This window comes from Bubalus kerabau, chromosome X (assembly GCF_029407905.1).
Source record: "Bubalus kerabau isolate K-KA32 ecotype Philippines breed swamp buffalo chromosome X, PCC_UOA_SB_1v2, whole genome shotgun sequence".
Classification (NCBI taxonomy): domain Eukaryota; kingdom Metazoa; phylum Chordata; class Mammalia; order Artiodactyla; family Bovidae; genus Bubalus; species Bubalus kerabau.
Genome location: NC_073647.1, coordinates 67,336,299 through 67,408,387, shown reverse-complemented (window position 1 = coordinate 67,408,387; position 72,089 = coordinate 67,336,299). Strand labels below are relative to the sequence as shown.

At 41.9% G+C, this 72,089-nt stretch overlaps 2 protein-coding genes and 2 pseudogenes across 2 annotated transcripts; 3 read left to right on the top strand and 1 right to left on the bottom strand.

Moving 5' to 3' along the window:
* Positions 1-3,376: 3,376 nt before the first annotated feature.
* On the top strand, positions 3,377-4,028 carry LOC129639481 (late histone H2B.L4-like; annotated as a pseudogene).
* A 21,179-nt stretch (positions 4,029-25,207) lies between these two features.
* Positions 25,208-25,654, bottom strand: LOC129640053 (uncharacterized). The gene has a single exon (XM_055565309.1). It carries the CDS (start codon positions 25,652-25,654, stop codon positions 25,208-25,210), a length of 447 nt encoding a protein of 148 aa, XP_055421284.1.
* A 17,429-nt stretch (positions 25,655-43,083) lies between these two features.
* LOC129638743 (thymosin beta-15A-like) lies at positions 43,084-45,141 on the top strand (annotated as a pseudogene).
* A 17,836-nt stretch (positions 45,142-62,977) lies between these two features.
* On the top strand, positions 62,978-63,722 carry LOC129638989 (late histone H2B.L4-like). Its single transcript, XM_055563775.1, has one exon. The coding sequence runs from the start codon at positions 63,066-63,068 to the stop codon at positions 63,528-63,530; it is 465 nt and encodes a 154-aa protein (XP_055419750.1). The 5' UTR covers positions 62,978-63,065; the 3' UTR covers positions 63,531-63,722.
* Positions 63,723-72,089: the final 8,367 nt, after the last annotated feature.

The following is a 72,089-nucleotide window of genomic DNA, read 5'->3' as shown; positions in this document are numbered from 1 at the left end:
ATTACTTTGCTAACAAACGTCCGTCTAGTCAAGGCTATGGTTTTTCCAGTAGTCATGTATGGATGTGAGAGATGGACTATAAAGAAAGCTGAGCGCTGAAGAATTGATGATTTTGAACTGTGGTGTTGGAGAAGACTCTTGAGAGTCCCTTGGACTGCAAGGAGATCCAACCAGTCCATCCTAAAGGAGATCAGTCCTGGGTGTTCATTGGAGGGATTGATGTTGAAGCTGAAAGTCCAATACTTGGGCCACCTGATGCGGAGAGCTGACTCACTGGAAAAGACCCTGATGCTGGGAAAGATTGAGGGCAGGAGGAGAAGGGGATGACAGAGGATGAGATGGTTGGATGGCATCACCGACACAATGGATATGGGTTTGGGTGGACTCCGGGAGTTGGTGACGGACAGGGAGGCCTGGCATGCTGTGGTTCATGGGGTCGCAAAGAGTCGGACATGACTGAGCAACTGAAATGAACTGAACTGAACTAAACAAGGGAAAATCAGACATAGATACATACATATAGGGAAGAAAATGTGGGGAGGTATAGGGAGATTTCAGCTATTTACAAGCCAAGGAAAATGGCCAGGAATGGAGGCCCCTTATGCATTCACACCTTGCATAAGATCCAACTCAGATGAAACCTTGATTTGGACTTAGAGCCTCCACAAGTATGAGACAATAAATGAATGTGTTTAATTGACCCAATCACTAGCATTTTGTACAGGAGATCTAGAATACTTGAAAGTGTTCAAAGTATTAGTCGTTCAGTCATGTCTGACTCTTTGTGACTCCATGGACTGTAACCTGCCTCGCTCTTCTGTCCATGGAATTTTCCAGGCAAGAACACTGGAGTGGGATTCCATTTCCTCCTCCAGGGGATCTTCCGGACCCAGGGATTGGACCTGAGTCTCCTGCATTGCAAGTGGATTCTTTACTATTTGGCCATTTTCTAATACTTATATAATATTTAAATGATCTTAATTAGTTTTATAAAATGAACAATAGGTAAATAATCATACTTCTTACACTACTGTCACCAGACCCGAACACCTCAGGAAGACCATTATTGGTTTAGTTAGGATAACCTCGCTGTAGGGTGGCTCGGTGACTGTGGCTACCAGTTTGAGTCCCTCCTTGGCTGACATGGAGTCAACATGAACTTTTTAGCTTCTCTGATGAATGCCCTCACCATCCCTAGGATGTTAAGCTGAAAACCATGAAGGTTTTCCACTTCAAAAACAAGAGAATAAGGGCTGGAAAAAAATGACATTAGATCATCTGAATGAGTTAGGGTAGAAACTTCTGATTCTAGGGAGTGTGAAGTGGGTTTTTTTTCCCTGAATTTTTGTTGCACTTAACTTCTATGCTGTGTTGGGGTCCTCTTTATAAGTGAATCCAGAAACAATGGTAATGTTGAAAAGGTTTCTGAATGGGGTATGCCTATCCTATCAACACCATCATCCGTGAGTTGAGACTTGCAAATTGTTAACTCAGCCGTGAAGCCATTTCCCTTATTTTGCCTTTACAGTGAACCACAACATTGCAAGGTGACAGCCCACTAGGCTCTTTTATTTCCTCAATCATCAACTGAAGTGAATAATTACTAGTGTTACTCCCCCTTCCAGTCTTCAACATCAAACTGCTTTTCCCTTCTCTGTCCTACATTTCTTGTGTATCAGAGACCTTTGAGGTCCCAGTTATCTCTTTAAAACCCAATTGTTTTGTATTTTTAATGTTTTTTTTTAATGACTGATATGTTCATTTAATTTCTGAATTTACAAATATGAAAGCAACACAGCTCATTAAAATATCTAATGGATTGTTTCTTAAAATTACTTCCTACATAATATATGTATTTTATTTAGGTCTTTAGTTCATTTTGAGTTTATTTTTGTATATGCTGTTAGAGAATGTTCTAATTTTACTTTATTGCATGTAGCTATCCAGTTATGCCAGCACCACTTAGGGAAGAGATTGTCTTCTCTCCACTGTATATTCTTGTCTTTTTTATTATAGATTAATTGACCATAAGCACATAGGTTTATTTCTGGGCTCTCTCTTCGGTTCCACATATCTGTTTTTGTGCCAATACTATACTGATTGGATTAATGTAGTTTTCTGATATAGTTCAAAGTCAGGGAACCTGATTCCTCCAGTTCTGATCTTCTTCCTTAAGATGGTTTTGGCGATTCAGGATCTTTCATTTTCTATACAAAATGTAAAATTGTCTGTTCTAGTTTTGTGGGAAATGCCCTGGTATGTTCATAGCAATTGCATTGAGTATGTGGATTGCCTTGGATAGCATGTTTATTTTAACAATATCAATTTTTCCAATCCATAAACAAGGTAAACCTTTCCCTCTGTTTGTATTATCTTCACTTTCTTTGATCAGGGTCTTATTTTTTCTAAGTACAGGTCTTTCACTACCTTAGGTACGTTTATTTCTAGGTGTTTTATTTCTCTCTTTTTTAATTTGTTTTCTCTCACCCTAGTGGCTTTTCAGCAAAAAGAGTGATCATTTTTTGAGAAATAACCACTATAAATAATTAATCAATTCTAGTATGTGTGGTATTTGGGGGACCTAAATAATATTTAAGAAAAGAATTTATAATTTGCAAAATGTTAAATATTTTTAGTGTGTATGTATAAGTATTCCTATTTCTGTTTGTGTTCTGTATTTGGAGAATGGGATTTTGTCATTCTCTTCATACTGATCATTGGTTTTGATAAATTTTGGAGATAATAGCTGTACATTTAATTCCTATGATTTTCAGGAGCACTCTGCTGAGGAAACCAGGACCTTTTGCTCATGCCACTGTAGATCAGTCTGGAGAAGAGTCGGTGTTAGAGTAAAATGTACATCAAGTGACATGAGTCACTCTGATGCCTGAAAGAGCTTGAGTTATGGAGGTATGTCATACTCTCTCATGAAGCTCTAACTGATTATTTCATTTTTCAACTTAGGTGAATTTCACTGGGTTTGGCTGAAAGTGAAAGTGAAGTCGCTCAGTTGTGTCCACCTCTTTGTGACCACATGGACACCAAGCTCCTCCATCCATGGAATTTTCTAGGCAAGAGTACTGGAGTGGGTTGTCATTTCCTTCGCCATGGAATCTTCCCTACCCAGGGATCAAACCCAGGTCTCCCGCATTGTAGACAGACATTTTACCGTCAGAGCCACCAGGGAAGTTTCGCTGACTAGGGGTTAAACGTGGGCGAGGGGCGCATCAGGAGTTGGGAAGTGGGACGTCCAGTGTCACGTGACATGGGCTGCCATAGTAACACGCCTCCCTGCATTGCATCCAATCAGATAAGGACAGTGTCTGTGACGTCAGGGAAAGCAGGGCCTATAAATTCGGCCAATGCCCTTCAACCCCCTCACTGTTCTTCTGGGCTGAGCTATGGGGAATGGTGGCTCTGTCGTGTCCCAACCATCCTCTGACAGCTATGAGGAAGACGTGATAACCAAAGAAACTGGCACCTCCGTAACTGAGCCCTCTGAAACGGAGAAGGCGAAAGCGGAGACCTCCAAACCAGAGCCGTATGATGCGGAACCAAAACAGGCAAAGCAGAAGACAGCTAATGGCCGCCGTCGCTGTCGCCGGCACTGCCGTAAGGACAATTTCTCAAGTTTTGCTACCTATTTCCCCGGGGTGCTGAGGCAAATGCATAAAGGCCTGAGTCTTTCCCACGACTCCGTGAACATCCTGGATTCGTTCGTGAAAGATATGTTTGAGCGGATTGCCGAGGAGGCCGGGCGCCTGGCCCGCTACAACAAGCGCCACACCATCACGCACTAAGACATCGAGACAGCTGTGCGTCTTCTGTTGCCTGGGGAGCTCCGCAAGCATGCCATAACCGAGGCCACCAAGTCGCTCATCAGATACCACACCTGCAGATGAACTGCCTCAGGACTGTCTGACCATCGCAAACCAGACTTAAGGGTTCTCCCCTTAGGCCCTACATTCAATCTTTAAAACATTTCTACCTCAATGAAAACATTAAAAACCTCCTGAACTTTGCTTCAATATGTGTCGGTTGTGTCATATGTTCGATGGAAAACCCTGTACTTTTCGCAACTCGTCACTTTCCTAAATGGTTATTTCTATTCGTGGTTTCTCCGTAAGTTTAGGGATCTTTATGGTCAAAATTCTCTCCCTACAAGTTTCATTGGCCTTTTCCATTTTCATTCTCCCATCTATATTTAGGTATCATCCAGAGATTTTTATATGGGGTATGCTATGCTATGCTATGCTAAGTCACTTCAGGCGTGTCCGACTCTGTGCGACCCCCATAGACGGCAGCCCACCAGGCTCCCCCGTCCCTGGGATTCTCCAGGCAAGAACGCTGGAGTGGGTTGCCATTTTCTTCTCCACTACATGAAAGTGAAAAGGGAAAGTGAAGTCGCTCAGTCGTGTCTGACTCTAAGCGATAGGAGATATAGCATCCGAGAAAAAAACAGTGTGGTCTTCCCGGGTGGCTCAGCAGTAAAGAATCCGCCTGCAATGCAAGAGTCGCAGGAGAGGCAGGTTCCATCCCTGGGTCATAAAGATCCCCGAGAGGAGGGCATGGCAACCCTCTCCAGCATTTTCCTAGCGAATCCCCATGGAGAGAGGAGCCTGGTGGGCTACAGTCCATAGCGTCTGCAAAGAGTCGAGCCCCACTGAAGCAAGGTAGCACGCAGGCACACAAAGAGCAGTGTGTGTGTGTGTATGTGTGCTCAGTCACTCAGTCATGTTCGACTCTTTCTGACCCCATGGACAGGAGCCCACCAGGCTCCTATCTCCTTGAAAATTTCCAAGCAAGAATACTGAACTGGGTTGTCATTTCCTACTCCAGGGGATCTTTCTGACCGAGGGATAGAAGCTGTGTCTCTTTTGTCTCCTGCATTGGCAGTCAGATTCTTTACCACTGCACCAGCAGTAGCAGATATAAAAATCACATTTACCCATTCTTCCTTCAATCCCAATTCACTTCCATGTGTAAAATAGGACTCAAACACAGTGTTAAATAAGAAAATTCTAAATTTCTGGAATCAAGCACCATATCTTCTGAAATTACCTTATCCAGATTTCTCTGACCCTATTTTTTGTTTGCAACCTAGAACATTTTGCTTAAAAAAAAAAAAAATCCTGACTGAATTGCAAACCTGCAGGGATGATGGGATAGTCCAGTGACAGTGAACGTAGCCACAGTCTCCACAGTAGCAGCCAATGAGGGACTGGTAGCCCATGAGATAAAGCAATTGGCCAAACGTATGGTAGAGTGAGGAGGGCTGAACAAATAACAACCTTCCTCTGACACTCAGCCTAGAAGATGGAGCAGGAACGTGGGGTGATAGTTTCCCTGATGTTTTTACATTCAAGCACCTGCTTTTAACCAGGGCGATTTAAGTACAGGCATCCATTTCTTGGGGCTTCCCAGGTGGTGCTAGTGGTAAAGAACCTGCCTTCTTATGTGGGAGACGTAAGAGCCATGGATTCAACCCCTGGATTGGGAAGATGCCCTGGAGAAAGGCATGGCAACCCACTCCAGTATTCTTACTGGAAAGTTCCATGGACAGAGGAGCCTAGCGGGTTACAATCCATAGGGTCTCAAAGAGTCAGACACGACTGAAGTGGCTTAGCATGTGCACATCCATTTCTTGGGTCTTCCCAGGTGGTGCCGGTAGTAAAGAACCTGCCTGCAATGCAGGCGACACAGGAGACCCAGGTTCTGTCCCTAGATGGAGAAGGTTCCCTGGAGGAGGGCATGAAAACCCACTCCAGTATTCTTTCCTGGGTAATTCCAAGGGACAGAGTAGCCTGGTAGGCCAGAGTTCATAGGGTCACAAAGAGTGGGACACAACTGAAGAGACTTAGTGCACATGCATGCATCCATTTCTTGTTGTGGGACATGTCTCTAGCTCCTTGCATCAAAATAAGGAGGAGGAGGATGTTCAGCAATTAAGAGAAATAAGATGACTCCTCCTACCTCACATATTTGACTGCTATTGCTTATGATAGTATTTACTGAATTTAATGTCCATTATGTTTTCTTCTTGGTGCATTGCCATTTTTATTTCTATAAGTATATTGCTGAATTTCAAAGTAGTTGGTGATTTTCCTATTCCTTTTATTTTTGTTTATTTTGAGATACTTTTTATTTTTTAATTAATTAATTTTTATTGAAGGATTATTGCTTTACAGAATTTTGCTGTTTCTGTCAAACCTCAACATGAAACAGCCTAGGGTATACATATATCCCCTCCCTTTTGGAACTCCCTGCCATCTCCCTCCACATCCAACCGCTCTAGTTTGATACAGAGCCCCTATTTGAGTTTCCTGAGCCATACAGCCAATTCCCGTTGGCTATCTATTTTACATATGGTAATGTAAATTTCCATGTTACTCTTTCCATGCATCTCACCCTCTCCTCCCCTTCTCACTATCCATAATTCTATTCTCCTATTTCTTTTTTAAAAGATTGATTTCAAGCTTACTACATCCTTGGAGAGAGAGAAAGCACTCTGTGATTTTGGTCCTTTTTAATTTACAATGGTTTTCATTAGAACTTAATATTTCATTATATTTTAAGTTATTCATTTTGAACTTTAAGCAACAAGGATATGCTGTACAGCACAGAGTAATATACCAATTACCTATTAATAAATGTAAACGCAGTATAATATATAAAACAACTGAAGCACTATGTTGTAAACCTGAACAAATATAATATTGCAACTCATGAATATATCCATAAAAAAATTTAAAGTTAAAAAGAATTTATCAGTACCACTGTTATTGGATGTAGAAATCTGTGAAGGATGTGACTCTCAGCAAAACAATGAGAGAAAAGGTAAGAGGATCTACAAAATTCCAACCTCTTGACCCCAGCTGTAGTGTTTTCTCTAGGTCAGTCATCACAGAGTTTGGCAAGCTCTGAATGATTTTCCTAGCAATTTCATTTCCCAGTTTATTCTCATTCTTCCAAAGTGTACTATGGAGTTCTTCAGAAGCAGTTTATGTGTGATATGCAATAGATAAAGTGAAGAAACTGATATACCCATCCACTACCTCTATTATACTTTCCCCACATATCCCAGTTTATTCACATATGTTCCACATATCCTAGTTAATCAAACGTTTAAATATATAAATGGGGACTGATATATAGTACAGAACTGGCAAAACAAAAATTTCACACACATTTCAATTTTCTTATTTCCTGGTTTTTGAAATTGTTTTAAAGATTCATACAGGAGAATAAGATGGCAGAGGAATAGGTGGACGTGGAGTACATCTCTCTCCATGGATACATCAGGAATACACCTTCAGACACAGAAGTGCATGCAGAACACCAGCTGAGAATGGACAGGAGTTATTGACCAGCGGAAAATAATATATAGCCCCACCCAAACCTTGGTAGGATGAAGGAACCAGGGGGAAAAACAGGAGTGTTAGTAGGACTGGACCTGCCCTCGGCAGGTGGGGAAACTGAAGCAAGGGTCAGATCCCCACATCAGGGCAATTGTCTGAGTCAGAGGAGAAACATTTAAGGCTGAGAGTGAAACAGCTGATCTGTGGCAGCCTAAATGGAATGAGAATCAGACAGTCCTTGCAACCATACATACCCAAGACAGGGATGCAGATCCCCTGGAAGGTGCAGCGGCTGGTAGCTGGAGTTTAGGGATTGTGGAGCAATCCCAAAGTGAGGGCTGCTGTTGACTGTGGAGAGACTTATCAAGGGGATGTGAGGGAGGAGGCTGTGGTGGGAAATGCCTGTGGAGGAAAGCCAGGCAGCCATGGAAGCTAGGCGATTCTGCTGAGTCACGTTTGGGGGTGGAGCCATCACCATAGCCTCTCTCTCCCCACAGTGCCAGCATTGGCAGCTGAACAATAATAGAGAGGCTGGCCCAGCAAGCACCTGACGCACTGAACTACAGAGTAGGACCCCACCCAGGGTGCCCCTTTAAGTGCCTGATGTGCCAATCTACAGAGTAGAACCCCAGCCAGGGGGGCCCCTATATGTGCCTGATGTGCCAAACAACAGAGAAGGTCCCCAGGCAAGGAAGCCCTCTAAGTGCCTGAACGGGTGGAGCTATGGACAAAGACTGGCCAAAGAGGCCTTCTGATCGCCAGCTACAAGAGGCTCGAAAAAAGACTCTGATAGGGCCATAACTCCTGTGCAGGAGTTATGTGCACCAGTCCGTGTCCCTGCACACCTGGTGCTGCCAGGGTCCCCGCAAGACAAGCAGCTGTGCCACCTTCACCCTCAACTCTCACTGGGGCAGAGCTGCCACAGGCAAAAAAAGTCTTGCGCCTCTGCATGTGGGGTCGCTTCGGTAGTGTCCTACTCTTTGTGACCCTGGAGACTGGCCTGCCAGGCTTCTCTGTCAGGGAGCAGGGTTCTCCAGCAAGAATACGGAAGTGTGTTGGGCAATACTGGTTTCCATGGCTGTGTGACCCTGGAGCAGCCCTGAGGAGATACCCCACGTCCAAGGTCAGAGAAGCCCCAGCAAGATGGTAGGAGGGGCGAATTCACCTTTAGAATCACACCCCATCTCTGCCAGAGACACTCAGAGGGCTCGAACAAACCTTGTGTGCACCAGGACCCAGAGACCCCACGTAGACTGAGAAAGAACTGGGTTCGAGTGTCTTCTGTGTAGGTATGAGTCAGCAATGGACTGCCACAGGGGCAGGGGCCCTGGGTGCAGCAGACTTGGGTATGGCATAAGCACTCTTGGAGGAGGCCGCCATTAACCCCACCATAAAGCGGCCAGAACTTACACAGGACTGGGAAATAGACTCTTGAAGCGCACAAACAGAACCTTGTGTGCACCAGGACCCAGGAGAAAGGAGCAGTGACCCCACAAGAGACTGACCCAGACTTGCCTGGGAGTGTCCAGGAGTCTCCAGTGGAGATGTAGGTTGGTGGTGGCCTGCTGCAGGGTTGGGGGCACTGAGTGTAGCAGTGCATGCATGGGGCCTTTTGAAGGAGGTCGCCACTATCTTCATTACGTCCACCATAGTTTGGCCCCAGGTAAATAAGAGGGAGGGAACACAGCTCCACTCATCAACAGAAAATTGGATTAAAGATTTATTGAGCATGGTCCCACCCATCAGAACAAGACCCAGTTTCCCCCTCAGTCAGTCTCTCCCATCAGGAAGCTTTCATAAGCCTCTTATCCTTCTGCATCAGAGGGCAGACAGACTGAAACCACAATCACAGAAAACTAACCGACCTGATCCCATGGACCACAGCCTTGTCCAACTCAGTAAAACTATGAGCCATGCCGTGTAGGGCCACCCAAGACGGACAGGTCACGATGGAGCGTTCAGACAAAATGTGGTCCACTGGAGAAGGGAATGGCAAACCACTTCAGTATTCTTGCCTTGAGGACCCCATGAACAGTATGAAAAGGCAAAAACATAGGACACTGAAAGATGAACTCCCCAGGTGGGTAGGCGCCCAATATGCTACTGGAGATCAGGGGAGAAATAACTCCAGAAAGAATGAAGAGATGGAGCCAAAGCAGAAACAACACCCAGTTGTGGATGTGACTGGTGATGGAAGGAAAGTCCGATGCTGTAAAGAGCAATATTGCATAGGAACCTGGAATGTTAGGTCCATGAATCAAGGCAAATTGGAAGTGGTCAAACAGGAGATGGCAAATGTGAACGTCAACATTTTAGGAATCAGCGAGCTAAAGTGGACTGGAATGGTTGAATTTAACTAGGATGATCATTATATCTACTACTGTGGGCAAGAATCCCTTAGAAGAAATGGAGTAGCCATCACAGCCAACAAAAGAGTCTGAAATGCAGTACTTGGATGCTGAATGATCTGTTTGTTTCCAAGGCAATAATTCAATATCAGAGTAATCCAAGTCTATGCCCTGACCAGTAATGCTGAAGAAGCTGAAGTTGAACGGTTCTATGAAGACCTACAAGACCTTCTAGAACTAACACCCCAAAAAGATGTCCTTTTCATTATAGTGGACTGAAATGCAATAGTAGGAAGTCAAGAGATACCTGGAGTAACAGGCAAATTTGGCCTTGAAGTGCAGCATGAAGCAGGGCAAAGGCTAACAGAGTTTTGCACAGAGACTGAACTGGTCATAGCAAACACCCTCTTCCAACAACACAAGAAAATACTCTACACATGGACATCACCAGATGGTCAACACCAAAATCAGACTGATTGTATTCTTTGCAGCCAAAGATGGAGAAGCTCTATACAGTTTGCAAAAACAAGACCAGGAGCTGATTGTGGTTCAGATCATGAACTTTTTATTGCCAAATTCATGCTTACATGGAAGAGAGAAGGGAAAACCACTAGAGCATTCAGGTATGACCTAAATCAAATCCCTTACAATTATACGGTGGAAGTGACAAATAGATTCAAGGGATTCGATCTGCTAGACAAAGTGCCTGAAGAACTATAGACGGGGGTTCGTGACATTATACGGGAGACAGGGATCTAGACCACCTCCAAGAAAAGGAAATGCAAAAAAGCAAAATGGCTTTTGAGGAGGTTGAGGCTGTTTGAGGAGGCCTTACAAATAGCTGTGTAAAGAAGAGAAGTGAAAAGCAAACAAGACAAGGAAAGATATACCCCTTCAAATGCAGAGTTCCAAGGAATAGAAAGAGAGTTAAGAAAGTCTTCTTTTGTGATCAGTGCAAATAAACAGAGGAAAACAATAGAATGGGAAAGACTAGAGATCTCTTCAAGAAAATTAGAGATACCAGGGGAACATTTCATGCAAAGATGGGCACAATAAAGGACAAAAATGGTATAGACCTAACAGAAGCAGAAGATATTAAGAAGAGGTGGCAAGAATACACAGAAGACCTATACAAAAAGGATCTTCATGACCTAGGTAATTATGATGGCATGATCACTCACCTAGAGCCAGACAACCTGGAATGTGAAGTCAAGTGGGCCTTGGGAAGCATCACTATGAACAAAGCTAGTGGAGGTGATGGAATTCCAATTATGCTATTTCAAATCCTTAAAGATGATGCTGTGAAAGTGCTGCACTCAATATGCCAGCAAATTTGGAAAACTCAGCAGTGGCCACAGGACTGGAAAAGGTCAATTTTCATTCTAATCCCAAAGAAAGGCAATATCAAAGAGTGCTCAAACTAGCGCACAATTGCACTCATCTCACATGCTAGCAAAGTAATGCTCAAAATTCTCCAATCCAGGCTTCAACAGTACATGGACCTTGAACTTCCAGATGTTCAAGTTGGATTTAGAAAAGGCAGAGGAACCAGAGATCAAATTGCCAACATCTATTGGATCATCGAAAAAGCAAGACAGTTCCAGAAAAACATCTATTTCTGCTTTATCAACTATGCCAAAGCCTTTGACTGTGTGGATCACAAGAAACTGTGGAAAATTCTGAAAGAGATGGGAATACCAGACCACCTGATCTGCCTCTTGAGAAATCTGTATGCAGGTCAGGAAGCAACAGTTAGAACTGAACATGGAACAACAGACTGTTTAGAAATTGGGAAAGGAGTACATCAAGGCTGTATATTGTCACCCTGCTTATTTAACTTATATGCAGAGTACATCATGAGAAACGCTGGTGTGGATGAAGCACAAGCTGGAAACAAGATTGCTAGGAGAAATATCAATAACCTCAGATACGCAGATGATAACACCCTCATGGCAGAAAGCAAAGAGGAACTAAAGAGCCTCTAGATGAAAGTGACAGAGAAGAGTGAAAAAGTTGGTTTAAAACTCAAAATTCAGAAAAAGAGGATCATGGCCTCTATCCCATCATTTCACAGCAAGTAGATGGGGAAACAGTGGGGACAGTGAGGGAGTTTTCTTGGTGGTGGTGGGGGGGGGGGCTCCAAAATCACTGCAAATGGTGACTACAACCATAAAATCAAAGACAATTGTTCCTTGGAAGAAAAGCTATGACCAAGCTGGACAGCATATTAAAAAGCAGAGACATTACTTTGCCAACAAAGGTCTGTCTAGTCAAAGCTATGGTCTTTCCAGTAGTCATGTATGGATGTGAGAATTGGACTATCAAGAAGGCTGAGCAACCCCAGTGACTGCAGCACTCCAGCCCCTCCTGTCCATCACCTACTCCAGGAGCTTACTCAAACTCATGGCCATTGAGTCAGTGAAGCCATCCAACCATCTCATCCTCTGTTGTTCCCTTCGCTTCCCACCTTCAATCTTCCCCAGCATCAGGGTCTGATTTCCATTAGGATGGACTGGTTGGATCTCCTCGCTGTAGAAGGGACTCTCAAGAGTCTTCTCTAACACCACAGTTCAAAAGCATCAGTTTTTTCGGCGCTCAGCTTTCTTTTAAAGTGTGACTCTCACATCCATACGTGACTACTGGAAGAACCATAGCCTTGACTAGACGGATGTTTGTTGGCAAAGTAATGTCTCTGCTTTATAATATGCTGTCTAGATTGGTCATAACTTTCCTTCCAAGGAGTAAGCATCTTTTAAATTCATGGCTGCAGTCACCATCTGCAGTGATTTTGGAGCCCCCCAAAATAAAGTCTGCCACTGTTTCCACTTTTTCTCCATCTATTTGCCATGAAGTGATGGGACCGGATGCCATGATCTTCATTTTCTGAATGTTGAGTTTCAAGCCAACCTTTCCCTCTCCTCTTTCACTTTCATCAAGAGGTTCTTTAGTTTCTCTTCCTTTTCTGCCATAAGGGTGGTGTCATCTACATATCTGAGGTTATTGGTATTTATCCCAGCAGTCTTGATTCCAGCCTGTGCTTCTTCCAGTGCAGCATTTCTCATGATGTACTCTGCATATACGTTAAATAAACAGGGTGACAATACACAGCCTTGAGGTACTCCTTTCCTTATTTGGAACCAGTCTGTTGTTCATGTCCATTTCTATCTGTTGCTTCTTGACCTGCATACAGGTTTCTCAGGAGGCGGGCAAGGGGTTCTGGTATTTCCATCTCTTGAAGAATTCTCCACAGTCTGCTGTGATCCACATAGTCAAAGACTTTGGCATAGTCAATAAAGCAGAAGTAGATTTTTTTCTGGACCTCTCTTACTTTTTTGATGATCCGACAGATGTTGGCAATATGATCTGTTGTTCCTCTGCCTTTTCTAAATCTACCTTGGTAATGCATTCCTGACTCATAGGAAGAAAAACTGATGTTTTGAAGCAGCAACTATTAGCAACATAGACATTAAGGTGTTTTCTGAAGTCACTCTTTTCAAATGGTTCACATTTGTTTCTCAGAGAAGGCACCTGGATCTGCACAGAGTTTCCACTTCTGAATTTTTTTCCCAGTGGATATTCAATTTCTAATTGCTGCAACAGTAAGGTATGCACTGGATTTCATGGTTGATTTTAATGTAGCTTGCATAATAAGCTCCTTTTCCTCTTCAAAATCCTTAATTTTCAACATTACAGAATAATAATAAGAAATGAACTTCTTGAGGGGGCTTATTGCCTAAATTCTTTTTCTATTGATCTCAAAGAGAGGTCTGGAGGTGATATTGGCCCCATTCATATTTGCAATAGTCCATTAACTCTCTCTGGAATCAAATCTTGCCCCCATTTTACTCTTCAGGAGGTGGTGCTCTGTCTGAGGTATAATAATGTGTTTTTGATCTCTGTGAAGATCAAAAACTCTGCTGCTGCTGCTAAGTCGCTTCAGTCGTGTCCAACTCTGTGTGACCCCATACACGGCAGCCCACCAGGCTCCCGTGTCCCTGGAGTTCTCCAGGCAAGAACACTGGCTACGAAGAATGAGCACTTAAATTTTTGAATTTTGTAGTTTATATCACTTTTATCTCATTGTTTGCATAACAGAGATATCCTCCACACGTGTCACCATCCTAGTCAAAAGGGTTACTTACAGCTTATTTTAAATATTCAAATGAAATATTTCACAATAGGATGTAATAAGCTTCAAAGAAAATCATAATAAATTGTAAAGGACTGAAATTCCACAGATTGTTCTCTCTCAACAGATGTCATAAGCTAGAAACTTGTTTATCAAGGAAACTAATAGAAAATTAGCAACACCATTAAAATTCATCACTCCATATATAGGAAATTTACACAAATGAAATTAAAAGAAAAATCCTCCTGGACCACAAAGAAAAGGGAATGGACAAGAAAAGCCGTGAACTTCAACATGAAGCTGGCCATTCAAACATTTTGAGGTAAAAGGAGATACTGTAGGTTTTATTGCTGATCATTCTCTTCTACATTGCTGTAAGGGCCTGAAGACATGACCCGCTCTGGATTCATGTCCTTAAGTCTCCATAGCTAAATATAAATAAAGAACCAAAAAGAACTGGCCAAGTACCACGTTCCTTCCCCCTTAATCTCCAGCCTGATTTTCATAGAAAGGCTATTATCCCTTGAGCTCTGGTCACTCAACCACACTTTGAGTCAACAGCTGTGACTCACAGGCTGCCAGTCTCCGACTGGCTGTACCAGTGGAGATAGATGTTTGAAATGCCTTCCCTGGACACTCCCTAATGGACACAAAATTGCAGGTCATGAAAGTTATTGTTTTAAAGATCAAAAGATTCTCTGTTAGAAGATAACTAATTAGATACATCTGTATGAATTTTTTTCTTTTTAATTTATTATTTTATTGAAGGATAATTGCTTTCCAGAATTTTGTTGCTTTCTGTCAAACCCCAACATGAATCAGCCATAGGTATACACATATCCTCTCCATTTTGAACCCCGGTCCCACCTCCTTCCCCATCCCACCCCTCTAGGTTGATTGTTTGAGTTTCCTGAGCCATACAGTAAATTCCCATTGCCTATGATAGTGGAAACAGTGGCTGACTTTATTTTTCTGCACTCCAAAATCACTGCAGATGGTGACTGCAGCCATGAAATTAAAAGACACTTGCTCCTTGGGAGGAAATTTATGACCAACCTAGAGAAGCATATTAAAAAGCAGAGACATTAGTTTGCCAACAAACGTCCGTCTAGTCAAGGCTATGGTTTTTCTAGTGGTCATGAATGAATGTGAGAGTTGGACTATGAAGAAAGCTGAGTGCCGAAGAACTGATGCTTTTGAACTGCACTGTTGGAGAAGACTCTTGAGACTCCCTTGGACTGCAAGGAGATCCAACCAGTCCATTCTAAAGGACATCAGTCCTGGGTGTTCTTTGGAAGGAATGATGCTAAAGCTGAAACTCCAGTACTTTGGCCACCACATGCAAAGAGTTGACTCGTTGGAAAAGACTCTGATGCAGGGAGGGATTGGGGGCAGGAGGAGAAGGGGATGACAGAGGATGAGATGGCTGGATGGCATCACCGACTCGATGGACGTGAGTTTGAGTGAACTTCGGGAGTTGGTGACGGACAGGGAGGCCTGGCGTGCTGTGACTTATGGGGTTGCAAAGAGTCAGACACGACTGAGCGACTGAACTGAGCTGATTCTGACCGGTATGAGGTGATATCTCACTTTGGTTTGCATTTCTCCGATAATGAGTGATGTTGAGTATCTTTTCATGTGTTTGTTAGCCATCTGTATGTCTTCTTTGGAAAAATGTCTGTTTAAGTCTTTCCCCCACTTTTTGATTGCGTTATTTGTTTTCTGGCAATTAGTTGTATGAGCTGCTTGTATATTTTGGAAATTAATCCTTTGTCAGTTGTTTCATTTGCTGTTATTTTCTCCCATTCCAAGGGTTGTCTTTTCACCTTGCTTAGAGTTTCCTTTGATTTGCAAAAGCTTTTAAGTTTGACCAGGTCCCATTTGTTTACTTTTGTTCTTATTTCCATTACTCTAGGAGGTGGGTCATAGAGGATCTTGCTTTGCTTTATGCCATTGAGTCTCCTGCCTATGTTTTCCTCTAAGAGTTTTATAGTTTCCGGTCTTATATTTAGGTCTTTACATCCATTTTGAGTTTATCTTTGTGTATGTGTGGATGTGTCTATTTCCCTTTTGATTTCTTCAGTAACCTGTTGGTTATTTAGAAACATATTTTTTAATCTCCATGTGTTGGTGTTTCTTACAGTTTTTTTCTTGTAATTGATATCTAGTCTTATAGCGTTGTGGTCAGAGAAGATGCTTGATAAGATTTCAATCTTCTTAAATTTACTGAGGTTTGATTTGCGATCCAAGATGTGGTCTATCCTGGAGAATGGTCCATGTGCACTTGAAAAGAATGGTGTATTCTTCTGCATTTGGATGGAATATCCTGAAGATATCAATGTGATCCATCTCCTCTAATGTATCATTTAAGACTTGTGTTTCCTTACTAATTTTCTCCTTTGATGATCTGTCCATTGGTGTGAGTGGGGTGTTAAAGTCTCCTACCACTATTGTGTTACTGTCAATTTCTCCTTTTTTGTTTTTTAGTGTTTGTCTTATGTATTGAGGTACTCCTATGTAGGGTGCATAGATATTTACAACTGTTATGTCTCCCTCTTGAATTGATCCCATGATCATTATGCAGTGCCCTTCCTTATCTCTTGTAATCTTCTTCTTCTTTAAGATCTATTTTGTCTGATATGAGGATTGCTACTCCAGCTTTCTTTTGTTTCCCATTTGCATAGAATATATTTTTCTATCCTCTCAATTTCAGTCCATATATGTCTTGAGGCCTGAAGTGGGTTTCTCGTAGACAGCATATATATGGGTCTTGTTTTTGTATCCATTCATCCAGTCTGTGTCTTTTGGTTGGAGCATTTAATCCATTTATATTTAAATTAATTATTGATATATATGTTCCTATTGCCATTTTCTTAATTCTTTGGGGTTGATTTTGTAGATCTTTTTTCTTCTCTTGTATTTCTTGACTCTATCGGTCCCTTAAACATTTGTTGTAAAGCTGGTTTGGTGGTACTGAATTCTCTTAACTCTTGCTTGTCTGAAAAGCTTTTTATTTCTCCATCAATTTTGAATGAGATCCTTGCTGGGTACAGTAATCTTGGTTGTAGATTTGTACCATTCAACACTTTAAATATATCCTGCCATTCCCTTCTGGCCTGTGGAGTTCTGCTACAAGATCAGCTATTAAGCTTATGGAGCTGACACCTATCCTACTCAAACTCTTCCAGAAAATTGCAGAGGAAGGTAAACTTCTAAACTCATTCTATGAGGCCACAATCACCCTAATACCAAAACCATACAAAGATGCCACACACACACACAAAAAAACTACAGGCCAATATCACTGATGAACATAGATGCAAAAATCCTTAACAAAATTCTGGCAAACAGAATCCAACAACATATTAAAAAGACCAAGTGGGCTTTATCCCAGGGATGTAAGGATTTTTTAATATCCACAAATCAATGAATGTGATTCACCACATTAACAAATTGAAAGATAAAAACCATATGATTATCTCAATAGATGCAGAGAAAGCCTTTGACAAAATTCAACATCCATTTATGATAAAAAACCCTCCAGAAAGCAGGCACAGAAGGAACATATCTCAACATAATAAAAGCCAGCTATGATAAACCCACAGCAAACATTATCCTCAATGGTGAAAAGTAGAAAGCATTTCCCCTAAAGTCAGGAACAAGACAATGGTGCCCACTCTCACCACTACTATTCAGCATAGTTTTGGAAGTTTTAGCCACAGCAATCAGAGAAGAGAAAGAAATAAAAGGAATCCAGATTGGAAAAGAAGAAGTAAAACTCTCACTGTTTGCTACATAGAAAACCCTAAAGACACCACCAGAAAATTACTAGAGCTAATCAATGAATAGAGTAACATTGCAGGATATAAAATCAACACACAGAAATCCCTTGAATTCCTATACACTAACAATTAGAAAACAGAAGGAGAAATTAAGGAAACAATTCCATTCACCATTGCAATGAAAAGAATAAAATACTTAGGAATAAATCTACCTAAGAAACAAAAGACCTATATATAGAAAACTATAAAACACTGATGAAAGAAATCAAAGATGAAATAAATAGATGAAGAAACATACCATGTTAATGGATCAGAAGAATCAATACAGTGAAAATGAGTATACTTCTCCAAGCAATCTATAGATTCACTGCTGCTACTGCTAAGTTGCTTCAGTCGTGTACGACTCTGTGCAACCCCATAGACGGCAGCCCACGAGGCACCCCTGTCCCTGGGATTCTCCAGGCAAGAACACTGGAGTGGGGTGCCATTGCCTTCTCCAGTGCATGAAAGCGAAAAGTGAAAGTGAAGTGGCTCAGTCGTGTCTGACTCTTCACGACCCCTTGGACTGCAGCCTTCCAGGCTCCTCCACCCATGGGATTTTCCAGGCAAGAGTACTGGAGTCAGGTGCCATTGCCTTCTCTGCAATCCCTCTCAAGTGACCAACGGTGTTTTTCAGACTATTAGAACAAATAATTTCCCAATTTGTATGGAAATACAAAAAACCTCGAATAACCAAAGCAGTCTTGAGAAAGAAGAATGGAACTGGAGGAATCAACCTGCCTCACTTCAGGATACACTACAAAGCTACAGTCATCAAGACAGTATGGCACTTGCACAAAGACAGAAATATAGATCAGTGGAACAAACTAGAAAGCCCAGAGATAAATCCACACACTTACCTCTTTGACAGAGGAGGCAAGAAAATACAATGGAAAAAAGACAATCTCTTTAACAAGTGATACTGGGAATACTAGTCAACCACTAGTGAAAGAATGAAACCACAACACTTTCTATCACCATACACAAAAATAAACTCAAAATGGATTAAAGATCTAAATGTAAGACCAGAAACTAAAACTCCTAGAGGAAAACATAGGCAAAACACTCTGACATAAATCACAGCAGGATCGTCTATGACCCACCTCCCAGAGTAATGGAAATAAAAGGAGAAATAAACAAATGGGACCTAATTAAACTTAAAACCTTTTGCACAACGAAGGAAACTAGAAGCAAGGTGAAAAGACAGCCTTCAGAATGGGAGAAAAAAATAGCAAATGAAGCAACTGACAAAGAATTAATCTGAAAAGTGTAGAAGCAGCTCCTGCAGCTCAATTCCAGAAAAATAAATGATCCAGTAAAAAACTGGGCCAAAGAACTAAACAGAAATATCTCCAAAGAAGACATACAGATGGCTAACAAACACATGAAAAGATGCTCAACATCACTCATTGTCAGAGAAATGCAAATCAAAACCAAAATGAGGTACCATTTCACACCGGTCACAATGGCTGCTATCAAAATACCTACAAAGAATAAATGCTAGAGAGGGTGTGGAGAAAAGGGAACCCTCTTACACGGTTGGTGGGAATGCAAACGAGTACAACCACTATGGAGAACAGCGTGGAGATTCTTTCAAAAACTGGAAATAGGACTGCCATATGACTCAGCAATCCCACTGCTGGGCATAAACACCGAGGAAACCAGAAAGAGACACGTGTACCCAAATGTTCATCGCAGCACTGTTTACAATACCCAGGACATGGAAACAACCTAGATGTCCATCAGCAGACGAATGGATAAGAAAGCTGTGGTACATATACCCAATGGAATATTAATCAACCGTTAAAAAGAATGCATTTGAATCAGTTCTAATGAGGTGGATGAGACTGGAGCCTATTATACAGAGTGAAGTAAGTCAGGATGAAAAACACCAATACAGTATACTAACGCATATGTATGGAATTTAGAAAGATGGTAACGATAACCCATATGCGAGACAGCAAAAGAGACACAGATGTATAGAACAGTCTTTTGGACTCTGTGGGAGAAGGCAAGGGTGGGATGATCTGAGAGACTAGCATTGGAACATGTATATTATCATCTGTGAAACAGATCGCCAGTCCAGGTTTGATGCATGAGACAGGGTGCTCAGGGCTGGTGCACTGGGAGGACCCAGAGGGATGGGATAGGGAGGGAGGTGGGAGGGGGGTTCAGGATGGGGAACACATGTACACCCATGGCTGATTCATGTCAATGTATGGCAAAAACCACTACAATATTGTAAAGTAATTAGCCTCCAGTTAAAATAAATAAATTTTTAAAAAGTAAAATAAATATATAAATTAAAAAAATAAACCAGAATGAATTTATAAGGACTGAAATGAAATAGTAACTTCTCTCTTCAGATAGAGAGGAAAATCAGAAACTTTTATAAACTGAATAAAATTATTCACTATTGAAATAGTTGAGAAAATTACATGAGAGGAGTGACTTTATTTTTTCCCTTAAGTGCTCACCAATGTTCTCTTTATTTTTATTATTATTGTTATATGAGTATGTACACACCATTACTGATTATCAAGCAGCCATTTTAGAATGCAGAGAAGTGTCTTATACAGTATTAATTTTGAAGCAATGTTATATAAAGTGCACAAGGGACTATGAAAAACAGGGAGTTGCAAAAAAATCCTGACACTTACTAGACACATCAACAGAAGCATTCACCTTGCACATTAGATACATAAGGAATCATAAATAATCGCTCCCTTAATGCACTAAGTTCTGACGTAATTTATAATGCATCCATCGATAAATGACATGTGATTATCAAAAATTCAATATTTGCCAAATTGCACAGGGATTTGGATACCCTCATTCATCAAGAAATTCGTATAAGTAAGACTTTCCCTCAATATTCTACACTTGTATGTTTGAAGAATTAAAACATTGTAGCTATACCACCTAGTAAATATCATACCAGCATTTATCTGTGAAAAAAAAATGGTTTCAATACAATGGAAAATTCAACAGCTATGCCCACCTAAACTCAAAATTCTTGTCTTCTCTGGGTTGAATTCCTTTCCCTAATACATCTGTGCTGATGTACTAAACCCTAGTAACTGACATGTAATACGTGTTTACGGAGACAGGATTTATACTGGAGGAATCAAGTTCAACTGGGTTCATTATGATGCCCTCTAATCCAAAATGCCCTGTATCCACATAAAAATGGGAAATATGGACACAGAAACCTTCATATAGGGAGGAAACTGTGAGCAGATATGGAAGGGTCACTGCCATCTCCACAAGCCAAGGAGAGAGGACTGGAACAGAGGCTTCCTTCACATCACTCTGAAGGAACCAAACCGGCTGACATCTTCAGTGGGATTTCTGGCCTCCAAAAGTGTGAGACATGAAGTACGTACTGTTCAATATACTGATTTCTGGCATTTCATACATCAGTCTCAGATATGATATTTCAAAATCGCCATGATTAGAAACACACAACGAAGCAAGCAAAGAAGGAAAGGGCCAGAAGATAATCTCTCTTGATACCCTCTATGTTACCAAGAAAATAATCACACCTGATACCCTCTGTCTTACCTCTATGTTGTTGTTGTTGTCATTCAGTCTCTCAGTCATGTCCGACTCTTTGTGACTCCATGAACTGCAGCATACCACGCTTCGCTGTCCCTCACTATCTCCCGGAGTTTGCTCAAAATCATGTCTGTTGGATCGGTGATGCCATCCAACCATCTCATCCTTTTTTGCTCCCTTCTCCTCCTGCACTCAATCTTTCCCAGCATCAGGGTCTTTTCCAGTGACTCAGCTCTTCTCATCGGGTAGCCAAAGTATTGGAGCTTCAGCTTCAGCATCCATCCTTCCAAGGAATATTCAGGGTTGATTTCCTTAAACATTGACTGGTTTGATCTCTTTGCTGTCCAAGTGAGTTGCAAGAATCTTTTCCAAGACCACAGTTCAAAAGCATCAATTCTTCGGCACTCAGCCTTCTCTATGGTCCGACTGTCACATCCATACAGGACTACTGGAAAAAACAATAGCTTTGACTGGACGGACCTTTGTTGTCAAAGTGATGCCTCTGCTTTTTACTACACTGTCTAGCTTTGTCATAGTTTTTCTTCCAAGGAGCATGCAACTTTAAATTTCATGCCTGCAGTCACCATCCACAGTGATTTTGGAGCCCAAGAAAATAAAGTCTGTCACTGTTTCCACTTTTTCCCCATCTATTTGCCATGAAGTGTTGGGACCAGATGCCATGATCTTCATTTTTAATGTTAGGTTTTAAGGTTGCTTTTTCAGTCTCCTCTTTCAACTTCATCAAGAGGCTCTTTAGTTCCTCCTCATTTTCTGCCATTAGGATGGTGTCATCTGCATATGTCAGGTTGTTTATATTTCCTCAGAAATCTTGATTCCAGCTTGTGCTTCATCCATTCCAGCATTTCACATGATGTCCTCTGCATAGAATTTAAATAAGCAGGGTGACAATACACTGACTTGACGTACTCATTTCCCAATTTGGAATCACTCCATTGTTCCATATCTGGTTCTAACTCTTGCCTCTTGACCTGCATAAGGCTCCTTAGGTGACAGGTAATGTGGGATGATGTTTCCATCGTTTTAAGTATTTTCCACAGTTTGTTATGCTCCACACAAAGACTTTATTGTATTCAGTGAGGCAGAAGTCAGTGATCTAAAGCAAATCAAAATATTACAAAGGATTGAAATCCCACAGAATGTTCTCTCTCTGCAGATGTACTAAATTAGAAATCAGTTTAAAACAAAAATAATAGGAAATCCATTTCTTTAACATCCATCAATACACTATAGAAAAATGACTTAAGTAAAATTCAAATACAATTTTTCAAGGGCCAAGAAAAAACCACAATAGAAAATATATGACCCTTAACATGAACTTCACATTCAAACGTCTTGAGGTAAAAGGAGATATCTTAGAGTTTATATTAGTAATAATCCTTTTCTAAATTGATGCAAGAGGCTGAAGATATGACCTGATCTGAGTTCATATTTTATCCCCATGATTAAAAAGAAATATGGAACCAAAAAAGAACTGGCAAACTATCACAGTTCCTTCTCCCTTAATCTTCAGGCTGAATTTCATAGAAAAACTATATCTGTTTAGCCCTGGTCATTCAAACACACTTTCAGTCAACGGCTGTGGCTCACAGCTTGCCAGTTGACCATTGCAAGTTGTACCAGTGGAGACAGGAGATTGAGCTGCTCTCGCTGGACACTCTCTAATGGATGTAAAATTGCAGGCCATGGAAGCTTGTGTTTTAAAGAGCAACTGATTCTCTGCTGGAAAAACATTGATTCGAAACATCTGTATGAATGTTTAACAGAATTTCAGAAACCAGGGAACTAGAAAAGTTAAATCTTTGTGAAAAGTTCGTTTTGCCATTCCTGTACTATATATCAGTCCCCGTTTACAAAATTACTTGCATGCTTAATCTGGCATATGTGTGATAAGTATAATATAGGTAGTGGATGGGTATAGCTGTTTCTTCACTTTATCTATTGCATATCGCACATAAAATACTTCTGAAGAATTCCATAATACACTTATGGGAAAATGAGAATAAAATGGGAAATGAAATTACTAGAACAATAATTTAGACATTATAGAACTCTATCATGTCTGACTGACCTAATGAAGCACTGAATCTGGGCTCAAGAAAAGGCTAGAATTCCCCATTTTCTCTAGTTTTCTCTCATCGTTTGGCTGATACTGACATCGTTCACAGGTTTCTACATCCAAATCCAGGAGTACTGAGAATGTTTTTTAATTTTGAAAATTTTCATTTAAGTTTAGCTGAGTTACAATATTATATTAGTTCAGGTTTACAACACAGTGTCCAATAATTTTATATATTAAACTGTTCAAAGTTGCTGAAAAAAATAATTGCTATAGTTCCTTTTGCTCTACAGTATACTCTTACTAAGAATTGAAGAAAGTATAGTTTAAAATGTGATGAAATAGGATTGGGAACACGTGTATACCCGTGGAGGATTCATGCTGATGTATGGCAAAACCAATACAATATTGTAAAGTAATTAGCCTCTAATTAAAATAAATAAATTTAAATTTAAAAAAAATGATGAAATACTGAATTCTAATGAAAATCATAGAAAATTACAAAAGACTGAAACTTTTAGATAGTGCATTGTCTCGTCAATGTTGTAGTAAGCTAGAAATTAATGGGAAAAAAAGGAATTGTAAAATCACCAACTACACTGAAAGTCACCTACATACCTACAGAAAAACAAAAGAACAGGTCAATGCACCAAGAAACACAATGGATATTAAATTTAATAAATATTATTATAAGCATTAACACTCAAATTGCTAGAGTTAGAAGAAGGAGTCCTCTAAATTCTGAGTTGCTGAACATCCTTCTCTTATTTTGATGCAAGGAACTAGAGACATGTCCCACTACCAGATCTGGATGCCTGTACTTAAATCACCATGGTTAAAAGCAACCACTTGAACAGAAAATCAACAAGAAAACCATCACAACCCCTTCCTAATCAATCTCCAAGGTGAAAATCACAGGAAAGCTGTTATTGGCTCATCGCTGGTCCCCCACCACACTTTGGTCCTATCATTTGGCTTACTGAGTCGCCAGTCCCATTGGCTGTTACTATGGAGACTGTGGCTACAGCGTCTGTCCTTCAATGATCTCATCATTTGGGCAAAACTGCACTTAAGCCAAGACTTTTGCATAAACCCCAAAAAGTTACAGGCTGTAAAAAAAAAAAAAAAAAAAGGAGATAAATCTGAATTAGGTAGAACATTAATTTCAGAAAGTATATTGCTTGATTCCAGAAAATTAGATTTTCAAATTTTACACTGCAGTGGGGTCCTATTTTATGTTTTTAAGTGAATCCAGATTTCAGATATGTTGAAAGAGTAGGAATGGGTAATTATGATTTTTATATCTGCTGTGTAAATGGATGGTAAGTCATGTCTGACTCTTTGTGACCCTATGAACCACAGCCCACCAGGCTCCTCTGTCCATGTGATTCTCCAGGCAATACTGGAGAGGGTTGCCATGCCCTTCTCCAGGAGATCTTCCAGACCCAGGGATCAAACCTACCTCTCCTACATCTACCTGCACTGGCAGCGAGGTTCTTTACCACTAGCGCCACCTGGGAAGGCATTTATGTCTGCTACTGCATTTTATGGATTCCTATATCGAACATAAAAATATCTGAAAGGTCAATGAAACTTTCATGGAAAGAATTTTGACCATAAACATCCCTAAAGTGGCTGACAGAGAAACCACAGATAGAAATGACCTTTTAGGAAAGTGAGGAGATGCAATATGATTAAGAAATGTTCATGATTTTCCACAGAACGATTGACATTACAGACACATATTGATGAGGTTTATAATGCTTTCCTCAGGGTAGAAATGTTTTAACCATGGACAGTAGGGCACAGGGCGAGAACCCAGAGTGCATGTGACTGTTCAGTGCTACAGGTCTTTTCCTGCCGAGTGGCTCTGAAAAGAGCCTTTGGTTTGCAAAGTTCCGGTGGTCAGGGTCAGCCTATCTGCTGGAGGTATATTTGATGACCACGTTGGTGGCCTCTGACACGACATGCTTGCCCATCTCCCCAGGCAGCAGCAAGTGCACAGAGGTCTGGGTCTCTCTGGAGTGATGGTGCGGGGCTTGTTGTTGCGGGCCAGGTGCCCAGCCTCTTCGGCTATGTGCTGGAACATATCCATCACGGAGGAATTCATGAGGTTCACGGCCTCCTGTGAGAAACTCAAGCCCATGTGGACTTGCTTCAGCACCCTGGGGGAAATAGGTGGCGAAGCTCTCAATGTTCTCGGAGGGGCGGTGACTGTGATGGCCGCTGCGGCTGCCGCCACGGCGGCCCTTTGGTGTCTTCTTTGCCTTCCTTGGCTCCGTTTCGAAGGGCTCAGCTTCGCAGAGCTCAGTTCCTTCATTGCCCAGGTCTTCCTCAGACAGCTTAGACGATGGCTCATCCATTTCAGACTCACTTTCCCCACAGCTCAGAGGGAAGTACAGGGTGGCTTCTGAGGGCTGGTGCCTGGCTTTATAAGCCCAGCCTGCCCTGATGTCACGGCAAGGTCCATATATGATTGGATAAAATGCAAGTCAGGGAGGTCAGTCACTCTGACACCCCATGTCATGTGTCACTGAATGCCCCTCCCCCGTTGGCCCCCTGTGGATCAATCACAGCAGGAATCTTTAAACTTTCTGTGACCTCCGCCAGAAACTCTTTGAACTATGTGGCATGTAGGAAAGGGCTTCCCAGGTGGCGCTAGTGTTAAAGATCTTGCCTGCCGCTGCAGGATATGTAAGAGACGTGAGTTCGATCCCTGGGTCGGGAAGATCACCTGGAGGACGGCACGGCAACCCACTCCAGTATTCTTGCCTGGAGAACCCATGGACAGAGGAACCCGGCATGCTACCGCCCATAGGGTTGCAAAGAGTCAGACAGGGCTGAAGCGACTTAGCAAGCAGGCCATGTAGGAAAGAGATTAGAGAGTCGAGTTAGTCGCTCAGTTGTGTCCGACTCTTTGCTGTCCCATGGACTGTAGCCTGCCAGGCTCCTCTGTTCATGGGATTTTCCAAGCAAGAATACTGGAGTGGGTTGCCATTTCCTCCTCCAGGGGATCTTCCCAGCCCAGGGATTGAACCCATGTCTCTTACATCTCCTGCATTGGAAGGCAGGTTCTTTACCACTGGTGCCACCTGGGAAGCCACACTCAATACTGCCTGAGCATAATTTATTTAAGGAGTGAAAAGGATGAGTACATGCCATCCTTTTGTGTTGTATAGGCAGGACTCAGAAAATGTTATACACTAACAAATACATAACTAATACTGAAAATAAATGTATCCAAAAATACCCATTTTCCCTTTTTAAACAAACACTGAAATTCTGAGCGTCCTTTTTAATACTCCATTAATTCAACCGTCCTCTAAACACTGAACTGCATCCCTGCAGTGTTTTTTAGTCACTACTCTAGGGAGTAGCGGAGAAGGCAATGGCAACCCAATCCAGTACTCTTGCCTGGAAAATCTCATGGATGGAGGAGCCTTCTAGGCTGCAGTCCATGGGGTCGCGAAGAGTTGGACACAACTGAGTGACTTCACTGTCACTTTTCACTTTCATGCATTGGAAAAGGAAATGGCAACCCACTCCAGTGTTCTTGCCTGGAGAATCCCAGGAACAGCGGAGCTTGGTGGGCTGCCATCTATGGGGTCGCAGAGTCGGACGCGACTGAAGCGACTTAGCAGCAGCAGATAGGGAGTAGCCTATTTTCTGAGATACAAATGCAGACATCATTCTGTTCTTATGGAAGCAGTCGTGCACAGGAGTGTTGAGATGAGGTTTTGAAGGTGGAACCCCATGATGGGATTAGTGACCTTAGAAAAAGAAAAAAGACACCAAAAAGTAAGAAGGCAGCTATCAGCAAGCCAAGAAGAAGGCCCTTGCAAGCACAAAATCTCCCAACACTTTGATTTTGGACTTCCAGACTTCAGAAGTGTGAGAAATATGTGTCTTATTTAAAAGTCACACAGTCTATAGATTTTTGTTATAGCAGCCTGAGTGAATACAAGTCATTATAAAAAAAAGTTTCAACAATCAAGTACAAATCCTCTTGAAACAAATGTCAAAACAGAAAATCTCAGCAAAACAAACAAAACCCAGATGTTATAATTATATCATAGAACTAAATGGAACTTTTATAACTGAAAAATATAATCACAGAAACTTTTAAAAACTCAGTGGATGGGGTCAACAATATAGTGGAAATGACAGAGGAAAGAATCAATGAACTTGAGGAATATGAATAGAATTCACCCAAAGTGAACAACAGAGAGAAAACAGGCCCCCCCACCCAAAAAAAAAAAAAAAAAGCTGAACAGAACCTTAGCAATCTGTAGGAAAATTTAAAAAAAAAAAAAAAAAAGGATCATTAGAATCCCAGATGGAGAAAAGAAAACAGAAAGAGTATCTGAAGAAATAAGGCCTGAAATTTCCCCAAATTTGGTGAAAGGATAAGCCTAAAGATCTAAGAAGCAAAGCAAACCACAAACAAATCAATCAATCCAAATCAAGACCCATTATAACTCAATTCTGGAAAACTAAAAATAAAGAAAAAACTTTGAAAGCAACCAAAGGAAAAGGGCAACAGTACCTACCATCAGTCTGAATGAAGACAGATTTCTCATCTAAACCTTGGAGAAGTGCCAGAATATTTTTCAAGTGCTGAAAGAAAAGAACTGTAATCCACGAATTCCATACCTTACGAAACTATCCTTCAGGAATGAAAGAGAGAAAAAAAAGTGATCAGATAAAGAGAAGCTAAGATAATTTGTCACTAGCGTTGGTTAAAGGAAGTTCTTCAAACAGAAAGGTTATTGTATGAGTTTTCTAGGCCTGCCACAACAAAGTATCAGGATCTGGGTGGTTTAAACAACAGAAATGTATTGTCTCACAATCTGGTGACAAGGAGTCTGAAGTCATGGCTTCAGGGGCCCTGCTCCCTCTGAAACCTGGAGGGGGGACTCCTCCCTTTGTGCTGCCTGGGTTCTGGTGGTTGATGGCAGTCCTTGGGGTTCCATGACCTGGAGCTAAAGCACTTCCATCTCTGTCTCCCTCATCACAGGGCATTCTCCCCTGGGTTTCTGTGTCTCTTCTCTTCTTGTCAGGACAATGGTCATACTGGATAAGGGTCTTCTCTATTCCAATATGACCTCACTGGAACTACTTACAGCTGTAACAACTCCATTTCCAAATCAGGTCACATTCAGAGGTCCTGGGGGTCAGGAATTCAACAGACCTCTGGGAGAGACACAATTTAGTACATAACAAATTACCAAAGAAAAGTTTACAAACTGTAGGTTGCCATTCATATAACCTTCTCCTAATGAGAAAATTATAGAGATGGAGAAGAGATTCATGACTGCTGATGCTCAGAGGTGAATTGAGGGACCAGAATACCATGTGTGACTATACGGGGGTAGGAGGAGGGAGACCTTTGTGATGATGGAAATGTACCTATCTTGACTGTAGGGGTTTAATGAATCAATATGTGTGATAAAATGACAACTACACACACACTATCACCTGGAGGAGGGCACTGCAACCCACTCCAGTATTCTTGCCTGGAGAATCCATGGACAGAGGAACCATGAACAGAATCCATGTCCAGAGAATCCATGGACAGATGGCATGCTACCATCTATAGGGTCGCAAAGACTTGGACAGGGCTGAAGCAACTTAGCAAGCATGCCATGGAGGAAAAAGATCATCCATTTGCTTTAGCTGATTTATGGCTACTTGTGAACTTTCAAAAGATGTCCAGAAAGTCACCTAAATTGGACAAAAAAAGAAAAGAAAAGAAAAGAAAACTAGTTTGGGATTCCTGAGAGGGTCTGACTGACCTCCATAACTCAAGTGCTTGCTGCCATCAGAGTGACTCTGGCCACTTGGTGGCCATTTTACACCACCACAGAATCTTATTTTTCCTTTTCTGAGCCACTGTAGCTTGAGCGCTGCTTCCCAGGTATCGGTAGTGGTAAAGAACCTGCCCCCCAGTGCAGGAGACATAAGAGAGGCAGAGTCTATCCCTGGGTCAGGAAGACCCCCTGGAGGATGAAATGACAACCCACTCCAGTATTCTTGCCCAGACAATCCTACAGACAGAGGAGCCTGGCGGGCTACCGTCCATAGGGTTGCAAACAGTCCAAGTCGACTGAAGCGACTTAGCACACACAAGCACACAGCTTGAGCAGGAACTCTCTGATGTGTTCAGCAGACTGCTCCTCAAAATCATAGGACATATCTGTGTGCGTCCATGCCTGGTCACTTCAGTCGTGTCAGATTCTTTGTGATCCCATTGACTGTAGCCCGCCAGGCTCTTCAATCCATGGGATTCTCCAGAACTGACCTGCTATTACCTACAGTACTCATCAAAGTCCATGAGAAAAAATAAAAGTAGCAAGCCCACATCCTCCAAAGATGGAAGAGGAGTAGAAATGGAGTACTTACAAATTATTAAAAATATTTCTGTATTTATGGATTGAAATTTAAATATTTAAAATTTAACGTTTTACATTTTGCATGTGTGCTCAGTCCCTTCAGTCATGTACAACTTTTCGGGATCCCATGGACTGTAGCTCACCAGGCTCCTCAGTCTATGAGATTTTCCAGGCAAGAATATTGGAGCGGGTTGTCATTTCCTTCTCCAGGGGATCTTCCCAGCCCATGGATCGAACCCAGGGATCAAACCCTCATCCCTTGCATCTCCTGCATTGGCAGGCCTATTCTTCACCACTAGCACCACCTGGGAAGCCCCCCAAAAGTTAGCAAATCACCTCAAATTAATCCATAAGTCCAGTAACACTCCAATAAAAAGATGAACATTAACAAGCCCATTTTTTGGTGGAAGTTGAAAATTGATTACAAAATTGGAAAAGGCATATACCGAAAATTGATTTATCAAGGATGTTGCACTGCAAAAGAGTGGAGAAAGGATGCATAATTGATGGATAAAGAATGGTCTTGATCTGGGGACTGGTTTTATGGGTGTCTTCATTTTGTGAACATTCATCAAGATGTACAATTAAGATATGGCCTTTTTCTGTATGCGTGTTATACTTACCAGCCTGATAGAAAACTTTCTCACCAGTAGTGTTGCATGTGTACCAAAAGTCGTTCTTTCCTCAAACAGGTTTATTTCAGTTACATTTATTGTAAACCAAATAAGAATGGTTTATAAACCAAACCAACAAAAGAGGAATGCAGTAAAGATCTTTCTGGAATACAGAGAAATTTTTCAAAATATGTTACGGACCAATAATTAGAATATAAAATATGTAAAGCACCCGTGAGAAGCAATATTAAGAAGACAAACAGGGGATTCCCTGGTCGCTCAGTGGTAAAGAATCTGCCTGCAATAGAGGAGATACGATTTCCATGCCTAGTCCAGGAGGATCCCACATGCTGCCGAGCAACTTTGCTACAACTATTGAGACTGTGCTCTAAAGCCCGGGAACTGGAGCCCCTGTGCCCTAGAGCCCGTGCTGCACAAGAGAACCCAATATAATGAGAAACCAACGGACTGCAACTAGAGAGTAGCCCCTGCTTGCCATTGCTAGAGAAAAGGATGTGTGCAGCAACTAAACCCCAGTGCAGCCCTCCAAATAAATAAATACATAAGATAATTTAAAAAAGAAGAACAGAAAAATGGGTAAAGGACATCAAAAGATAATTCACAGAAGAGGAAAAGAAATATGTTTGTTCAGAAAAACCTAAAAAGAGATGCACACCCATGACATAATCTGGGAAAGGCAGGTTCAACACTAGGGAGATGCTCATTTTCACCTGTTAAATTGGTAAAAAAAAGAAATTTAAAAATTATTATCTCCAAGAATGTGGGGGAAATGGGTACTCTTCTATAGCTGATGTGTGTGTGTAAATTGATGTAATTACTATTTGGCTTTGTCTAGTGAGGTTGAATGGGCTTTCCAGGTGCTGCTAGTGGTAAAGAACCCACCTGCCAATTCAAGAGGCATAAGAGACACAGATTCGATCCTTGGGTCAGGAAGATCCCTGGTGGAGGGCATGGCAACCCACTCCAGTGTTCTTGCCTGGAGAATCCTATGGACAGAGGAGCCTGGTGTGCTACAGTCCAGAGAGTCAAATATGACTGAAGCAACTGAGCATGCTCACACAGTGAGGTTGAAGATGCACATACACTGTCATTTAGCAATTCCAGCTCTAGGAAACATATCTATAGAGTAATGAAAGGCTATAACAAGAGTATTCGTTGCAGCATTATTTGTAAAAGCAACAAAAAGAGAAGCAACTCAAAGATGTCTACAAGAACGGCATGCCTAAGGAAGCTATTCATAAAAGGGCATATTACATACCAGTTAAAATGGATGTGTATATGTTATAGATGAACACGGACAAATCTAAAAATCATAATGTTGGGTGAAAAAACCAAGTTGTGGACAATTACTTGCAGTGTGATATAACTTATTGTAGTACAAAAATTATGAGAAAATTCTTTTTAAAAACGTCATTTTGTGTACAAATCTAGGTACTTAGAATCAGTGAACAAAACAGATCTCTGCCCTTATGGACTTTACATCTCAATGGAGGAAGACTGAAATAAATCAATATGCACAGTAAGTAAATGAGCTATATATTGTGTTAGAGAAAACAGAGCAGGGGAAGGCAGATAGAGTAGGGCTGTGCAAGTTGCAGTATGAAATAGGCTAGTTCAGATAGGCTTCGTTGAAATGGTGAGATTTGGGCCTTAATGTAGGTGAAAGGGTTTAAATAAATGGATAACATGGAAAAGAGCACTCCTTCTAGAGGGACATTGCAAAGGTTCCATGGCAACAGTGAGCCTGGCATTTTTAAGGGACAGTAAGGAGGCCACATGAACAGTATGAAAAGGCAAAATTATAGGATAGTGAAAGAGGAACTCTCCAGGTCAGTAGGTGCCCAATATGCTACTGGAGATCAGTGGAGAAATAACTCCAGAAAGAATGAAGGGATGGACCCAAAGCAAAAACAATACCCAGTTGTGGATGTGACTGGTGATAGAAGCAAGGTCCAATGCTGTAAAGAGCAATATCGCATAGGAACCTGGAATGTCAGGTCCATGAATCAAGGCAAATTGGAAGTAGTCAAACAGGAGATGGCAAGAGTGAACGTCGACATTCTAGGAATCAGCGAACTAAAATGGGCTGGAATGGGTGAATTTAACTCAGATGACCATTATATCTACTACTATGGGTAGGAATCCCTTAGAAGAAATGGAGTAGCCATCACGGTCAACAAAAGAGTCCGAAATACAGTACTTGGATGCCATCTCAAAAACGAGAGAAATATCTCTGTTCATTTCCAAGGCAACTCCGGGCATCGGTGATGGACAGGGAGGCCTGGCGTGCTGCGATTCATGGGGTCGCAAAGAGTTGGACACGACTGAACGACTGAACTGAACTGAAGGAGGCCACAGATTAGACAGAGTAAGTGGGGAAGAGAGCAGGTGCAGCAGTCAGAGATATAATGGAGAACCAGAAATTGTAGGGTTTTGTAGGGATTTTGACTCTCACTCAGTGGAATTCACTCTCTTTTTCAGGTTTTGAGCAGAGTGCAAGGATTTCATTTATATTTAAAAATTATCACTTAACTTTTGCCTGCAGTATACACCACAGAGGATCAAGGATAAAAACAGAGAGATCTGTTAGAAGGCTATTTCAGTTATTCAGGTGAGAAATAATGGCAAATTTGGCCTCATATGTAGTACTGGGGATGTGAGAAGGATTGGATTTTGGATGCATTGAGTAAGAACCCAAATGATTTCCTGATGAGTTATATGTACAGTGACTTCCCCAGGACTTCCCTGGTGGCTCAGATGGTAAAGCATCTGCCTACAATGAGGGACACCCAGGTTCCATCCCTGGGTTGGGAAGATCCTCTGAAGAAGGAAATGGCAACCCACTCCAGTACTCTTGCCTGGAAAATCCTATGGACGGAGGAGCGTGGTAGGCTAAAGTCCACGGGGTTACAAACAGTCAGACACGACTGAGCAACTTCACTGTATGTACAGTGGGAGAGAAAGGGAGGAATTGAAGATAATGGCAAGATTTCTGGCCTGACTCTATGGACTGGGCTTCCCTGGTAGCTCAGCTGGTAAAGAATCCGCCTGCAGTGCAGGAGACTATAGTTCAATTCCTGGGTTGGGAAGATCCGCTGGAGAAGGTTAAGGATACGCACTGCAGTATTCTTGGGCTTTCCTGGTGGCTCAGCTGGTAAAGAATCCACCTGCAATGCGGGAGACCTGGGTTCGATCCCTGGGTTTGGAAGATCCCTGGGTTTGGAAGATCCCCTGGAGAAGGGAATGGCCACTCACTCTAGTAATCTGTCCTGGAGAATTCCATGGGCTGTATAGTCCATGGGGTCACAAAGAGTCAGACACAACTGAGCAACTTTAACACACAGCTGTGATTCCCTCTCACATATGGACTGATGGAACTGCCACCAGTTGAGATGCAGATGGCTATAGGAAGAGCAGGTTTGGGGGAAAAGATCAGGAATTCAATGTGCAACATTTTGAGTTTGAGATGTCTATTAGACATCTGAGTGGAGGTGCTGAGTAGGCAGTTGGATATATTAGACTGTATGTTGTGATACAGATCCAATCTGCAGACTTGAGTTTAAGAGTTATAAGTATAGAAAGTGTTTTACAGTGTTCGAATTGGAAGACATCACCAAGGGAGGGTAGATAGAAATGAGAAGAACAGGGACCAAGCCTGGGCACACTCCCATTTTAAGAGGTTCAGGAGGAGAAGAGGAACCAGTAAAGGTAACTGAGAAGAAGCAGCCAGAGAGGTCAGAGGAAACCAGGAGAACAGGGTCCTGGAACCCAACTGAAGACAGTAAACTGAGGAGGAGTGACTCATGAGGTGTGCCAAATGCTGTTGATAGATCCAGTAAGGATTAAGAATTGATCATTGGACTGAACAATGCAGAAGTTACTCATGACCTTGAGGACAGAAATTTCAGTGGAGTGGTGGAGGTGAACCCCTGATTGGACTGTGTTCAAATGAGAATAGGAAGGAGGAGAAAAATCGGAAACAGTGATTAGAGACAACAATTACAAAGGGGTGAAGCAGTAGTCCAAGTGGATATCTGAGGGAAGAACATTCCTGGAAAATGGGACAGACATTGAAAAAGCCCTAGCAACAGTGAGTGTGGCTTGTTTGAGGAACAGGAGAGAGACCTTGTTGGGGCAGTGAATGAGGTGCAGAGCAGGCAGAGAGCACAGGGGGCTATGGAAAGAAAGTTGTCTGGGGCTCCCTTTGATACCAGTTTGTTGTCAGTAGAAAGCCTAGGGGAATATGGTCTTAGATAAGGAATACTGGTTCAGTCAACACCTTCAAATATTCATGTTCCAATATTGCACATAGAGATGTATGTTACATACATCTGTAAAAGAAGTTTGCCTTGAGACTTCCCTGGTGCTCCATGGTAGGACTTCGCACTCCCAAGGCAGGGGGCCCAGTCCCTGGTCGGGGAAGTAGATCCCATAGGCAACAGCTAAGAGTTCACATGCTGCAGCTATGGATTATGCATGCCTCGACAAAGACCAAAGATCCTGCATGCCGCTACTAAGACTTGGTGCAGCCAAGTAATAAAAATAAACAAATATGTATATTTTAAAGGAAATGTGCCCCAAATAAGAGCAAAGATATAGAATGCTATCAGTTGCTGAAAGTGTAATCTACATATGAAACTGTGAAAGTGTTAGTTGCTCAGTCGTGTCCAACTCTGTGTGAGTCCATGGACTGTAGCCTACCCAGCTCCTCTGTCCATGGACTTCTCCAGGCTAGAATATTGGATTGGGTTGCCATTCTGAATATTGGATTGGGTTGCCATTTTCTTCTCCAGGGGATCTTCCCAATCCAGGGATTGAACCCACGTCTCCTGCCTTGCAGGCAGATTATTTACCATCTGAGCCACCTGGGAAGCCATGTGAAGATAAGAAATAATGGCCTGATGTTTTCCTAATAGAAACGACCTAGCAGAGGGCACAACATTGACAGTGGTGATAAAGGCGTGAAAGATGGTAGTGATCTTGTTGAACTGGTGTAAGAGAAAGAGGTCTATAGACCTCCCCAAATTATAATAGGGCTGCATCTGCGTAAACCCATTGTAACTTGAAAATACCACAAGTCAAAAATGCATTAAGACCACAAATAGCCAAAACGATCTTGAGAAAGAGGAATGGAGATGGAGTAATCAGCCTTCCTGACTTCAGACTACAAAGCTACAATTATCAAGACAGTATGGTTCTGGCACAAAAACAGAAATATACACCAAGGGACTAGGATAGAAAGCCCAGAGATAAACCCACACACCCATCAACACCTTATATTTGACAAAGGAGGCAAGAATATACAGTAGAGAAAAGATAGTCTCATCATAAGTGATGCTGGGGAAACTGCACTGTTATGTGTAGAAGAATGAAATGAGAACATTTCCTAACAGCATACACAAAGATAAACTCAAAATGGATTACAAACCTAAATGTAAAACCAGAAACTATAAAACTCTTAGAGGAAAACATAAGCAGAACACTCTTTGACATAAATCACAGCAAGATCCTCTGTGACTCACCTTCTAGGGTAATGGAAATAAAAACAAAAATAAACTAATGGGACCTAATTAAACTTAAAAGCTTTTGCACAGCAAAGGAAACTATAAACAAAGTTTATAGAAAAGACAACCCTCAGAATGGGAGAAAATAATAGCAAATGAAACAACTGACAAGGGATTAATCTCCAAAATATGCAAGCAGCTCATGAAGCTCAATACCAGAAAACAAACAACCCAATCAAAAAGTGGGCAGAATACCCGAACAGACATTTCTCCAAAGAAAACATACAAATGGATAATAAACACATGAAAAGATGCTCAACATCACTCACTATTAGAGACATGCAAATCAACATTACAATGAGGTATCACCTCACAAGGTGAGAATAGCCATCATCAGAAAATCTACAAACAAGAAAAGCTAGAGAGGGTGTGGCAAAAAGGGAACACTCTTGCACTGTCTGTGGGAATGTAAATTGATGCAGTCACTATGGAGAACAGTATGGAGATTCCTTAAGAAACTAGGACTAAAACTACCATATGAGCCAACAATCCCACTACTGGGCATATACCCTTAGAAAACCATAAATGAACAAGACACATGTACCCCAGTGTTCATTGCAGCACTACTTGCAATAGCTTCCCTGGTAGCTCAGACAGTTAAGCATCCACCTGCAATGCAGGAGACTGGGGTTCAATCCCTGGGTTGGGAAGTTCCCCTGAAGAATGGAATGGCTACGCACTTCCATATTCTTTGGAGAATTCCATACACAGAGGAGCCTGGAGGACTACAGTCCATGGGCTCACAAAGAGTTGGACAGGAGTGAGTGACTAAAACGTTACAATAGTTAGGACATGGAAGCAACCTAGATGTCCATCTATAGATGAATGGATAAAGCTGTAGTACATGTATAGTAATACAATGGAATATTATTCAGTCAAAAAAAGGAGCACATTTGAGTCTCTTTAACAAGGTGGATGAACCTAGAGCTTATTATACAGAGTGAAGTTAGAAAGACAAAAACAAATATTTTATATTAATGCATATATATGGAAATCTAGACAGATCATCAAACCAGTCAATCCTTAGGGAAAGAAAGCCTGAATACTCATTGGAAGGACTGATGCTGAAGCTGAAGCTCCAATGTTTGGCCATCTGCTATGAAAAGCCAACTCATTGGAAAAGACTCTGTTGCTGGGAATGATTGAAGGCAGAAGGAGAAGAGGTGACAGAGGATGAGATGGTTGGATGGCATCACCAATTCAATGGACATCAACTTGGGCAAACTCTGGGAGATGGTGAGGGCCATGGAGGCCTGGTGTGCTTCAGTCCATGGTGTTGCAAAAGCCGGACACGACTTGACAACTGAACAACAGACAGATGATACTGACGAACCTATTTGAAGGGCAGCAGGGAAGACACGAACATGGAGAACAGACTTGTGGACACAGTAGGAGAAGAAGAGGGTGGGATGAATTGAGAGAGTAGCATGGAAACATATACAGTACAATATGTAAAATAGCCACAGGGAATTTGCTGTATGATGCCGAGAGGTTAAACCAGTGCTCTGTGACAAAATAGGGGGTGGGATGGGGTGGGAGATGGGAGGGAAGTTCAAGAGGGAGGGGACACATGTATACCTATGGCCGATTCATGTTGACGTATGACAGAACCCAACAAAATATCATAAAGAAATTTTCCTCCAATTAAAAATAAGCTAAAAAAGAAAAATGCATTAAATACTCATTACTTACCCAACATCATTGCTTAGACTAACCTGCCCTAAACATGCTCAGAACACTTATATTTATCAGCCCGGGTGTGTGAAAGTCACTCAGTACTGTCCGCTTCTTTTCAACCCCATGGACTATGCATTCCATGGGATTCTCCAGGCCAGAATACTAGAGTGGGTAGCTGTTCCCTTCTCCAGGGGATCTTCCCAACCCAGGGATCGAACCAAGGTCTCCCAAATTGTGGGCAGATTCTTTACCAGCTGAGCCCCCAGGGAAGCCCAAGAATAATGGAGTGGCTAGCCTATCCCTTCTCCAGAGGAAATTCTCAACCCAGAAATTGAACCTGGGTCTCCTGCATTACAGGCACATTCTTCACCAGCTGAGCTACCAGGGAAACCCATTTACTAGCCTACATCTGGGCAAAATCATCTAACACAAAAACTCTTTTATAATAAAATGTTCAATATCTCATGTAATTTACTGAATACTGTACTGAACGTGAAACACAGGATGGCTGAACAGGTACAGAATGAGTGGAAGCATATCAGGATCAGTTGTTTACCTTGTGATCACTCCGCTGACTGGGAGCTGAAGCTCTCTGCTGCTGCCCAGCATCATGAGAGAGTATCCTACCACATATCGCTGGCCAGGGGAAACATGAAAATTCAAAAGCTTGTGGTTGTGTGTTTTTCCTTTGGACAGGTTTATCTAAGTGTGAGTTCAGGCTCACTGAGGCGTATCTTGACTTAGCTAGAGATATGATTTTGCCAGGGAAGCAACAATACAAAGTGAGAGAGGGGCAGGAGAGTGGAGGGTATATGTCAGTGAGTGATCACAAAGACTGAGCATGACATCTGAGCTAGGGAAGGAAGGGAGAGAAAACAGTAAGGGAGAGAGAGGTGGTGAAATCTGGTAAGACCAGTGGACTAGAGATTCTGGTGAGGTTAAAGGGTAGTGGAGTCTGGTCCCAAAGGGAATGCACTGGAAAAAGAGGAGGTGTATCAGAACGATCATTCTTGTGTTCACCAGAAATTAAGACAGGACAACTACTGTTGAGAGTGACCTAGTGCAGGAGCTAAAATTTTTGAGAAATAAAGGAGAGGAGCACTGAAGTTGGCTTGATGATGACAATGCAGGCTAGTTGGTGACACAAGCTGTCAAAAGCAGGAGGTTATGAGGGGGTGTGTGAGAGGAATGCTCTAAAGGCAGCAATGAGAAGCATGGAAGACATTTACCAGAGCTTTAGGCTCTGTGGGACAATGGCCATGGGAGAAGAAAATTGTTTCTCTTAAGTGGGCTTCAGGGGACACAGAATCCTCAAGGAAGAACATGGTTTCTGTTAGGGCAAGACAAAGAAGGGCACATTCAGAGAAGAGGGTGATGATATGGAGGAATTATTGAGGTTGCATTGCATTTTAAGAGTAGGGAAGGGTGTGAGAAGTGAAGTAAAGAGATGTGGTCACAGCCTTATGGAATTTAGAATGTAGAAGTTGAGGAGTATCATGGGGATTTGGAGGTTCTTGTGGCGACTGGCACAAATGGGAATGGAGATTATGATGAGGTGAGTTCTAATGGATTTGAGGCAGATCGATTCAAGATAGACTTTGAAGTTTGGAACAGGAGTGAGGAGGTGCCTGTCTGGGGCTTCCTGTTGACCCCAAGAGATGTGGAAGTGCAGTCTTACACCTGGACCACTGGAAAACAGAATGCTCCATATTGCTCCTGGAGACAGAGCACATAAATCTGCAACGATGGGAAACGTGGCTAGAAACTACATATCACATTCAGGGTAGAAGTACCACTTGGAAAGTGAGAGGGGAATGGAAACTGGGTGAAAGTTAAGGAAACTTCCATTTTTCTATAATATCTCTATTCCTTTAAAAGGCAAAGTAAACATACCTAAATACTAACAGCATCTAACTCTGAGTGGTGGAAACACTGGTGTGTATTATATTTAATGCCTGGGACATTGTAGATACACAGTGAAAGCTATTTTTTTTGAATGAGCATGTTTTTCTGTTTTAAAAGCTCCTCCTACAAACATGTAAAACTCTCAAGTTAGCACACTGTGCTACAAGAGCATAGAAAAATACTAGAAGTGGGGGAGGTGTGAGAAATGCTTGAGGAGAGAATGATCGCTGATGTATGTAGAGCTCTGCCACCATACATGAGCCATATCGAAAATATGGAGTGTAAGCTCTGATCTGATCTGAAGCTGAAGACAGTCCTATCTCCATTTAATTTTAATACTCTAAGGTTCTGGGTGAGTATCCAGAAAATGACCTTGGAAGTCTGAGTTCTTCCAAGTACCTACCAGATCCTCACTCTTCTCCTCAACAGAGACACTGGGTGGTGCTGCTGTCCAAAAATTCTGCTCTATCCAGGAGTTATTATCTCAATCTAAAGACTCATTGGAAAAGACCCTGATGCTGCGAAAGATTGAGGGCAGGAGGAGAAGGGGATGACAGAGGATGAGATGGTTGGATGGCATCACCGACTCAATGGACATGGCTTTGGGTGGACTCCAGGAGTTGGTGATGGACAGGGAGGCCTGGCGTGCTGCGATTCATGGGGTCTCAAAGAGTCGGACACGACTGAGTGACTGGACTGAACTGAAAGACGTGTATTCATCTAAGCAACTACTGTAGACTGTGCTTCCCAGACGGCGCTAGGGGTCAACAAACCACCTGCCAATGCAGGAGACATAAAGAGACATGAGTTTTATCCCTTGGTAGGGAGGATTCCCTGGAGGAGAACATGGCAACCCGCTCCAGTGTTCTTGCCTGGGGAATCCCATGGACAGAGGAGCCTGGCGAGCTACAGTCCATAAGGACGCAGAGAGTCAGACACGCCTGAAGTGACTAAATATGCTTGCACACTACTGTCGACTAAGCAAAGTGCTTGGGATTAGAGCTATAAAGATGAATAGCCTCAGCAGATTCTCCTCTGATTACACTGCTACCAGCTTCAGTGGCTAAGAAATTAGAAAATGTGACTTTTACATAGGAGAGCACCACTGTCACAGACATGCCCAGTTGTGGGAGTGAAAGACCCCGCACGACCCACCCTTTCCATGAGCACCCCTCCCCCACCAGCTGGTCGAGGATTACAACAGACAACAGTGAGCATCGCTGGTCATCACCACAAGCTTTGGCTCCTTCGGATATAAAATGCCGAGCGTACCTGAATACGGCTCCTTCATCTCGAATCTCAGAGCTTCAGATGTTCCAAGCTAACTGGGTAAGATGTGTCTGCTTGTTGTGAAAGTGAAGTCGCTCAGTCGTGTCTGACTCTGTGCGACCCCGTGGACTGTAGCCCACCAGGCTCCTCCGTCCATGGGATTCTCCAGGCAAGAATACTGGAGTGGATTGCCATTTCCTTCTCCAAGGGATCTTCCCGACCCAGGGACCGAACCCAGGTCTCCCGCATTGCAGGTAGATGCTTTAACCTCTGAGCCACCCCTGTTATTGTGGAGGAGTGAGGAAACTTGGGAGGAAGGGAAGTGGACCCTCAGGATGAAAGTAGTGGGAGAAGCAGGGGAGGTAGGCCAGCCATCAGTCCCTGGAGGAATCAGAATGTGTTTGGATGGAGTCTGGGGAGGCGAATCTGGTATGAGGTTACTAACACCCAGTTGCAGGGGTGAAGTCCTGAGTAGAGGAGAGATAATGGACTCAGGCCAGCAAGGCTAAAGCGGTGGGAGGGGCGAGGAGGCGGGTCTGGGATTCCTTGGCCAATCGAAGAGGACTGGGGCCGAGCCTGTCACGCACCGTATAACTGAGGGGTTCTGCGCAGGAAGGCTAACCCCGTCTAGAGTGCTAAGCGGTGTCAGGGCAGCCCTCTACCTTTCTCTGATCGTCAAGTCTTCGAGTGAGGACGTGTGTCCCCGCCGGAGCCAGAGGACTATGGGGACAGGAAGGCGTGGCGGCCTCGGGGCAGACGAATCGGGCCTGCAGGAATTGGAGGGGCGGAGATTAGGATGGGCGGTTTGTAGCGGCGCCTCCTGGCAAGTCAATGCCTTTGTCTTCGCAGCGCCGCCTTCTGAGGCAGGATTCGTATCCCTCTTGGGTTGGTCCCTGGCAGGACCGAGGCAGGAGCCCCAGGAGTGGCCAGTTCATTGTCGCTGTAGGTCTGATGCTGAGGGGACGAAGAGTTTGGGGCTCAGAATGGGCCCTCTGGGACTGGCGCTTCGCTCCCTCCCCTCCTGTGACAGCTAGGTTGGAATGGGCTACCAACAGTGATGATAGTTATTTTAAAATGTAAGCAAATCGCTACTAACAACGTGGCTTATGAGGCCAGCCCTGTTGTTTTTTTATTTAAAGTCCCTGTTTCCCCACCTCTGGATTTTGGCAGCTGATCGCTTCTCCAGGAGGGTCCTAGGGTGACCACGACGGAGGGGAGGCATATTCGGGACGTCTGGTTGCTTGGGGGCCTCTCCATTCTCGTCTAGGCACTAGACACCTCTTACTCCACCGGGATGAGACCAGACACGGGCAGGAGGGTTCTGCTTTCTGGGCCCAGAGGTCCTCTATTTTCCCCTCTGGACAAACCCGGAATGATCACTGAGCACTTCACTTAGCTTCATCTCCTCCTCTCTCCTCTTGAGGAAAAAACATGGTAAAATAAAAATCGACTCTGTTTGGTTTATCCCTTTCTGCTGAAGTTCTTGGTTTGATCATAATTAGCTGTGCCATCTTACAGCATTTACAAACCAGTCCCACAGGGAGGTATTGTGAGACATGTAATTAATTTTGACTGGATTTAATCCCTCCTCTTATTGTAGCCCCTTAGTCTCTTGTCTTCAGGCAGATGAAATAGAAAGAAACTAGTCCAGTTAATGCTACATTTGCATGCTGCTTCCTAACCCCCCCAAGAAAAATGTCCCCCTCTCTAATAATTGAATACAAAGTGAAGCTGCTCAAATAGTGCTATCTCCTGTTACAAATTCGTTAGTTGGTCAAACCCAGTCCTTAATTTTTATCCTATCCCTCTCTTCTCATATGTTTCTATTACCTCCATTTTACTTTTGCTGTGATTTTTAAAAGAGTCAGACATATTGGCTCCGGGCTTCTAGAACATCTTTGTTTCTAGTGCACTTGATCCAGTGGCATTTACTGTCTTCAGAAACGGAAAATTGATGTGGAATAAAATGTATTTTATTAAAAACATGACTCTTCTAAGATCTGTTGCTGTTTGCCTTTTGAAAATCAGCAGGTAAAATACATATTGACATTAAATGTGAGGATTTTGTCTCTTACTCCTTAGTATGATAATGGTTTTACCAGGTAAGGTTTTTTGTTTTTTTTTTTTTTTTTTTTCCAATTTTTTTTTCAGTCTTTTCATCAAGATAACTGTGGTGTTGGAAAAGACTCTCGAGAGTCCCTGGACTGCAAGGAGATCAAACCAGTCAATCCTAGAGTAAGCTCTGGGAGTTGGTGATGGACAGGGAAGCCTGGCGTGCTGCAGTCCATGAGGTCACAAAGAGTCGGACATGGTTGAGCGACTGAACTGAACTGAATTGAACTTCGTCAAAATGAGTGATGAGCCAGACTTGTGAAGTGGAGAAGTTTGACAGGTCCTAACTGAAGAAAACTAATACTAAAGGAAAAAACACTCTTCCCTCAAAGGAAAGTAAGTCATGAGGATTTTCTATTTGAGACAAACCATTGTGAAAATTAATAGATTCTCTTAAATACATGCTTTCTAGTAAATTTTGCCACAAAGTAAACAATAGGGTATCAGTTATTTAGTGTAACATGGCATTAGTCATTTAGTCATTCAGTTGTGTCTGACTCTTTGTAACCCCATGCACTATAGCTCATCAGGGTTCCCTGTCCTTGGACTTCTCCAGGCAAGAATACTGGAGTGAATTGAGTTCCTACTGCAGGGGGTCTTCCCCACCCAGGGATCAGTCCTGTGCCTCCTGCAATACAGGTAGATTCTTTACTTTGTGAGCCACCAGGGAAGCCCAATGTAACATTTAAAAATAGCAAAATTATTGCCATTTTACTTTGCTTATATAAGTAGTTCTTGCAAAATAGGCCTTAGAAGTAATGGAATACAAAAACTGATTTTGTTGGAACATTACTAAGAATCACATTAAAATCAATCTTAAAATATTGGAAGTAACATTAGAAATGTAAGAGTTTTGTCCAATTTTGGCTATTCATCATTTTTCTGCATCTAGCGTTTTGGGTCTTTTATCTCATCCATATGAATCAAACAAACTATGGTTTTGGCCTTCTCTACCTCACGACAGGATGAGGTGAGATAATCAGTTTAGATATTGGCTATACTCAAATCTCCCAGGGGTCAGGGGATCAGTTTGGCCCTCCCCACTTACAGCCTGCTGGAGAAACTCCAAGCCAAGGGAAACGTTTTGTCATGTAGCGTTATCTGAAAGTTCCAAAGTTAGTCAAGATTGTCTGAAAAGGCTTACCTTTCTGATCATATCAGTTCAGTTCAGTTCAGTCACTTAGTCGTGTCCAACACTGTGACCCCATGAACCACAGAACACCAGGCCTCCCTGTCCATCACCAACTCCCGGAGTACACCCAAACCCATGTCCATAGAGTCGGCAATGCCATCCAACCATCTCATCCTCTGTCGTCCCCTTCTCCTCCTGCCTCTAATCCCTCCCAGCATCAGGGTCTTTTCCAATGAGTCAACTCTTTGCATGAGGTGGCCAAAGTATTGGAGTTTCAGCCTCAGCATCAGTCCTTCCAATGAACACCCAGGACTGATCTCCTTTAGGATGGACTGGTTGGCTCTCCTTGCAGTCCAAGGGACTCTCAAGAGTCTCCTCCTACACCACAGTTCAAAAGCATCAATCCTTCGGCGCTCAGCTTTCTTCACAGTCCAACTCTCACATCCATACATGACCATGGGGAAAACCACAGCCTTGACTAGATGGACCTTTGTTGGCAAAGTAATATCTCTGCTTTTTAATATGCTGTCTAGCTTGGTCATAACTTTCCTTCCAAGGAGTAAGCATCTTTTAATTTCATGGCTGCAATAGTGATAGATAATTCTGAAGACAATGCTTCACTTGCCCCTCAGTCTCAGAGCAATCTGTGGAAAAAATGAAAACAGCATATGTCTACCTCTCAAATGGGGAAAAAAAATGTCTACAGTTGAGTCTAACAAACGTTCTGTTCATTACATTGCACACACACATACCTCACTGAGGATTTGTGGTTAGTGCCTTGGCATTCTAAATTTAAAGAAGGTATGGCCACCTCCCTGGTGGCTCAGACAGTAAAGAATCCGCCTGCAATGCGGAGACTCAGGTTCGATCTCTGGTTTAAGATGATCCCCTGGAGAAGGGAATGGCAATCCACTCCAGTATTCTTGCCTGGGAAATCCCATGTTCAGAAGAGCCTGGAGAGCTACAGGCCATGGGATTGCAAACAGTTGGACACGACTGAGTGACCAACATTTTCTTTCTTATGGCAGAGTCCAATGACTTGGCAATGAGCTCTTTTGGAAGAAATTGAACTTAACCTTAAGAAAATACCCTCATAATAATTTTTTTGCGTTTGATTTTCCCCCAGCTATCCAGCAGGAGAACGTGTGTGCTCAAACATCATAAAATGGGGACCTCCTTGCAAGAGCAAATTTCAACATTGAGTGTCTTGCTTTTGGCAAATCTTTATAGAGATTTTAGGTATCTTCTGATGTCTTCTCACCCATAACCCCTGGCTAAGAGGTCAGGGGTAGCCAATGTCCCCTCCCCTCATCTTAAAACTTCCATTGGTGCATAAATTCCAAAAGGCAGATGCTGTCAATAATCTCACAATTGATGATCTTTGTGTGTGTAGTCTGTACTCCCCCATAGGATAAGCTGCTTTTCACTTTCTACAACGATTTCCTCAGTTGTTTATAATCATTAAGTTGCATGGTTTTGCATCTTCTCACAATTTATTTTCACTTCTAATGAAGCAGCAAAATAATAATATAACCAATATGTTTAGCATGGGCTCCTGTGGTTCATTTCTGGTGGTCTTCTAAGGAATGAAAGTACACAAGGCTACTTTTCAGCCGAACAAAATGAGTGCAGGAAAGCTATTTTAGCAGATTTGGCTCTCAGGAAAGGCCCCTTCTGTCCAGATGAAGTGGGTCCTGACTTGGGGATTGTGTGGCTGAACCACAGCAACTCCATTTTGTCAGTTCCATCTTAATTCACACAGTCCTAACCTCCCCTCTTTTCACATGATTGAGCTTTAGCTTAATTTACAAGAAGTGAGTCCAAGCCAGATGAGTACCCTATCAACTTTTGCCCTTGCCTTCATCTGATGTGAGACCTGCAAGAGTGCTTTTGCTGACATAAATGGCTAATGGTCATGAAACCCCTGAGGGGAGGAGCCCCGATTCCAGTTGTTGCACCTGTGCTTCTGTCTTGTTGGTCAGATTCTACTTTTAGCTCTGGTCCCATTAAATTCTTTTGTACCCTTTTTGGCAGTCAGTGTGCAGTGCAGCTTCGAATGCCTCTGAATTATCTGTCGACTCTATCCTTTGTGCTTGTATGTGATTTACCCACAGTGAACTTCATAATTGCACTCCGTGGCATTGCTCCCTCTGTTTTTTTGGTCCCAAAGTTCCATCTCAGTTTGCAGGATATTATTCAGTATATGTGCCTCCCAACAGGGATGCTAAGTGCTTTTCCTGAAAGTTGGAATTATAAAGATAGAGAGCCTTGGGAGAAGAGGTCACGTAGACTAGCCCCTTTGTCTCAGAAATGAGGAAATGAAAACAAAGGGTCTGACTTGATCTTCTAAGGTGTATAAGGGCTGGAATTTTAGGGGGACTCTTCTTGCTTTTTGGAAAGTGCTTTTCAACTAAGGTCAGGGGACATGAAAGGCTGGGGTTGGATGGGGAGGGACAAGAGTCTCTTGCTAACACCCGCTTTGCTAAGCACATCACATCTTTCATTGGGCATCAGCTCAGATATCTAATACCTGTGAATGAGCTGCAGCACAGAACTTCTGGCCTGGTTCTTGTCCTGAACAGAATTCACTGTTTTATGAACCAAGTATTTTTGGTGTTTGTGGTGAGCACAGGTGCTATGAACCGAATTGGCTCCCCTCCAAAAAATTAATATGTTGGAGCCCTAACCCCAAGTGTGACTGGATCTGGAGATAGGGTATTTAGGTAATTAATTGAGATGGGGGCAGGGGCATAATTGGATAGGATTGTGGCCATACGGAAGAGGAAGAGATACCAGATCGTTCCCCTACATGTGAGGACCCAACAAGAAGATAACCACTAGTAATACAGAAAGAGAGGTTTCTCCAGAAACTGACACTGCTAGATCTTGATTTTGGCACTTCTAGCCTCCAGAACTGTGAGAAAATGAACTTCTGTTGTTTATGCCACCTAGTCTACAGTATTTTGTTATGCCAAGCCTAGCTGACTAATATAATCAGGAATACATATAAACAGATGAGCCCAGATCACTGCCCTAAAATGATACATTTACCACTTGAAATTTATAAGAACCAATCACCTATAATCCCACCAATTAGACATGTTAGCATTTAAGTGCCTAAGCATCCATACTGTGGTGTATTAATATTCAGATATTTTCTGACTAAAGGGGATTATGCTGTTGCTATTTGCAACCTGGAGTATTACCTTACCACTCCCTTCTAAGAGGTGACATTCTCGAATAATCAGTGGGTTTACAGAACGTGAAAACTATGGTCTCTGCAATAGCATAAACGTTCCTAAGCATAAAGGGGGTTGGGGGGTCACTTCTGCTCAAATATCAGTGAGGTGACACAATCACAGGTCTTAGAGTTGTTGTTCAGTTGCTAAGTTGAGTCTGATTCCTTGTGACCCATGGACAATAGCATGGTAGGCTCATCTGTCCTCTACTATCTCCTAGAGTATGCTCAAATTCATGTCCATTGAGTCGGTGATGCCATCTAACCATCTCCATTCTCTGCCACCTCCTTCTCCTTTTGCCTTCAATCTTTCCCAGTATCAGGGTTTTTACCAATGATTCGGCTCTTCAGATCAGGTGGCCAAAGTATCGGAACTTCAGTTTCAGCATCGCTCCTTCCAATGAACATTCAGTGTTGATTTCATTTAGGATTGACTGGTTTGATCTTACAGTCTAAAGGACTCTCAAGAGTTTTCCCCAGCAGCACAGTTCGAAAGCATCAATTCTTTGGTGCTCAGCCTTCTTTATGGTCCAAATCTAACATCTGTACATGACTACTAGAAAATCCGTAGCTTTGACTAGACCGACCTTTGTTGACAACGTGATGTCTCTACTTTATAATGCACTGGAATGCAAAAGTAAGGGCTACATGGAGTAACAGGCAAATTTGGCCTTGGAGTACAAAACGAAGCAGGTCGAAGGCTAACAGAGTTTTGCCAAGAGAATGCACTGGTCATACCAATCGCACTCTTCCAACAACACAAGCGAAGACTCTACACATGGACATCACCAGATGGCCAATACTAAAATCAGGTTGATTATATTCTTTGCAGTCAAAGATGGAGAAGCTGTATACAGTCAGCATAAGCAAGACTGGGAGCTGACTGTGGCTCAAATCATGAACTCCTTATTGCCAAATTCAGACTTAAATTGAAGAAAGTAGGGAAAACCACTAGACCATTCAGGTGTGACCTAAATCAAATCCCTTACAAGTATACAGTAGAAGTGACAAATAAATTCAAGGGATTAGATCTGATAGACAGAATGCCTGAAGAACTATGAACGGAAGTTTGTGACATTGAACAGGAGGCAGGGATCAAGACCATCCCCAAGAAAACGAAACGCAAAAAGGCTAAATGGTCGTCTGACGAGGCCTTACAAATAGCTGAGAAAAGAAGAGAAGCTAAAGGCTTCTCTTGGCCAAAACTCTGTTAGCCTTTTCCATGCTTCATTTTGTACTCCAAGGCCAAACTTGCCTGTCACTCCAGGTATCTCTTGACTTCCTGCTTTTGCATTCCAGTCTCCTATGATGAAAAGGACACCTTTTCGGGGGGGTTATTTATAAAAGGTCTCGTAGATCATTATAAAACCATTCAACTTCATCTTCTTAGGCATTAGTAGTTGGAGAATAGACTGGATGACTGTGATATTGAATGGTTTGTCTTGGAATGAACCGAGATCACTGTTGCTTTTGAAATTACACACAGGTACTGCATTTCAGACTCTTTTGTTGACTATGAGGGCTACTCCATTTAATGCAGATGACCCATAGTAGTAGATATAATGGTCATCTGGATTAAATTCACCCATTCTTGTCCATTTTAATTCACCGATTCCTAAATGAATATGTTCACCCTTGGCATCTCCTGTTTGACCACTTACAATTTACCTAGATTCATGGACCTAACTTTTCAGGTTCCTATGCAATATTGTTTTTTGCAGCATCAGACTTTTACTTTCACCACCAGACACATCCAAAACTGGGTGTCATTTCCACTTTGGCTCAGCCTCTTCATTCTTTCTGGAGCTATTTTTCTGCTGTTCTCCAGTAATGTATTGGATTCCCTACTGACCTGGGGGTTTCATCTTTCAGTGTAATATCTTATTGCCTTTTCATCCTGTTCGTGGGGTTCTCAAAGGAAGAGTGCTGAAGTGGCTCGCCATTTCCTTCTCCAGTGGACCGCATTTTGTCAAACACTCCACCTTGACCATCTATCTCGGGCGGCATCATATTATATCTCTGGAAATAAAATATGCTTTCCTTCACAATGTGGAACTATTAATATTTTGTTCGAAGCAAAATTAACTCTTCCTTGGAAGTTTAAGCAGATGCACCCTTGGAAGATTGCCATTTGGCCGACGGTAGCTCACTGATGACCTCCATTTCTTGAGTTGTTGCTTAAGTCCTTGTTGGATTCATTTCTATAATTTGGCTCATTTCTATATGATTTTACATTCTTACATGTATAAATATTTTTGCATGTATTACCAAAGATTATTGAAAAGATTGTGTTTTTAAATTATTTCACATTTATTTATATTTTTTCTGTCCCTAAGGAGGTTTCCTAGAGAATTAGGTGAATATATATTTTCCACCCATAGGTGTTCACCAGTTCTAGCTTTGGGAGTATTTTTAGAATCTAAGTATTATGAAGAAAACAATATTAAACTTGGGACATGATTAAGGAGGTGGAGACATGGTCAACCCATACTCTAAGGTGGGCAACCTCATAATGGGAGTATAACAACAATTCAAGTTTTCCTCAAGGAATAAGTGGTCCATGCCCACATAAGTCTTTCCAGACTGGGGGCCCTGTACCAGGAAGATAAGCCCCCAGAATGCTTGGCTTTGTAGGTCGGTAAGGCTCACTTTCAGGAGAGCCAGAGGGCTGTGGGAAATAGAGACTCTACCCTTACAAGGTGCACAGAAAATCTTAACAAGCTTGAGAACCTAGGACAGAAACAGCAATTTGAAAGAAGCCTGGGTTAAACCCATCTGCTGATCTTGGAGAGCCTCCTGGAGAAGTAGAAGGCAGCTGGAGCTCACCATGGGGATATAGACATAGGTGGCAGCCATTTGGGGGAGCTGGTTCTACCACGTGGACCCTGGTGCTAGAGCACCATTTTGTAATCCTCCTTCTAGCTTATTCGTGCTATAACCCAGACCTGATGAACATGCCTATCAGCACCAGTACTGGGATGCCTTAGGCCAAGCAAAAACCCAGGCAGAGATACAGACCCACCTTGAAACCCCTGAAGCCTGTAGTTACCCTGGAACCCAGCTTTGGCCACCCCAGGACCTGGCCCCACATACCAGTAGTCTAGAACTAGCTGCAGCACCAACCTCACCCATCAAGGGGTAGGCACCATCCCATCATACTCTGGACCCGAGTCCAGCTTACCGATGGGTTGAAACACCGGCTCCAGGACACTCAGGGCTATGCAGCCCACGTTCCCAGGACCCATCTTCATCTATCAGTGAGTTTGTGCTAGTCCTGGGAATCCCTGGGCCTCACCCTCCCCACAAGCAGGCCAAGACACAAGCTCTGTGACCCATGGGACCTGCAGCCAGAGACCCCAGGACCCACCTCTACCTGTCAGGGTGGTACCACCACCCACCAGTGGGGAGACACCAGCCCCAGAACCATCAGAGCCGTTCATCCTGCCATATCAGGACCCATCCCACAACAAAGCTGGCTGGTGCCTGCCCCAGGACCGCAAGGATGACTTGGGCTGCTCAGCCAGTGCTGAGGACTAGAATTTGGCTGTACCTACCTATGGGCTGAGGCCAGCTTCAGGACACCCCCAGGCCATGAGTCCTCCCACCAGCAAGCGAATACTGCATCTAGGACTCCCAGGCCTATAGCTACATACTCCAGAGCTCCTCGGGATCATTGGAGTCCAGATTTAGGATAAAGGAGTCCCCTTATCAGGGTTATTATTTATTATGTTGTGGAATACTAGAAAAACCATTTTTTATATTCGTTCATTTGGCTGCATCAGGTCTTAGTTGTGGCATGCAGGATCTAGTTCCCCAATCCGGGATTGAACCCAGGACCCCTCCCTGGGAGTGCAGAGTCTCAGCCACTGGACCACCAGGGACATCCCCTAGGAAAATCTGAAGAAAGAATTAGAAAAAATGATATGGTTCGCAGTGATATCAGGAAAAACTTCCATCAAATCAACTGCAATTAAATTTTTCTGGATGGGACCTTGACATGGTCTTAAACAAGCAGCATATAGTTTTGGGAGTGAAAAGCTCACTGCAGAGCCATCACAGATTCAAAACAGGACTGTGGACCCATAAGAAAACTAGCGTTTTACAAAATGACATAATTTCTGTTGTGTTCATTGTTGCTGCTTCAGTATCTCAGTGTCTGCCCACATGATATACAAATATTTTTCAGAACTTTTCTGGCATGCTGGTCAGAAATATAAACTATGTGTGAATTCCTGTGAATGAACCAGGATTTTTTGTGTGTGTGCTAGGTGTGCTTTCCATTCAGTGAATCCAATAACCAATACAGGCATTAAGAAACCAGTGCTACAACTGCACCATACGGGCCATGAAGCAGAAATGCAAGGGTGAGTGACACACATGACCTCTAGGAAGGAGGGAGGGAAAATGGGGTTCGATGGTAAAGGCCTGGAGGGGAAATGAGAATATGTTGTTTTTCACTTTAGAGGGTGATTGAGGAACGCAGACACCTAAAGACTAATCATGGTCTAACAGTGTTAGCTACTGAAAATTCAAATTAGAGCAAGGGCTTTACAGCTTAAATAAGAAACTATAAGTTCCAACCTTAGGAAAATAGTGTTAATTCGACAAGCATACCCCATTCAAACTTTGTTCAACTTTGTCTGTATTATAGAATTCATTGTAAAGCGTGTTCATTGAAACACTTTACAGAAATAGCTGAATTTGAAAGTTCAAGAAATAATTCCTGTTTCAGCCTTTCTGGTGATCTCTAGGGTCATTATCATTTTATTTACCTCTTTTATTCTCTAACTCTCTAAGAGATACGGCACAATAATCCAGAATTTTTATGTGGGAAATGGTGAACAAGTAAAGTGAAAAAACTGACAAGAAAAATCAAAGTTACCTCAATGAAACTTCTTTCAACATACCCCGTATTCAGAATTATTTAATATACATAAATGAGAAACCAAAAATAGTACAAAAATATCCGTTTACTTCTCCAGATCCCTGAATTCTGAACTTACTATTCCTATATGCTCAGATTTATCCAATTCTAATTTTTCACCTTCTATTTCTTATGACATTTAAAAGAAAATCCACTGGGGTCAGCAGATTGGCTTTACTATGTGCAGTATTGCAGACCCAAGTTTGGTTGGTAACAATTTTGGTAACCCAGATTGGACAGCAACCCTGAGTGTGCATCTCATCCATGGCACATCAACATCTGTTCAATGACAAGCCCTTGGGGCTGCCTCACAGACAAAGGTACTCAAGCAGCTGCTGGACAGGATCCAAAAGCAGCCTAGATCTAGATTCCACCTTCTGTTGGATGGAGCCCTTTCCCAATAGAGCTGGCTGCAAGCTCTAGTGTAACCAAAACCTAACGCTGGTTCACTGGTGAGTGGGGCTGGGTCCTGGCACAGCTGGCTGAGGAGTCCAAGGTATCTCAGAGCTGGTGCTGACCTGCTGGTGGGTGGGACTGAGGCCCAGGCTGTTCTAGGGCTACTAGCAGCTCCATGGTGGGCAGAGCTGGGTCCTGGGGCTCTGGCTGCAGGACCCTGGGTGTCCCAGGTCTAGTGCCTGTGCTCTCATGTGTGGGACAGATCCTAGGCACTGTGGTGGACAGGCTTGTGTCCAGTGGCACCTGTGGGCTCAGGGCATCATAAGGCACGCTGGATGCTGGTGGATGGGCCTGTGTCTCTGCCTGGCCAGTTACCTGATGTGAGACATTCAATCCTAGTGCCTATAGGCTGGTGGTCAGGAGCAAGGCTTGGTCCTGAGACTTATAAGCCAGGGGGAAGATGTCAAAAGGATACTTGCCAGCACCAGTGTCCATGTGGTAGAAAAAGCTTTCCAAAATGGATACCAGCAGTATCTATGTTCCCAGAGATAGCTCCAGTTTCTCCCTACATCTCCAGGAGACACTCCAAGATCAGTAGGTGAGTCTGACTCAGGCTCCTTTCAAATGACTGCTTCCGGGCTTCCCTGGTGGCTCAGAGGTTAAAGCGTCTACCTGTAGTGTGGGATACCTGGGTTCGATCCCTGGGTTGGGAAGATCCCCTGGAGAAGGAAATGGCAACCCACTCCAGTATTCTTGCCTGGGGAATCCCATGGATGGAGGAGCCTGGTGGGCTACAGTCCACGGGGTCGCAAAGATGAGTGACTTTAAACATAAACATGTCCTGTCTCTATTTTATTGATTTCTTCTCTGATCTTTATTATTTCCTTCCTTCTGCTGACCTTGGGCTTGGCTTGTTCTTTTTCTAATTCCCTTAGGTGGTAGGTTAGGTTCTTCATTGGAGATGTTCCTTGGTTTTTGAGGTAGGCCTGTATGACTATAAGCTGTCCTCTTAGAACTGCTTTTGCCGCATCCCATAGGTTTTGGAAAGATGTGTGTTTATTTTCATTTGTCTCCAGGTGTTTTCTAACTTCCTCTTTGATTTCTTCACTGATCCATGGGTTTTTTCCTATCATATTCTTTTCTCTGCATGTGTTTGTGGCTTTTTCTTTTTCTTTATGTAATTATTTTCTAATTTCATACAGTGTGGTTGCAGAAAATGCTTGGTGCAATTTCTGTTCTCTTAAGTTTGTTGAGACTTGGGTTTTTTGTGGCATAGCACGTGGTGTAGTCTGGACGATGTTCCACGTGCACTTATAAAGAATGTGTACTCTGCTGCTTTTGGATGGAATGTTGTGTTTATTACATCCAACTGGAGTAACATGACATTGAAGGCCACTGTGGTCTCCTTCTATCTAAACTATCTGTCTATTGCTGTAAGTGGGATGTTAAATTTCCCTAATATTATTGTATTCTTATACATTTCTTCCAAGAAATTTTAAACAGTAGATGATACACCGCTGGAGGGTGTATTGGTGTGTTAGAAAATAGATGAAAGAAATTATATAGAATACCTCATAGAAAGGTAAATGAAGTAAAAGATTAAAGAGATGCCAAGAGACTTAAGAAATGGACTAAGGAGTAATTAAGTGAATCTTGTAGGCATGCCAGAAGTGGTAACCTGGCTAAGTTTTAGAATAATAATATTCACGGAGAAAGAGTTGATACTTTTCCAGAATTTAGGAAGGCTATGTTTCCATAGATTCAGGAAGCACACCTGGACACATCATAGTAAGGCTACAGACAAAGTTAGCATATAGATTATAATAGCAAACAAAAAGCCACAGTGTCTACAGAGCCATGCCAAAGACTGTGACAGCAAATCTCCTTTCATAAACAAATGGTAGCCGAAAGCAAGTAGTGAGAGCCACCCACGTAATGTTGCATTCGTAGCCCAAGTATAAGGCTTCGATAGACTCAAAGATGGGCCACTCAGAACACCACAATAAGGACAGACCTACTGCCAGTCCTTAGTCATAAGCCACTTCAGGGGTACCTCAGCTGCACAGAGTTGCTTGGTCCAATGCCTTGTACTTCTAGAGTTGGCCCACTTCCAAGGACTGATCAAGGAGGCGTTATAAAGATCTGACTATGTTGGGCCAGTGTGAAGTGACTTTAATGGCTCATTTTACCTTCAGAATTCAGCACGGGGTCAGAAAATAATTGTGTAGCGTCTGCATTGGATATGCATGTCTTCCTCTGCCCACACTGGTCTTCTTCCCATCCTTTCCTTGGGCATTGAGAGTGCATAAATATCCTGCACACTAAACACCTTATCATCCTTACAACTTAATTCAGAGAAAAAGACATTGGAGACAATGTGAAAAATCATGATATTTACACCAGTAAACACTATTATTAGGGAAATTAAATAAACACTCTTGTTTAGGCTTCAGAGACACAGCAGAACAGGCCTCTGACTTTGCTTCTGACAAACCTGGACACTGCCCTGACTACTGCTGTGGGTGTCAGCCACATCTGCTGTGAGTGAGGAAGAGAAACACAATTGATAGATAGGAAGTGGATCTTGGAATTTGTTAAGTACCTGGAGGAGGTCTGGCCAACCATTCCAGGATTTAGCAACTTTCCGAGCTTTGCAGGACAAAGCAAACGGTATTGGAAAAAATTACCATCATGCCACAGCTGCAGTTTTGCTTACAGATTGAAGATGATAATCAGTTTGTGGCCTGGGATTATAAGCAGGGAACCCAGAACTGCATTCTTTGAAGTCTCACCCATGGAGTGGACGGGCTACCTGGGACCTTTTCCCGATTGGGGCTCCAGATGTGCTGTGTCACGTGGCTTCCCAGAGTTGTTTAAGTCTGAATGTTGTGCAAAATCCAGTTTGGCGATATATCCTCTGCCCTATTTCTCTCTCTTTTTTCATGTTAGTATATTGCAAGTAAGTTAGATAATTCTCTAATAAATACGTGTATTGTTTATTTGTATATACTGAGTGGCTCGTTTTGTTAACAAATCCTTTGAACCTGAGATGAAAGTGAAAACTTTCGATAAAACAACTATGGTAAAGGAACTCCTAAGAAATGTTTGTCACTTCTGGTAGGCCGAGGAGATGTATTTTCTTAGTCCATTTCTTAGGTTTCTTGACCTCCATTTAATTCTTTTATTCTCTTTATGAAGTATTTTGTAGTATTTCTTTCATGTATCTTCTAGATCGTATATTCTCTCTCCATTTCTGTCTCAGCTGTTTAAAATGTCTTTACTCTTCTGTTACGATGTTCAGTACTAGAAAGCTTATTTGCCTTCTGATAATTAGCTATTTATTACTCATGTTTCATGTATCTTATCATCTATTTAAATATGTTAGGTACATTTCTTGTACTTCGTATCTGATTATTAGTCTTTACAGGTTTCCATCTTGGTTTATTGTTTACACTGATGCTGTCATTTTGGAGGGCGGAGTTGTATTTGTTTCAGTTCAGTTCAGTTCAGTCGCTCTTCCCGACCTGTCCTGTCAGACTCTTCCCGACCCCGGGGCTTTAATTGTAGGAATACTTGTAGAAGCCTCAATTAGGGTTAAGCTCCGCTAGACACAATTAGATTTGCATTTGCCATACATGTGCAGACAGAAATTACTTGGGCCATGCTGATAGTATTACTTAGAATACCAAAGCTACATCAGGGCACTCTTTTGGTTACAAATTCTTTAGCAACATTTTATTCCTCACCCATAGCTAAGGACAAAAATTAGAATTTTCTTTGGTCCTTCCTTTCTTATGAGAAAGAAAGTCCAGTTTTCCCACTATGGGTACAGTCAATTAATCATTTAGAATTATGTGTGTGTGTCAGCTGTCTATTGATTTGAGCCACTTTTCAAGCACATCTGAGTATTTAAAATTCTGTTTCACATAACTTGGTATATTACAATTTATAATGGGAAGATTTTAAATTTTTTAACACAATTTCCAAATGTGAAAAGTAAATATCTGTTAAAAATATGAACCATCCTAAGACCACTCAGTGATAAGCACCTGATACCTAAGCTACACTGCAAAGTTCCAGGCAGCCTTCACACACATACCTGGTGCAGAAAGGGGCCTCTTTTCTTGTGGGGAGGTCTAGCAGGACAGACTAACCCTTTCCATGGTAGCTCTATGTCCTCAAACAGCAAGGCAGAAGGACATTCCTTCTTAAACCTTAGGCTGGTAAATTGCCTAATACAATTTCCACCATTTTTACTCATTGCTCAAAATAATCAAAGGCTTCATCAGCTCAAGAGGAGGGGGAAACAGACAAGACTTCTTATTGGAAGGAGTACTCAGGGACGAGCAATATTCCTGACTCTAATAGCCACTGAAATCAAAGTCAAGCTTCTTGAGATATTTTTGGGTGTCATACACAGGGTAAGGCTATAGAAATAAGTGTTTTGTTCACTATACTATGGTGATTTCTTTGGATTGGTTTACTTTACTTCCTACTAGGAGAGGGACACCTACTATTTAGTGGAATCTTATACTGCATGCCACAGCTTTCACACTAAAGTGGACTGAAATTTCTAACCATTATAGACATCCTCTCCCACTTGTAGGGCCATTTATGAAGACAAAGAAACACGCAGGTAGACAGCATGGAGAATGTAAGTACAGATTTCTTGGTGAAAGGAACTCAGACAGACCTGGCCTGAATAACTAGTTTTTCTGATTTAGGAACACAGAGTTTTCTCATATACCTCATGGCCCTCTTCTTTTTGGGTCCTCTAATATCTGACATTTATTTGTAATCCGCCTTCTCAATTGTGAAAAGTGCATATCCACAGAGCCATAAATGGGGCAGTTTTGAGGAAAAAAATTAGGGAGAGGGAAAAGCATAAAAAGCTGCCCTTGCATGATGTTGGAGTTTGGTTAAGGGAAACACTTCATTATGTGTTTTTCACTTGAATTATTTTCCAGAGGGAGATTTGAGATCATTGGAGGTCATTCTTTTATGTCGAGATATTTCCTACCAAGCAGGCTCATCAAGAGAAGCATGGTTTCTGTAATCCTCTGATAGAATCACTCAAAGGCAAAACCATGCATAATAATGGATCAGACACTGAAGTGAGGTTCAGGAAATCACCTGGATCCTGGTGTCAGTTCTAATTCAGTAGCTATGTGGCTCTGGGTAATGCTCTTCACCTACCAGAATATGGTAAAGGACTCGAGTTTTCAGACAGTTATATTACACGGATATATTACATAAGCCAGTCGATTTACTTCCACAAGTACAGTAACCTTGCATGTTACTCCTACTTAAAACAAACTTCCCTCAGGTGCATGACAAAATACCTGCTCAAGCATCAGACCTACCATGCTATATGACTTCTGCTTATCTTCACTTCTCAAAGATTGATGAATTTCACAATGCCTCTGTCTAGAGGAATACTGCAGTTATTTCTGCAGTATTCTGCTGAACGAGGTTCAGCTCTCGTTTATGTTTTACAATAAATTCTATCATACAGATTATGTTGAAAAACATTTGAACTCTTTCCCTAGGGTTGAAACTTATAGTTTGTTATTTAAGCAGTAAAACCCTTGTCCTAATTTGTGCTTGCAGTAGCCAGCGCCGCTAGGTCATGATTATTCTTTAGGTGCCTGTTTTCTTCAATCACCCTGTCAAGTGAGCAATTATATATGCTCATTTCCTCTCTTGGTCTTCAGCACTGAACCCCATTTCTCTCTCCCTCCTTCCTAGGTGTCAAGTGTCATTCACCCATGCACTTCTGTCTTCATGGACTACATGATGCAGTTGTAAAACCGGTTTCCTAATGCCTGTATTTGATTATTGGATTCACTACATGTGAAACACACCTAGACCAATAAAAATATGCCAGTGGGTTAGGTTTGCTGACAGGAATTCTCACATAATAACAATGTGTAAGAATTGAGTGGAAAAACATTTGTATGTCATATGGGTAAACACTGGGATATTGAAAGCAGCAACAATGAGCACAATAGAAATGACATGATTCTGTGAAATGATGTCTTTTTCCTATGGGTCCACAGTTCTCTTTTCAAAAATGCAATGGCTCTGAAATGAGCTTTTCATTTCCAAAATTATATTCAGATTGTCTACAGTCATCTCAAGGTCCCACCTAGAGATAGTTTCTTGCCATTGCTTTGGTGGAAGAATTTCCTGGTCTCCTTGGGAATTATATGCTTTTTTAAAAGTTCTCTCATAAGATTTCTCTAATTTTCCACAAAATGCTAAATAATATTCTTGATAATTGGACTCACATTTCCTAAATATTTACTGCAGTGACCAAAGAGAGCCCTGGAGGTATAACAGCCCATCAGAGTTCTTCTATATTGGACCCAAAGATACAGACCTTCATTGCCCATTCTTGAAAAGGCACTGTCCACTTCACACCTGTACTACTCAGGGAGGCTCTCTCTAGTATCTTGCCACAGGACCTAAATTCTTTTTCTTTATCTCATGAGGTTCTGCCAGTTTAAAGAAAGCTTTTGGTTTTTTCTGTCATGTAGAGCCCTGTCCTTTTCCTGAAGGGCTCAGGAAAAGTTTGATTTCGTGGATTATCAGAATTTCATGTCAATCTTTGGCTCAGAGTGGTGTATTTACAGGTTCTTATATCCTGCTACTGCTGCTGCTAAGTCGCGTCAGGCGTGTCCGACTCTGTGTGACCCCACAGACGGCAGCCCACTAGGCTCCTCTGTCCCTGGGATTCTCCAGGCAAGAATCCTGGAGTGGGTTGCCATTTCCTTCTCCAGTGCATGAAAGTGAAAAGTGAAAGTGAAGCCGCTCAGTCGTGTCCGACTCTTTGCGACCCATGGACTGCAGCCTACCAGGCTCCTCCGTCCATGAGATTTCCCAGGCAAGAGTACTGGAGTGGGGTGCCATTGCCTTCTCCTGTTATATCCTACCCAATAGGAAATAATTACAACTGTAGGTGTAAAGACTCCTTTGTAACAATTGAAAATGACACACTATCTTCTCGCTCACAGAGAGAAAAAGAAATAAAATACTAAAATGAAATTACTAAACATTCACAGAATTGTGAAAATGACTGGGGTGGGGCCACCTTGTTTCTCATAAGTGGTCACCAGTGTTCTCTTAATAAGATGGAAGAGGCAGGAAATATTCCCATGTTTAGTTCAAAATACATATCTCCTATGGGTTGAATTTGTGCCTCTAAAATTAATGTATCTATGCCATAAACACTCATATTCGTATGTGATCATATTTGGAGATGAGTATTTACCAAGTAAACAAGTTCAAATATGTTCATTAGAGTAGGTCTTAATCTAAAGGAGTTATATCCATATAATAAGGGAAAATCAGACACAGACACATAACACATAGGAAAGAAAATGTGGACAGGTATAGGGGGATTTCAGTTATCTGCAGGCCAAGGAGAAGCTTCACACCTTGCATAAGATCAACCCAGATGAAACCTTGATTTGGACTTAGAACCTCCACAAGTATGAGACAATAAACGAATGTTGTTTAGGTGACCTAATCACTAGCATTTTGTACAGGAGCTCTAGAATACTTGAGAAAGTGTTGAACGTGTTAATCGCTCAGTCATGTTCGACTCTTTGTGACCCCATGGATTGTAGCCTACCAGGCTCCTCTGTCCATGGAATTTTCCAGTCAAGAATACCGGAGTGGGTTTCCATTTCCTACTCCAGGGAATCTTCCAGACCCAGGGATTAAACCTAGGTCTCCTGCATTGCGGTGGATTCTTTACTACCAGGCCATTTCCTAATCCTTATATATAAATGACCTTGATTAGTTTTATAAGACCAACTATAAAGTAGATAATCGTGCTTGTTACCCTACTGTCAAAGTAGATAAATAATCAAACTTGTTACCTGCTGTCACCAGACCTGAACACCCCAGGAAGACAGTTATTGGTTCAGTCAGGAAAACCTCACTGTAGAGTGGTTCAGTGACTGCGGCTACCAGTTCGAGTCCCTCCTTGGCTGACATGGAGTCAACATGAACTTTTTAGCTTCTCTGACTGCATGAAGGCTCTCACCATCCCTATGATGTTAAGTTGCAAATCATGAAGGTTTTCCACTTCAAAAACAAGAGAATGAGGGCTGAAAAAGAATGACATTAGATCATCTGAACGCATTAGGGTAGAAACTTGTGATTCTAGGAAGCGTGAAATGGGTTTTTTTCCCCTGAATTTTCTGTTGCACTTAACTTCTATGCTGTGTCGGAGTCCTTTTTTTATGTGAATCCATAAACAATGGTACTGTTGAGAAGGTTTCTGAATGGAGTATGCCTATCCTATCAACACCGTCATTTGTGAGTTGAGACCGGCAATTGTTATTTAAGCCGTGAAGCCATTTCCCTTATTTTGCTTTTACAGTGAACCACAACATTGCAAGGTGATTGCTCACTGGGCTCTCTTATTTCCTCAATCATCAACTCAAGTGAATAATTACTAGTGTTACTCCTCCTTCCAATCTTCAACATCAAACTCTGTTTTTCCCAACTCCATCCTAGATTTCCTGTGTATCAGAGACTTTTGAGGTCCCAGTTATCCCCTCAAAATCCAATTGTGGTTGTTTTCAGTGGGTTTTTTTTTTTTTTTTCTCATATAACTGCTGTGTTCATTTAATTTCTGAATTTACAAATGTGAAAGAAACACAGCTCATTAAAATAGCTAATGGATTCTTAAAATACAATATATGTATTATATTTAGGTCTTCAGTCAATTTTAAGTTTATTTTTGTATATGCTGCTAGAGACTGTTCTAATTTTACTTTATTGAATGTAGCTATCCAATTATCCAAGCACCGCTTATTGAAGAGACTGTCTTCTCTCCATTTGTACATTCTTGCCTTTTTAAATTGCAGATTAATTGATCATGGACTGCAAGGATATCCAACCAGTCAATCCTAAAGGAAATCAGTCCTGAATATTCATTGGAAGGACTGATGCTGAAGCTGAAACTCCAATACTTCTGACATGATGTGAAGAACTGACTCCTTGGAAAAGCCCCTGGAGCTGGGAAAGATCGAAGGCAGGAGAGAAAGGGAAGACAGAGGATAAAATGGTTGGATGGCATCACAGACTTGATGGACATGAGTTTGAGTAAGTTCTGAGAGTTGGTGATGGACAGGGAAGCCTGGCATGCTGTCGTCCATGGGGTCACACGTGACTGAGAGACTGAACTGAACAGAATTGACCACAAGCCCATAGGTTTATTTCTGGGCTCTCCTGTTCCACGGATCCATGTGTCTATTTTTGTGCCAGTATTACACTGATTGGATTACTGTAGTTTTCTGTTATAGTCTGAAATCAGGGAACCCGATTCCTCTAGTTCTGGTCTTCTTCCTTAAGATTGTTTTGGCGATTCAGGGTCTTTCATCTTTCCATACAAAATTTAAAATTGTTTGTTTTAGTACTGTGGAAAGTGCCCTGATATTTTCATAGGAATTGCATTGAATATGTGGATTGCCTTTGATAGCATGGTTTTTTAAAGAATATCAATTCTTCCAATCCATAAACAAGGTAAGCCTTTCCTTCTGTTTGTATTAGCTTCAATTTCTTTGATCAGGGTCTTATTCTTTCTAAGTACAGGTCTTTCACCACCTTAGGTACCTTTATTCCTAGGTGTTTTATCTCTCTCTCTTTTTATTCTTTTTCTCTCACTCTGGTGGTTTTTCAGCAATAAGAGTGATCATTTTTTGAGAAATAACCACTATAAATCATTAATCAATTCCAGATGGTGTGGTATTTGGGGGACCTAAATAATGTTTAAGAAAACAATTTAAAATTTGCAAAATGTTAAATATTTTTAGTAAGTATTCCTATTTCTGTTTGTGTTCTGTATTTGGCAAATGGGATTTTGTCATTCTCTTCATAGTGATCATTGGCTTTGATAAGTTTTGGAGATAATAGCTGGTCAACTAATTCCTATGATTTTCAGGAGCACTCTGCTGAGGAAGTCAGGAGTTTCTGCTCATGGGACTGTAGGTCAATCAGAAGGAAAAGATTCTGTGTTGGAGTAAAATGTCTACCAAGTGACCTGAGTCACTCTGATGTCTGAAAGAGCTTGAGTTATGGAGGTCAGTCAGACTCTTTCAGGAAGCTCTAACTGATTATTACATTTTTCAACTTAGATGACTTTGGTGACATCTTTGAAACTTCGCATGCATCAATAGTAGACATAAATCAGCTGAGGTGAATAGATAACTGTCTCCTTCACGGGGCAGTGTTCAAAGATTTTTCTGGTGGAAGTCGTGGAAAGTTTAAAGATACCACTGAGTTTGACTGACTGTGTGGTTAAACGTGGGGGAGGGGCGGTGGGAGTTGGGGGTGGAGCATCCAGTGTCACGTGGCATGGGCTGCCATAGTAACAGGCCTCCTGTCCTGCATTTTATCCAATCAGATATGGACAGTGTTTGTGACGTCAGGGCGAGCAGGGCCTATAAACTCCGCAAACTGCCTTCAACCCCCGCATGTCCTTTCCTCTGAGTAGTGGGGACTGGTGGCTCCGACATGGCTCAACCATCCTCTGACAAATCTGAGGAAGACCCTGGCACCAACGAAGCTGGAACCTCCAAAATAGAGCCCTCTGAAACAGAAACCTCAGAATCGGAGCCCTCCGAACCGGAGCCCTATGATGCTAAGCCAAAGAAGGTGAAACGGAAGACAGCTAAGGGCCGCCGCTGCCATCAGGACAACTTTGCAAGCTTCGCCACCTATTTCCCCAGGGTGCTGAGGCAAGTGCACACCGGCCTGAGTCTCTCTCACGAGGCCATGAACGTCCTGGATTCGTTTGTGAAGGATATGTTTGAGCAGATCGCGGAAGAGGCCGGGAGCCTGGCCCACTCCAACAAGCACTGCACCATCACGAGTGGAGACATCCAGAGAGCTGTGCGTCTTCTCTTGCCTGGGGAGATCGGCAAGTACGCAGTGTCCGAGGCCACCAAGTCGGTCATCAGATACAACACCCACAGGTGAACTGCCTCATGACCACTGCAACATCGCAAACCAAAGACTCTTATCAGAACCACTCGAAGGGAAAAGACCTGTAGTGATAAAGAGCCACGTCCATCCACTCTGGGTTCTTTACGTAAGCCCTACTTTCCATCTTTAAAACATTTCCATCCCAAGGAAAACATTAAAAACCTCATCAAGTTTGCTTCAATAACAGTTGGTTGTGCCATTTGTTCGATGGAAAACCGTGTACTATTTTCTTAACGTATTGCAACTCGTCGCTTTCCTAAATGGTTATTTCTATTCGTGGTTTCTCAGTCAGCGATTTTAAGGATCTTTATGGTCAAAATTCTTTCCCTAAAAGTTTCATTGGCCTTTTTCATTTTCATTCTCCCACCTATATTTAGGTATCATCTAGGGATTTTTATACGGGGTATGCTGCTGCTGCTACTGCTGCTAAGTTGCTTCAGTCGTGTCCAACTCTGTGCGACCCCACAGACGGCAGCCCACCAGGCTCCCCGGTCCCTGGAATTCTCCAGGCAAGAACACTGGAGTGGGTTGCCATTTCCTTCTCCAAAGCATGAGAGTGAAAAGTGAAAGTGAAGTCGCTCAGTCGTGTCCGACTCCTAGCGACCCCATGGACTACAGCCTACCAGGCTCCTCCATCCATTGGGTTTGCAACCAATAAAGAGCAGTGTGTGCTTCCCGGGTGGCTCAGCGGTAAAGAATCTGCCTACAATGCAGGAGTTGCAGGAATGGCAGGTTCGATCCCTGGGTCAGAAAGATCCCCTGGAAGAGGGCATGGCAACCCACTCCAGTATTCTTGCCTGGAAAATCCCATGGACAGAGGAGCCTGGTGGGCTACAATCCATAGGGTCTGAAAGAGTCAGAAACGACTCAAACGACCTAGCATGCCGGCATCCATTTCTTGGGGCTTCGCAGTTGGCATCAGTGGTAAAAAACCTGCCTGCAATGCAGGAGACACAGGAGCCCCGGGTTTGATCCCTAGGTGGAGAAGGTTCCCTGGAGGAGGGCATGGAAACCCACTCCAGTATTCTTGCATGGATAAGCCCCATGAACAGAGGACCCTAGTGGGCTCCAGTCCATGGGGTCGCAAAGAGTCCGACATGACTCAAGAGGCTTAGCACATACAGATGCATCCAATTCTTGTTGTGGGACATGTCTCTAGCTCTTTGCATCGGTAAAAGAGGAGGATGTTCAGCAATTAAGAGAAATAAGATGACTCCTTTTTCTACCTCAAGTATTTGACTGCTAATGCTTAAGAAAATACTTACTGAATTTAATGTCCATTGTGTTTTCTTCTTGGTGCATTGACATTTTTTTCCCTATAGGTATATTGCTGAATCTCAAAGTAGTTGGTGATTTTCCTATCCTTTTTTTTAAAAGATTGATTTCAAGCTTACTACATCCTTGGAGAGAGATAAAGCACTCTGCGATTTCAGTCCTTTGTAATTTAGTATGGTTTTCATTAGAACTTAATATTTCATTTTATTTTATACTACTCATTTTGAACTTTAAAATAAGCAACAAATATATGCTGTACAGCTCAGAGAAATACAACAATTATTTATTAATAAATGTGAACAGAGTATTATATATAAAACAATTGAATCACTAAGTTGTAAACCTGAACAAATAGAATATTGTAACTCACAAATACATCCATAAAAATTTTTAAGTTAAAACAAACTTTTCAGTACGACAGGATTTGGATGTGGAAATCTGTGAAGGATGTCACTCTCAGCCAAACAATGAGAGAAAAGCGAGGAGGAAATACAAAATTCCAACCTTGCCTTGATCCCAGTTATAGCGTCTTCTCTAGGTCTTTCATGATAGAGTTTTATGGGGAGGGAGGAGGGAGGAGGATTCAGGATGGGGAACACATGTATACCTGTGGCGGATTCATTTTGATATTTGGCAAAACTAATACAATTATGTAAAGTTTAAAAATAAAATAAAATTAAAAAAAAATAAAAATGTAAAAAAAAATAAAAAAATAAATTATTTTCCTAGTATTTTAATTTCCCATTTTATTCTCGTTCTCCCAATGTGTATTATGGAATTCTTCAGAAGCATTTCATGTGTGATATGCAATAGATAAAGTGAAGAAACTGATATACTGATACACCCATCCACTACCTCTAGTATACTTGTCCCACATATCCCAGTTTATTTATTTATTTCCTTGTTAATCAAACATTTAAATATATGAATGGGGGTGGATATATAGTACAGAAATGGCAAAACAAAAATTTCACACACATTTCAATTTTGTAATTCCCTAGGTTTTGAAATTGTTTTAGAAATTCATACAGATGTATCTAATCAGTTATTTTCTAGCAGAGAATCTTTTGATCTTTAAAACACAAACTTTCATGACGTGCAATTTTATATCCATCAGAGGGAGTCCAGAGAAAACATTCCAAGCATCTATCTCCACTGGTACAGCCAATGGGGGACTGGCAGCCCGTGAGCCACAGCTGTTGACTCCAAGTGTGGTTGAGTGACCAGAGCTCAAGGGATAATAGCCTTTCTATGAAAATCAGACTGGAGATTAATGGGGAAGGAACTGGGGTACTGTGCCAGTTCACTAAGACACTGCTATCGTGCTTTGTGTATTTTGTGTTTGTAAATACAGAAATGCAATAGGATCAGTTTTGAAAGATGTTACAGATGCAGCATAATTGGTCTAGAGAGTGAAGACTGGGAGCGTAAGGGAGGACAACACTTAAGAAATCTAGAAAGAAGAAAAGAAAATTGGAATTTTGTTATTGTTGTTGAAGGTGGAAGGGGGAGTAGCGATCCTGATTATACACTTTAGTGGGCCCTTTTGGAAAGAAGGGCAGCTAGTGCCCACACCCAATGGTGTGGTTTACTGTGAAGAGGAAATGAGGGAAAACCTTCCCTGCTTAATCAACAAATTATAATTATCAATGCATGGAAAATAGTATTGATAGGTCAAATATACCTCACTGAAACTCTTTTCTCCATTACCTGTGTTATGCAATTCATTTGAAGTGCGGATTCAAAAACAGTGAATGAATAACTAAATCCTTGTAAGGAAAAAAAATATTACAGATTCTAATCTACTTGGAAAAATCTTATTCTAACTGAATGGTCTACTCTAACTTGTTCAGGTAACCTGTCCCTTTTCTTGTCCAGGCTTTACTCTTCAAGTTTTGAAAATGACAACCCTAGTGATATTACCCTCTGAGAGTGGGACGTCCAGTCAGAGAAGTGCAAAGGCCACTCTGCTCTGAATTAGCCAATCAGGGACCAGCCTGAGTGAGCCACAGCCATTGTTCAAAATGTTCATTGTCTGAAGTTCAAGCCTGTTTTCCCGTGTCCATGGAGTACATCCCTTCCTGGATGTTCAGCTTTGGTAACAGGGATGGTATCCCGTGCCATTCTTTGCCTGCACTGTCTTTGCTGAATTGCTTGAATGAGTCTAATTGTGGAGATTTAATAATATCATATTAGTTACCTGGGCTAATGTACAAAATGCCTGAGATTGGTTTACTTGAACTGCACATAATTAAGGTCTCACATTTCTGCAGGTGAGAAGTCCAAATCAAGATGACAGCTGATTTGGTTCCTTCAGAGTGGTATGAAGAAAGCATCTGTTCCAGTCTTCTCGCCTTTTCTTGTCAAAGTGGCAAAGAGACCCCTACCTTTGTTCAGTTTCCTTCCTATGTGAGAGTCTCTGTGTCCACGTTTCCTCTTTTTACATAGCTACAGGTCATTTTGGATTAGGGGGCATCCTAATGAATACAGCTGAACTTTATTCCTCTAGGATAGATTTTACCTCCATAAACAATCACACGTCAGGTACTAGTGTTGAGGACATCAGCATAGGATTTTAGGGAGAATGAATACAACTCATATAAGACATGAATTTTGAGTTATAGGTGGGCATATCTCCTCACACTTCCATTATATTAAGAGCACATTGGTGTTTTTCACACATAAATAGTGGTTTGATGCTTACTGGGTGGTGTAGTTACAGTTTCTTAATTCTTCTAACCCATGCAAGTGTAGAATGTTGATGGAAAGTCTTACTTAAAATGATTAATTTTGATAAATCAAGGCTTTCAAATCAATTGCAACTGTGATAAACTTGAATTTTTCATAATATATATCATTTAGTGATGGTTGCATTGTAAATTATTTCAGAATTTAGTGAATTAAAGCAGCAATTATTTATTACTTCTCATGTATCTGTGGGCTGGCCGAATGCTTCTGTTGATCTGTCTGGTGTGTATCAGTATTCTTTTTGTAGCTCCCTCTTTTTTTCATGGCTCCCAATACACTTTATATCACATTGCTTCAAAATTAGCAGTGTACACATAGGACTTTTCTCTGTTTGGTAAAATTGCTGTTTGGTTATAAGCAATGTTTTGTAGATACTCCTATAACAATAATAAAGAAGAGAACAGTAGTGACTACTGCTGAGCTCACTTGCTCAGTTGTGTCCAAATCTTGACAACCCTATGGACTGTAGCCTGCCAGGCTCCTCTGCCCTTTGAATTTTCCAGGCAAGAATACTGCAGTGGGTTGCCATTTCCTTCTCCAACACTAATGACTACTTAAGAGAAAATAAGGTGACTGCTCTCATGTGATTGTCCTCAACTATTTGAAGATTGAATAGTTGTATTTACTTTTAAAAGTTTTCTCACTGTCCATCTCGGTAATGACGGGAGATACACTTTCAATTCCGTCCTTGTAAATGCTTTAAAATGTTAATTATCATTTGCTTTAAACACTAAGTATGTTCTGTTATGTTTGGTATCCATTTTTCTGCTTGTAAAATAAGTTTTAAATTTTCCTATTGATTAGAATGTTTAAACCTCAAAAGGATGTCACTCAAACAGTGAGACAAATGATGGTAACCTACAGAAATCAAAACTTTTCTTCAAGCCTTGAGAAAAGGGACAGCACTGTGAAGGGATAAAACAGAAAGTTTTAACACTTCAGGTACCCACAAGCTCAGGAGAGAGACTAGGGCAAGGCAGGATACTAGAAAGGGCTTAACTGCTCTGAGTTGTGTGTCCGTGAGGGGGACAATTTCCTGATCATGGAGGGCTCTAAAGACCTTTTTCCTTTGGTCCAGTGTGGAACCCTTTTCTGCTGTTACCTCTCAAAAACTGTCTTGTGTCCATTAGACTAAGGACTATGAAAGTTAAGCCACTGGGAATATAACTTATATGCTTGAATATGATATGAATTTTATGAAAATATTTCCAAAACATTGACTTCCAAGGAGACTAGGAAAAACTACCACCAATGGATCTGCAGGTAAATACCTCTTTGTAGTACCTCAGGATGCTCTTACACACCTGGAACAAAATTTTGGATGAGAAGAACTCTTGGCAAAGCTCAAGGATGACTGAAACACAGGAAATCTAAAAAAGAGTGAAACAGTGGGGATTGATGCTGAAGAGATTAACACCAAATAAGCACATATGATAACTGACTTCAGTAGGTGATTGAGGAAAAAGTGCATCTAGTGAACAATCATAATTTAACCCTGCGGTTTGCTGAAATGACACCATATGGAAAGAAGTTTATGTTTAATAACAAAAGATGAGCAGGAACTTGGAGAAAATAGTATTAATAGGATAAACATACCCCATTCAAACTTTGCTGACATTATTTGTATCATAGAAATCATTTGAAAATATGAAGGGTCCCAAACACAGTGCTAAAATAATTAAAGCAAAAAATTCCAGAAGCAATATGTTTCCAAAGTGGAAGAAACTGAAGTTACTTTTCTGACTGTTTCAGATCAATCTTATTTGGTTTTTTTCCTGAAGAGTACATCCTCCCATTTTGGAAAATTGGAAGCCTTCATGGCTTGCACCTCTATGTCTTGAGGATGCTGGAAGCTTCCAATCAGAGCAGCTCAAGCTCCACTTGGGACTGGCTCAGCCAGTGAAAAGCCTGTAGCTCCTGAGTCAAAATCCTTGACTCAAAGTGTGAACACTGTTCTGGGCTGAAGCAATAGGAGTCTTATTAGCATCTGCAGCCTTTGAGATTGAGGTAGGCAAGGGGTGTTGGTCCTTGTCATTGAGTCAATCTGTTATAGGGTGGCACAGGACATACCAATCACAGCTTTCTTGGGAGATTTGGCCTTTGGAGATTATGGAGTATATGTTGTATGGTTCATTCCCTGTGGTTTGCTTCTTGGCTGCTGTTTAATTATGGTGATTAATTGATTAAATTTAATCATTTAATTAATGATATGAATTCAGAAACGGTCCTGAATATGTCTTTTGTCCCTTGCATCAAAAAATAACAAGTTGGTTAATAATATTTCAGGTAAGATTTTTAAATTCTTAGTTGTAAACAGAACTCTTCAGATATTCATTAGTAAGATTTCATCACTGTAAATTTCCACTGCGTTTTCTAGTAATAAAATTTGGCTTTTCCCCTTTCATGATTGAAATCATCTTATTAACAGTAGAATTAGCTGTCCCTTAAATGTCTAAGAGGAAACACCATAAGCAGCCTACTCATTAGGAATGAAACCACACTGATGACTCCTATTTCTTAAATTCTTCTAAAGTCTTTTTTTGGTTCAATTTTGGTAATTTATTTCTACATAAATATATTTAAGGAATACCTTTGACTGCATTATCATATATCCTTGAAAGTTATAGGATTTTAATTTTTGTGTGTCTCTTATTGGTTCCATTTTTTTACCCCATGCTGCTGCTGCTGCTGCTAAGTCGCTTCATTCGTGTCTGACTCTGTGTGACCCCAGAGACGACAGCCCACCAGGCTCCCCCATCCCTGAGATTCTCCAGGCAAGAACACTGGAGTGGGTTGCCATTTCCTTCTCCAATGGTGGCTTCTTAAACAATGAGGTAACATTTTCTTCCCAACCAAGAATTCTTATATGTATTATGTGGGTTATTTTTCAGAACCTAAATTGTGTCAAAAAACAACTTTTAAATTTGTTATTTACTAAATATTTTTAATAGTAAAATACCATGAAATTTCAGTTTGTGTCCTCTATGTAGAGACTCTGATTTTGCAATTTCTCTTTCCTGATGTCATGAGGGTTTTGATCAGAGCTGGAGAAAATATTAAGCCAGTTATTTCCGTGATTTCCAGGAGCACTACTCTGTGTACAAGGAGCTGACTTTGCACTTCTATGTCCATCTGTGTCTAGCAGGTTGTGAAGCACTTTCTCATCAATTTTGGCATTTCCTTAAATGTCATGTGTGAATTATTTTCTTAACAATATCATTGAGGGTGGATCAGATATGCCTCCTTCCTGGCCCTTTCCATCAAGAGCTGGATCCTCACCTCCAGATAGATCCTCAGCGCTCTGCACCTGCTACTTCCAGGGGGGATGGGTAAGCACAAAGTGTCTGAGGCTACCAAGGCTGCCGTCAGGTATACCACCTGCAGATGAGCTGTCTCAGGACCACCTGAGCATCACAAACTGAAGGCTTTTTTTGCAGAGCCACTCACTTGATGGGAAAGACTTGTAGCTCTCAAAAGTAGGATGTGCTCTAGTTTTTGGACCTGTGCTATTTCCCCCTTATTGAAACCCTTTAATGGTGAAGGAAACACTATCTCACATTATCAGATCTACAAGAATATATGATTCTACTTCAGTTTTTCAAAGGAAAATCCTGATTTTCCCTAACCATATTTCCTTTCACCACTTTCTTAATGGTCATTCTATTAGTTATCACTCAAGGTTTGCCTTTTTGGGGTCTTTATCATCAAAATTATTTTCATCATAACTTCATTTACTTTTTTACTCTCATTCTCCCACCTAGAACAGCAGTAACTTCCAGAGTTTTAAGAATTCATGCCTAATAGTCCTTAAAACTTTCAAATCATAATGCTCTCAGGAAATTATCTTATCACCTTCCTAACTCTAAATAAGAATGACAGTGGCATTTCATCAGCAAACATTACATTGGGCTTTCCTTTGACATCCATGTTTTTTCACAATACCATCTTTACTTTCAGAGCGTGTTAGTTACCTAAGAAATATCAAACATTCATGCACATCATTTTAACAACGATTGAGATCCACATGTCTTTTGTCTTTCAGCTTATTCACATAAATCCTTAAAAATTTCCACTCTTTTTTTTTTTTTACTTTACAATATTGTATTGGTTTTGCCATACATCAACATGCATCTGCCACGGGTGTACACGTGTTCCCATCCTGAACCCCCCTCCCACATCCCTCCCCATATCACCCTTCCGGGTCATCCCCAAAATTTCCACTCTTAAATCACATTAGCATTCTGGGAAGGAAATCCCTTCCCTGGGTAGGTTTCCTGGGCCATTAATTAGGTCCTTTCCCATGCAGACACATGAGGATGGCTGCCAGCATTGTCAGAGCTGTTTTCTCATGACATCTCTACCATTGGCCACTTGCTTCCTTCGACAGTTCCTGAAGTCCTACTGTGTCCTGGGGGTTTCAATTTCCTTATAGCAGTCCACGCCCAGGGCCTAGCTAGACTCTGATTTAAGGCAAAACAGGGGCTATGGGAGTGGATGTAACCCCTTACCTAGTCTTTTCTTTCACCAGTT

What these genes read in the sequence shown, in the direction of transcription:
- LOC129638989 (XM_055563775.1), top strand. Translation starts at nt 63,066, where the DNA reads ATGGCTCAACCATCCTCTGACAAATCTGAGGAAGACCCTGGCACCAAC.
- LOC129640053 (XM_055565309.1), bottom strand. Translation starts at nt 25,654, where the DNA reads ATGGATGAGCCATCGTCTAAGCTGTCTGAGGAAGACCTGGGCAATGAA.